This window comes from Saccostrea cucullata, unplaced genomic scaffold (assembly GCF_032062105.1).
Source record: "Saccostrea cucullata isolate Sc308-1 unplaced genomic scaffold, CSIRO_AGI_Scuc_v1 ctg586, whole genome shotgun sequence".
Taxonomy (NCBI): Eukaryota; Metazoa; Mollusca; class Bivalvia; order Ostreida; family Ostreidae; genus Saccostrea; species Saccostrea cuccullata.
In genome coordinates, this window is record NW_026931374.1 from 2492 (window position 1) to 74580 (window position 72089).

Sequence of the window (72089 nt, forward strand, 5' to 3'; positions counted from 1 at the left end):
GTTTGGTATTATTTTGCTTGCAATATCATGTGCTTTTTAAATATAAAATGATAAATTGAAAGAGTACGAAATTTTCATAGGGAGAATCCATCATCATGTTATACTCTCAATCGGACTGGTGTGTTCTCTTGAATGAGCATAACTTTTTTTATTTCTCAATGAAATTTTGCCAGTTTGGTATTATTTTGCTTGCAATAGCATGTACTTTCTAACTGTAAAATGATAAATTGTATGAGGACTGAAATTTTCATAGGGAGAATCCATCATCATGTCATATTACTCCAATAATCATACATAAGTCTGGTGTGTTCTCTTGAATGAGCATATATTTTTTATTTCTCAATGAAATTTTGCCAATTTGGTATTATTTTCCTTGCAATATCATGTACTTTCTAAATGTAAAATGATAAATTGAAAGAGGACTGAAATTTTAATAGGGAGAATCCATCATCATGTTATACTCTGTCAATCGGACTGGTGTGTTCTCTTGAATGAGCATAACTTTTTTTTCCTCATTCAAATTTTGCCAGTTTGGTATTATTTTGCTCGCAATGGCATGTACTTTTTAAATGTAAAATGATAAATTGTAAAGGACTGAAATTTTCATAGGGAGAATCCATCATCATGACATATTACTACAATAATTGTACTTAAGTCTGGTGTGTTCTCTTTAATGAGCATAACTTTTTTATTTCTCAATGAAATTTCGCCGGTTTGGTATTATTTTGCTTGCAATGGAATGTACTTTTTAAATGAAAATTGATGAATTGTAAGAGGACTGAAATTTTCATAGGGAGAATCCATCATCATGTTAAACTCTGTCAGTCGGAGTGGTGTGTTCTCTTGAATGAGCATAACTTTTTTTATTTCTCTATGAAATTTTGCCAGTTTGGTATTATTTTGCTTGCAATAGCATGTACTTTCTAAATGTAAAATGATAAATTGTAAGAGGACTGAAATTTTGATAAGGAGAATCCATCATCATGTTAAACTCTGTCAGTCGGAGTGGTGTGTTCTCTTGAATGAGCATAACTTTTTTTATTTCTCAATGAAATTTTGCCATTTGGTATTTTTTTGCTTGCAATAGCATGTACTTTCTAAATGTAAAATGATAAATTGTAAGAGGACTGAAATTTTCATAGGGAGAATCCATCATCATGCCAAATTTCTCTGTTAATCGTACTGCTGTGTTCTCTTGAATGGTCATAACTTTTTTATTTCTCAATGAAATTTTGCCAATTTGGTATTATTTTGCTTGCAATAGCATGTACTTTCTAAATGTAAAATGATAAATGGAAAGAGTTAGGACTGAAATTTTCAAAGGGAAAGAATTAAAGAGATAAAAACAATTTCCATTCTCCTGTAGGATAATATATTCTATAAAACATTATGATAGAGAACTTTTAATCCTATTTGTGACAATTATGGAACTTCTTGTCCCATTTCACAACTTATGGGATAAAAAATCCCATGTAAGGTTAAAAATGGGAATTTTGATTCTATAGGAGAAAAAATCCCACAGAACTCATTTTTCTCCCACAGAATAATGGTGGGATATTGGTTAGGAGAGAAAATCCCACCATAATCCCATGGGATTTCTTGATTTCAGGTGTAATATCTTTTAAACTGGAAGATATTCAGGTGTAAAGGTTAGCCCATGTTGTGCGATTAAAAAAATCCCACCGGATGACATAAATTTTTTCTATGTATCTTTGGAAAAGTGGTTGGCGAAAGTCCGGACAAATGTCGTGTCCGGAGTTAAATGTCGCACTGTTAAAGGTAATACTAGTGGAAAGATTCTCCCCAAAAGTAATCTAAAAAATCTTGCACCGTCAAAGATAAGAAAATATTTATTTAAAGCCGGGGTACATTAACAAAGAACATTAGCTCTGAGGAGCTATTTTCCGACTACTGAAATGCATCTTTTTGCGTTACGTGGTCTGTAGCGTTAAGGATTCACTTTCTAGTTTTGAGAGTATGCCAGGGCATCAACAATAGTGGGAAACATGGGATAATTTGCACAACGTGCCCGTTATGCTTAAATTATCCCTTGTTTCCCACTATTGTTGATGTCCCTGGCATACTCTCAGAACTAGACAGTGATTCCTTATATTTCCATTTCATTGTGAAATTAAATTCTAGACTTAGACATTAAAAATGTAGACTAATCGATTTAAATTACACGAGGACTTTCATGCCAAATTCAATAGTCTTCGCACTCTGACGTCAAACACAAAGGCAGCCGCAAAAGATTTGCATGCATATTAGGCCTCCTTAGCTGCTGACCTACAGACCTTCCAAATTTACATGTCGGCAGAATTATCAAGAATATACTCCCAAAACCTTCAAAGGGTTATTATAGAGAAAAAGATAAGAAATGGAAATATAAAACCATAACGTTACTGTTCTTTATCTTCGCTAGCCAAGGCGATGAGGGAAAGGAATCGGACACTTGGCTAGCGAAGATGCAGTTCTGCAGCTAGCTCCCAAACAAAAGAACACTGTACATACAGATGTTTAATACATATTATAACTGATAAGAATATAAATGTTCATGAAAACATATAATGTTTACATGATATAATTGTGCGTCCTTTTTGTGCACATATATATAACATTTAAGGAATGAATTTAATAGCTACCCATTTTATTCGGTATAAACTGGGTTGGTGCAGTTTATGCTTTTTTATAAACCGCGAAGGCAGTTTATGCTTTTTCATTCATAAACCGCGAAGCGGTTTATAAAAAAGCATAAACTGTTCCAACCCAGTTCATACCGTATAAAATGGGTGGCTATTAAATTCATTCCTTATAATTTAATTTTCATTCATTTAATGTAAGAAAAAACGATTATTGTACAAACAAAATGACTTCAATTTTTACAAAATTTGAATGTAACGTCAGGCGGATTAATACGTTTCTGACGCAAGTCATTGTGACGTAGGCAATCTATTTTATGCAGTAAAAATAATTTTTTATCCAATCAAATAAAGCGTTACAACTAGAATTAAATTATTACGGGATTAATAAATGTATATACTGTAGATCACTAAATTTTCGCTACAGTTTATTTTCGCGAAATAGTGAATGAATCTTTATTAATATTAGCGAGACATAATTTTTACAAATTGTTGTTTTTCCTCTATGTAATCGTAAGGAATACTTTTAAACGCGAATAAAACATTATTTACAGTATTGCTGTGTTTTATTATACTTGTAGAAAGAATATTGTGAGATATACATGTATACACCTTACCTTTTTATGAGTCGTTAAAAGCTATGCAGAAGCTTTGAAAATACTCGGCTGCCTAAGCTACCTAACTTTTAATTCCAGGTATTTACCATAATATGCACCCAAACAAAAGAACAGTGCACATACGAATGTTTGTTTATACGTAATAACTGATAAGTATATTAATGTTCATGAAAAAATATAATGTTTACATTATATAATTGAGGGTCATTTCTGTGCACATATATAATATCGTGGGATCATTGTGATATATATACATAGTTGTGGGTCATTATATATATGTAGAAAGACCATTGTGGGATATCTTTTTAAAGCTTAATTTTGACTGACACAGTGACAAGTGTATACATGTATAGATATGCTGAATAAATGCAATACCTACGTTGCGAATTACTTCCTGCGACCTCATTCTAACTTATAATTTACTAGGACTTAATTTTCATATCAGAATAATGTTGATTTTTTTTTTAGACATTCTGCTATATAATTATGGACTCTTATATATACTGGTGGATATTCACCACCGAAAGAATCCATAAATGTTTTTTCATAAAGTCAAGATTTAATTGGCTCAGCAGGCTTGGGGCGAATTACATTGAAAGAAATGAATTACCATTACAATTACTTCAACAATTTGGGCATTAAATTACCATTACCATAATTACACTATTTTCTTAAAGTAATGCATTACATTACCATTACTTAAGTAAAATAATGCATTACAATTACCATTACTTTTGGGGGATATTAAAAATAGAATTTTTTACAATACACGTACTTTGCAATATTTTTTTGTCATAAGTATGTATCACTCCCTTCAAAACTAAACATGATAAATGAGTTTTTGTATATAATTACAATGTCACTAACTTACAATCAACGAAAGTTCAAAGTTCTGAATTGTCAGTTTTATAACACATGTACAAAATCCATTTTTTGTGTAACTATTAAAGTCATGAAGTACATGTAATATAACTTTTTGGGCACTTTAACCACTGTTGACCCCTGCCTTAAATATCTAATTTATAGTAAAACATACAGGCTATTTTGATAAGTACCTTATGAAAAAAAATGCATTGACAAACTTTTTGAAAAAGTAGACAGGGTGTACATTTTAATCTGTGAATCACAGTGAAGCAGCTAGTGAATACCTGCATGGCTTCTATTTTCTTTGGTACATTGAAGTTTTCATGGTCAGTACAAGGTAAATCGATCAGCACAATTAATGTTTTTATAAACACAGTCAGGAGAAAAGGACTGGTAATTCGGAGCACTTCTCCAAACAATGCATTGTTTTAATTGTTACATAAACCAGAATCCTAGTGTATTTTGATGACACTCTAGCTATTCAAAAGGAACCAGTCATCTTTTTTTAAGTAGTATCTTTATTAGCTTATATATTTCATATTTTGCCACTGTCAGTTTACAGTGTACATTAATTAGTGTATCTCATATGTGATCTTGTTAAAAAAAATAATTTAAAACTATCTAATATAATTCTTATCTGAAATAAATTTGAAAACTTAATTGTAAGGAAGGTGTACTTTCAACAGAATAAAAGATGTATTTAAATAGATATAAAAATGTTATCTAAATAGGTAACTTAACATTTTTATTCAATAGCATCATTTGCCAAAAAAAAGAATAAAAAAATAATAAATAAATAACCTAAACAATAATTTCCATCATCCAAGTCCATTTCAATTTCTTAAAATAGGTACTTATCTTAATAATTAACTTATCTTAATCTCAAAATAATGCTGTGCAATGCTATGTAATGCCAGCATTACACTGGATTTTATGAAGTAATGCAATGCATTTATTTACCATTACAATTAGCATTACCTCAAGCCAATTTGGCTGTATATATAAGACTTTGAAGGAATATGTATTACAATTCCATTTTCATTAACGAACTTCTGTCGTATCAAATTGACTATATATTGAGGATCCAGAAAACTGACTTATCGACTATATAATCAATATTAATTGAGGATCCGGCAAACTGACTTTATTTATATACATAAAAGAAATGTATGGTATAATAATGTGTCATCTTTGCATGTTGAAATTTATACATGTATTATGAGATCAATGCAGTATATATGGGATCAATATGATATGTATATATACCTTGGTGGGTTATTATATATAAGTAGAAAAAATATTTTGGGATATATACACCTTACCTTTTTATGCGTCGTTAAAAGATGCGAAGAAATTTTAAAAATACTCGGCTGATAAGCTACCTAACTATCAATGAACCAGGTACTTACCATAATATGCTCCCGAACAAAAGAACAGTGTACATACATGTATATTTTACAAATGTTTGTTTATACATAATAACTGATAAGTATATAAATGTTCATGAAAACACATGTTTACATGATATAATTGAGGGTCTTTTTGTGCACATATATAATACTGTGGGATCATTGTGATATATATACATAGTTGTGGGTCATTATATATATTTGTAGAAAGGGTGTGTTCCCGTTTTGCACACATTTGACAATTAGGTAAGAACAATAGATGTGAAGTGTGTTTTGATAGCAATTATAGTCTGATTTCTGGTTTGGATTTACCTGTGAATACCTGATTTAGCTTTTATGTATGCTTAAGAGGTTTTGTACAATTCTATTTTTTATTTACGGGAAAAAATTTGATTTATTGAATAAAATATTAATATTTATTTAATATCATTTATTAATTAAGCCCAATTTCTTAAAAATAGTACTTTTCAATCTTGATAAAAATTCTAATTGAATTAAATATATATCAAATAATAAAGAAAATAGAGAATAAAAATTAATGTAAAAATATTGCTCAAGCCAAGAAGATACATAAACTTTGTATTTACTCTCTTATTTGTTCACTATATAGGTTCACCTTTACATACTAAGTATGGTATAGACTATAGCAATTTAGTAATTATCTCACCTGGTCAAATTCTCGTTTTTCACACATTTTTTAATTACCTGTAATTCAAATGTGTGCAAAACGGGAACAAACGTAGAAAGAATATTGTGGGATATAATTAGTAAACGCGTCTATCTTTTATGCATCGTTAAAAGCTGCATAGAAGCTTTAAAAATACTTGGCTGATAAGCTTCCTAACTATTTATTCAAGGTATTTACCATAATACGCTCCCGAACAAAAAAACAATGTACATACAAATGTTTGTTTATACATAATAACTGATAAGTATATAAATGTTCATGAAAAAATATAATGTTTACATGATATTATTGAGGGTCATTTTTGTGCACATATATATAATATTGTGGGATCATTGTGATATATATACATAGTTGTGGGTCATTATATATATGTAGAAAGAACATTGTGGGATATTCACGCGTCTATCTTTTATGCATCGTTAAAAGCTGCGTAGAGGATTGAAAAATACTCGGCTGATAAGCTACATAACTATTAATTCCCGATATTTTCCATTATACGCCCCGAACAAAAGAACAGTGAGTAGTAATATCTTTTATGCATCGTTAAAAGCTGCATAGAAGCTTTAAAAATACTCGGCTGATAAGCTTCCTAACTATTTATTCAAGGTATTTACCATAATACGCTCCCGAACAAAAAAACAATGTACATACAAATGTTTGTTTATACATAATAACTGATAAGTATATAAATGTTCATGAAAAAATATAATGTTTACATGATATAATTGAGGGTCATTTTGTGCACATATATATAATATTGTGGGATCATTGTGATATATACATAGTTGTGGGTCATTATATATATGTAGAAAGAACATTGTGGGATATACACGCGTCTATCTTTTATGCATCGTTAAAAGCTGCGTAGAGGATTGAAAAATACTCGGCTGATAAGCTACATAACTATTAATTCCCGATATTTTCCATTATACGCCCCGAACAAAAGAACAGTGAATAGTGGGAAAGTATATAGAATATTGTGGGTCACACACAAAATTCATCCAATCCACTGAGTGGTAAGAATTGATGTATATAAAATTGGATTGTGGGTCATTTTTGATTAATGTAATTATGGGTCAAAATATTTTTTTTTTTGTAAAATATGAAAATATGGTTTATATTATAGCAATACACAAGTTTTTGAGGCGGTGGTTTGTGGGTCAATATATAATGACCCACAAACCATCCATGATACCCACAACGTGAGTGTAAAAGACGCTAAATAACCCACAATCCGCCTGTCACAAAACTATATATATATATATATATATATATATATATATATATATATATATATATATATATATATATATATATATATATATATATATATATATATGGCATTAAACATTATAATTAATATAAAATATCGGAATCAATAATTTTTGAAAGACATGAATTAATTTGTATGATTCACATAAGATTATATTTGAATACCAAGGATAACCCACAAAAGTCAATGGCTTATTTCCAATGTGGTCCATATACTCAAACATGTATATTTATTGGATGTTAAATAATATAAGCAGATAAATATATAATATTAAAATACTATAGCTAAGATATGGGATCAAGTTGACAACACAGAGATCCTTAAAAATGAAGTGTATTATGAATGTATACCAAATAAATATTCACATGATTGAAATTGGAACACTAATATTATACTAATATATTATACTAATATTAAAAACTAATAAAACATAACTTGACTTTTACACTGGGCAATTCTCCTTTCTAATAAAAATTTCTTGACTATTACACTGGGCAATTCCCCTTTCAAATAAAAATTTCTTGACATTTCTTTTAAAAGCAAAATTATTTCCAGTATTTTAAACATGTTTAATTTCTGCTGGTAACACGTTCCAGTCTTTGATTTTATTAAAATAAAATGATTCAGATTGTTTTTGCTTAGTTATTGGAACGACAAAATCTGCATTTGAGACTGATCTAGTATGATAGCTTCTAACATTTGACCGAATTATAAAATGTTCATTAAGATAAGAAGGGGCTTTTCCTTGAAAAATATTAAAAACATTTAAGTTCATCTTTTAAAAAGATAAGTGAGCTAGCGCCGTAGCATTTTTTAAACACAGAAAGAAAGATCAGTGCCCAAGTGTTTTATTTTGCTGAATTCTTTAATTTTTATCAAGGCTGGAGAGTGATAAAGTTATTATTGTTCTGTGAGGCGTATTTTGTAGACACAAAGGTTAAGAAATAAGGGGGGTATGACCTATTGGCCCAACGGAACATATATGACCTTTAATGGAGAAGGGGGCTCTATATGATATAAAGAAGATGCCGATTGAGACATTGCATGTATGAGCTAATTTAATGAAAGAATTTCTTGGCAATGTAGCAAAGAAAAAACATGGGTGCTGAAAGGGATATAGAAAATAACTCAAAGTTTATGTCGTGTAAAGAGGCCAGAGAGTTTTGAACGCATGTGAAGTAGCTTAATTGATCCTTTGGGTCATCTTTGTCGAGATATATTAGGTTAAAAGCCATACATTTCAGAATTTTTTAAACACAAAAAGTGGATTTATTCGTTATTTTTAGTGTAAATTCTTGCCTCTGTTTCTGGAATTTGTAAGATTGGCTGAATTGGCCAATCAGAAATTAGAATCTTTCTTTGATTGTGTTTGGATTTAAAAAAACCAACCTCCCTTGTCATTGATTAGAGCAATCAGATAATGATTCAGGCTTTTCCGTCAGCAAAAAAAAAAAAAAAAAAAAAAAAAAAAAAAAACAGAATTTGATATATTTTTAATATGAAGTTATCTTTAAAATGTAAGTTACACTAAAAAAACAATTATTTCATGCTACAACATGATACAACGAAATTGTTATCGTACGGTCTATCTGTAGTAGTCTTTCACAGTTTTCCAAGAATGCACAATCGGCAATCCTCGGCTGACTCCGCTCCGCTCCATTCAAACCTCGGATGTGATTGGTGGAGGAATACGCAACACTTATTTTGTATATTTGCTTAATGGACGTTGAGATTGAATACTATTCGTTATTTCCATACCCTTACATTTCTCCGCCGAAAACTGCCTCATCACTCATTTCATATTTCGCTCTGCATAACGTTCTTCGAAAATGTTTCTTAATTTATGCAATTCTTTATCGTAAACAGGTTTTGAATACATCCTAGGCCTTTCAACTGCCGCTAGGGGTGGGTGTTATGAACGATAACTCACTGCTGAAACTTGTTTAGAGCAGGCTCGGGGTATCTAACTGTTTATACCCAAGGCAGTTTTTAGCATTTCTCAGGTGTTTCTTTGCTTTCAGTAGAATCTAGTGGTTTTAAAATTTAGCACCAATGTTAAACTTATTTACTGCATAGTTTCGGACACCGGTTTACTGCAAATAATTAAAACTTTTGATTAAAATAAAAAGTGAAATCTACCCTCCTTCTTAGTTCTAACCTATTTAAATTTCTATACTCGGTCGTTCCCCTTCGTGCTTAGTAATACAAATAAGATGATCAATTGTTGCATTTACTTGTAAAAATTTATATATCTACATAGGAAGCGAAAAAGCGCGAACACAAAAAACACGACATTAAATTTTTTCTTCTTCATAATAATCGTCAAAGAGAGTTAAACTATTGAATATAGTCTGTTCCCCATTCATTTGATCCTGTTATTTCAGGTAGAGAGAAGGCATTCTCTTTCTCTTGGTCAAAACTTTTTTTGTGAACAAAACAATGTAAGGAACCCTTTTGTGTATGTAACAATACCAATGCTGAAGCAGCCTTTATGTCATTCTTATAAACGATAACTCATAAATCGGGACTAAGTTGGTCATTTTTCACACCTGAGTTACCTGTCCTTACACACAACATCGGAAAAGTCAAGTATAAATGATTAAACTTTTTAATGAGGTAATTAAAAGTATGCACAAGTTATTATCTTTTTTGATAATTTTATGTACCTATAAATTTATCTATACAATGTTTTTTACCATATGTGCAACTTGAAAAATTAGTTGAAAGGCATATACATCCTAATGTTAACAGGCTTTGAAACCAAGAAAAAACTGTTGACTGAGCCACAAAATAACTCCAATTTTAAATGTATGATATTTGAAAGAAATTCAAATAAGATCACATGACTGAATCAGCAAGATGGTAGATCACGGTTGACATCCGAGGTTATGTGCGAGGTACGAGTCATCCGAGGAAATCCGAGTGAAGAATGCACGACCATGGCAGCCGAGCATGCGTATTCAAGGAATTTGGACTAACGTAGTTGCTAGCGCTCGAGAGCGCTAGCAATAAGGAATTTCGGCGAGTGCTCGCGAACGTTCGCTGTGCTGAACAGGCCTCAGATGCCGATAGGTAGCGTCTTATGGAAATTTCCGGTTTTGGTTTCGTGCCATAAGAGAAACACGGACATTTAACGCACGAACGCAACTCTCTCTAACATCCCGTTTTTCGATAGTTTTCTCGGGACCAGTGATTGTTTCCATATAAAGTTTAAAATGGGAAGAAATAAGTATATGTGTAAAATAGAACGGATGGTGTTTTAACCACTTTCTATTAGGAAGTTGCTCATGTCAGATTTTTTGTAATCACTTGCAATGTTTTAAAAAAGCGAACAAATAAAACACTGTAAAACGGATTTGGAAACACGTTTGTCATGCGTCAGTGATGAAGCGTATACAAACTACTCGTAGTGAGCGCCTTGTTCATATGGGGAAAGGCTACTTTTTACAGCTTGAAAAAAAAATAAATCGGATTCCGTGCAATCAAGTAAATAGGTAGTGCGCTTTATAAAGTGTCTTGTATTGAGAGAGAGAGAGGGAGGGAGAGAGAGATTCTTTTTAAATTTATTTAAATACCACTTCAAAGAAATAAACTAGCATTCATGATTAATAATATCTTCTAAGATGATGTATTAAATGGCGATCTTAACTAAAATAGCTTGGGCTGCTTTTATTTTATATATATGAAACAGGCTTGAAGCAAGCAATTTCAGTTGGGAGGGGGGGGGCACAACCAAAGGTTTAGAGTCACTACCAAACAATTCGTTGGGAAACCAAAATAAAAGATTTTTTTAGGGGCCACAAGTATACAGTGCCTAAGTTTTGTAAAATACCGATATAACGTTGTTTTTTTTATCGACTTCATTATGAGGGGGGGTTTATCCCCAACCCCTCAACCTCGTTCCTATATACAACAGTGTGTACATGTATATCTGTTTATATGTGGGGATTATAAAAAAGGCTTAAAACATGCATTTATGTAGGGTGGTGCATTTTTCATAGTAAAGTTCTTTTCTTTGTCTTAAAGTTATGCTTCAAACGTCATTGTTTTGTAACCATGCATAATTCGTCAAAATATAAAATTAGAAGATATGCTTTATACTTTTGACGACACACAGAGTTATTTTGACAGAAGATCCAATATACATATAAAAACTATAACCGAAATTATAACTTGCTTTATTTGTAAGGAAAAAAAATCACCATCCTGTTGTAAAACCAGAGAAAAAGATTGATTCCAGAATACAGACAATAATATATACGGACTTTCAAAAGTTGGAATAATAGTTGTCATGGCATCCTTCAAAAGTATGTGCACACAATATGCTTATCACAAGTGCTTGTAGACCAGACTATATCCCCATACCCACCTCCAATATGCATATATATACTGGGTCCCAAGATATGCATATTTGTCTACTTTTAAAAATTAACCGTCTAGTACATATTTACAATGTATTTCATATGAAAAATCAGAAAAAAAATTTAAGATACATGTTTGTAAAAAGAAGCTTAATCAACCGACAAATTACGAACGGGCATCCCCCTGGATTTATGATATGGCTATAATACATGTGTATTAAAGCCGTATTGATTTTATTTTCCGCAGCATATAGTATTTTGAACAAGAATTTCTTTAAAGTTTAGGCAATTTAATTTTAGACCATAACTCCTAACTCTCCCGACCACCCTTCGTAAAGTACGCCCCCCGCTCTTTCGACCCCTACTAGATCAGCACATACTATTTTTTTTTAATTTCATGCCACAGAATGACATTTTTAAAATTTTTCTTTCATTTCCCTTCTCGAACCCCTTTAGTCGTTTAAATGTCGGTAGCGACCACGACAAAACGTACATTTGAGGTATCTGGTGGGGATTTTATCTATCGAAATCCCAATAAAACTAAAGAATTGAACAATCCAACCGTGAATACCATAGACTTTTTTTGGTTTTGTTTGTTTGTTAGATCTCGGTGTTTCTCTATAAAGCGATTAGAAAATACGTTATAGCTAACCGCTTAAAATGTAGTTGTGTCTATGTGTGTGTTTGTCAATAGAAAAATAGATTATGCAGTAAAAATGATAAAACATTGACACCTAAAATTAATCTATTAGAGTACTTTAATTTTTGGCACCATACAATAAAGTAAAAAAGAATTATCTCAATGAGTAAATATTACGACATACTTGTGTTGTGTGAAGTGTATAGAGAGGATTATTTTGAGAAAATCTAGACGGTAGGTGTTTAATGATACAATATGTTGATTTAAAAACTCATTAACAAAATTTCCTTTAAATAAAATAGAATAAAACCTTACATATTCACAAAATGAATTTTGTACATGGGATATTATCCTTACTTAAATTTCATTAAAACAATATAAATAAGATTTATTTGTGCTGCGAATCTTTCGATCATCCCCATATATATACCTTTCTCAAGTATAAATATCTTCACAAAAACATATTTTGTCTTCTAGTCATAATCCGTACTCAACTGCAAACTGCAACATTAAAATTCAAAACTAATATTTTTTTAGGTGAACATTTATTTTAAAATCAATAGCTGACGCAGAGTGGATTCTTAGTCAAAAATAACGCAACGAGTATATTAATTTGGCATATTTTTTTTTTCTTTTTTTCTTACATTTAGATATGTCTATAAAGTCGTGTCCATCAAATTGGATATCATTTGGATCTTCGTGTTACAATATCAGTGCACATGCGCATTCGTGGGACAAAGCAGCTGTAAGCATCTTCTCGTAATAACTTAAAATTATTGCTAGCTAAATAAATGTCAAAATATTTGAAAACTGTTTTCAGTATTTCCCTAATTTTATAATCTTTATGGCTTCTCTGTAAGAGATACATTCAATTTTATCGTCCTATTTTAATAGTTTTACTTAATTAAAATTATATAATGTTAACATGGTTAATGCTAACTTTTCCATGGAATAAATCGCAAATCTTATCAAAATACAGGGTTCACGATGGGTGTTACCGGTCAGTTGATTGGTTGATAGATTGTATATTGTTTAACGTCCCTCTCGAGATTTTTTCACTCATATGGAGACGTCACCGTGTGCCGGTGAAGGGCTTAAAATTTTAACCTTTACTTGGCAGTCAGGGCCATTGAGCAGTGAAGGATCTTTATTGTGCCAACGGCTGCTGCTGACACGGGGCCTCGGTTATTAAGGTCTCATCCGAAGAACCCTTTACCGCTCGTCAAAGAAGGCTTACCTCTTATGCAAACCTGAAACCATCATGAAAGAGGTGCGGGGGTCCGGGTTTCATATCCTCATCATAGATTTTAATTGCTTGTGGATTTAAAATCAAACTTTTGTCATTTTTTTTGTCATTCTTACACGAAAATTGTAGATGGAGTGTCTACGGTGTGGTGCAAAACTAGTCGAGATAGAGACAAAGGAAGAAAACGATTTTCTGAAACAAAGAATCAGCAGATATAGTGACTATGGTATGAACATGTATTTAAAAGTAAGATCTTATTTCATTTTATCTTATCTTATTTTTGAAATATTTAATGTAGCATTCTACTTCATTTACCTTAAAGACAGTTTTTGGATCGGTGGAACAGATAAAATAATAGAGGGAACATTTGTCTGGGCCTCCACTGGAAGTTCTTTGATGTTCACGGACTGGAACAGTGAGGAACAAAATGACATAAGAGGCAATGAAGACTGCGTTGAAATCTCCAAGACACAAGGGGAAATCTATGGGGAGCCGTTTTGGTATTTACTGTCAAAAAGTGATATCACCTATTCGAATAGGTGATATCACCTATTCAATTGGTGATATCACCTATTCGAATAGGTGATATCACCTATTCAGATTTTGAATAGGTGATATCACCTATTCGAATAAGTTATATCATTTATTCGAATAGGTGATATCACCTATTTGATTTGAATAGGTGATATCACTTATTTGAATAGGTGATATCACCTATTCGAATGAGTGATATCACCTATTCAAATTGAATAGGTGATATCACCTATTCGAATGAGTGATATCACCTATTCAAATTGAATAGGTGATATCACCTATTCGAATAGGTGATATCACCTATTCAGCACGAATAGGTGATATCACCTATTCAAATTATTTATGAAATAACAACAGCTCCCTAAGTGCCTAAATCTTATTTACTTTCACTTTCGTTTTATAACTCATCATTCTAAGAGACTTTGCATATAATTTTTATCAACCCTTATAGAAATTGTGGTTTGTTTTGCTTACAAATTTATTTATTACACTTATCTATCAAGTAAACTTTAGAAAAAAATGGAAAAACTCGGAAAAAAGCATAAAAACTGGGAAGTCCGAATTTTCTTGATTCCAGTGGTAATCTACATATTATAGGGAACATTCATTATTTAATGTTGTAAGAAATTCAAATAGGTGATATCACCTACTTGAATTGGTGATGTCACCAATTCAAATTAGGTGATATCACCTATTCGAAAAGGTGATATCACTTATTCGAATAGGTGATATCACTTATGCGAATAGGTGATATCACCTATTCAGCACGAATAGGTGATATCACCTATTCGAATAGGTGATATCACCTATTCATTTCCAATAGGTGATATCACCTATTCGAATAGGTGATATCACCTATACGAATAAGTGATATTACCTTTTCGAATATGTGATATCACCTATTGAAAATGAATAGGTGATATCACCTATTTGAATAGGTGATATCACCTATTCGAATAAGTGATATCACCTATTCGAATAGGTGATATCACTTTTTGGCAGTAAATACCAAAACGGCGCCCCATAGAAATCGGAATGTGGAATGACATTAACTGCGTCTATACTTTCTATTTCATACGTGAAAAATCTTTTGAATAAAACGTAAAGTGTCATTCTTATTACATGTAAATCGTAACTCGTAAAAAAAATACATAATATGGCAAGACGGTTTTGTTTAAGTAAAACTAGAATTCAATTGCAATGTTTGGCTTGTTTACATTTTTGTGCACATTAGATATGACGTTTTGTATGTAGTTCACCTAATTATACGGTCTGTATATTAGCCTATATGTTCTTTCACTTTCATGACTAATGTACACCTTGCCTGGCCTTTTTAAATGAAATTTTACGTGTTTAAAATGCATTTGTAATAGAATTTTTAATGCATGCTTTATTCTCATTGTCTCTATTTATTTGTTTATATCATGAGGAAAATTAAATGTCATTACTTTTGCACCAAAAATAGAGCATTATCAAATATTCATAAGTTATAAAAGGAAATTGAGGTCTATCAGATTTGATTTCTTTGTTTAACGTTTTCACTCATATTGAAACGACACTAGTTGTTGAAGGCGGGTTGTAAAATTAGCCTTACACCTAGCCTTTCTGTAGGAGGATTCAAACCTGCAAATTACGAATCAACTCCATACTCCAAGACTCTAAATTAAACAGTCTTACCACATGCTACGTGGATGACGATCAGCGTTGACGTTGTTGAAAACAATAACGTAAAAATGTGAATTTTTAAAATTTTACTCAATTATTCTGAAGTATTCCCAATGAATATTCTTCCTTGATAAATAATGCATTTTCTTTTACTTGTGTATGATGATTGACAATTTAATTAATTTAATTTAATTAAATTTACTCTATTGTCGCGCTGCTTTGTGCGCGAGGATTTTTATAAATTGCATCATACATGATATCTATCATATATTAATAATGTAAAGTCACTTGATCTGGTTAAACTCTACAACAGTCCTATATTAAGATGATTGCACATCTCTTTCAGTAATTGTTGCTAATATCCTTGAAGAAAAAGTATGCTATAGGAGGGATAATCAAAAAGTTCGCAAACTAATTGAATAACTTTCAAAAAAAGAAATGGTAAAAGTTTTCAGGGCTGAAAATGTTTCAACGCAGTCCTCTTCCATTTTAATGCGCAACTGCAATCATTCTGCCCATATGCCTATCACGTGATATTGGCGGTCACGTGACATGTTCTGTCAGAGAAGCTTTAAATTTTTTCAGACTCTTATATTTCTTACCATGCAGGATATTTTTTCCAACAAAAACAGTCCATTTGTCAGAAACTGCCTTAATCTCAACGATAGTATGCATGGATAATGATATCTTTTTGCAGAATGAGCATGGGAACCATCAAAAACCAAGTCTTCTGTCTTTTGGGCGTTGTTTCTTTCATGTGGATAAAGTATGGGTGCCTTCACTTTATAATATCTGATATGTATGAAGTCTAAAGTAACATCAACAATCTTGTTTATTATATTCTTCAAATGCTGCAGTATAACTTCATCTCCTGCATACGGAGTTTATGTATCTCAATTGATTCGATACGGGAGAGCATGCTCTTAAGAGGCAGTCCACCGGAAAACCAGGCAGTATTGTATTGATAGGCGGCACATCGAATGTGAGGAATATTTGATATTTTATTTAAAACAATATCAATGTAGTCCAAATGGAATAATGTAATCGAAGATTTGTTTGAAAATTACTTATTTAGTAAAATATCCGTTTCTTTCGTGTTACTGAGTTCTCCTATATAAACCATTGAATTTAGGTCAGAAACAAAGAACTGTAACTTCCAATGCATTTTTAACAGGACTAAAATTCACGCTGAACTAAATATAGAAATATTTCATCTTTCTGTTTCAAAAATAAAATCGGTGGGAAAAACACTTTTGAATTAGTTTTTTGGCAAAATATATTCCCCATTTTCAAAAGGTGAGTTATTTCCCCTGAAGGAAACTCTTTTACTGTGTTTAATACGCATGCGCTAAAAATAAAGTCACTTCCGCGGACGTTCTTGATGTAAACATGTTCATGGTGTAATGCCTCTGTCATATGTAAAAATGTTATTGTGTTTGTGAATAAAAAGAAATCTTAACTGATTCGTATTTCTTTTTAATTGCCCACTCATAGTCTCTTTCTGGATTTGTATTAATCTGTGTAGTACTATAATAAGGTGCTGTGTGATCCCCCCCCCCCTTACAAAAAAAAAAAAAAGAAACAAATTACTGATAAAATGCTGATATATATTCGAATAGGCCTATTTAAGGTAGCTAAGGACAACTGACCCCAAAAAAACCTGTCAATAGATTTTGTTGAAATTTTCACAAGATGTAAAGGGATGTGTAATGAACATTTAGTCGAAATATGAACGTGGCATTGTGGGTTAATTACGGAACCAGGGGGTAATGAGTTACCTCCCCTTTCCAGTCACTCCAAAAATCATAATACAAGATAATATTACCCATAAAAAATTTATTAGGCAATATGCATTCAATATTAAAAATTCTTTTTAAACAATATTGATACTATTAACTTATTTAAACAATGGATTGTCTGAACATATATAAATTAAGAGAATAATCCATGTAGAACATTTGAAATTCGAACAATTTGGCCATTTTCATGCACACAAATTTGACACTTTTTAAATTCTAAAAAAAATCTGTCCAATAGAATTTTTATTTTTTATCATTATATGAAAGATCTGTATAATGCTATTCTTCACTCAAAAAATCTTGGTCACATTGAGGGCTAATAAAGGTACCAGATGGTCCACAACTCCCCCTCCCCCTTTCTTGGGTTCCCATCCTAAAGGTAAGAATAACGATTAAAGTGGCTATTCAAAAAAATGCATAGCAAATTAGGAAAAAACAACTGAAGAAATAAATTAGAAGTAAAAATCAATTGCTAATAAATGACTAAAGAAAATATTTTTATGAAATAACAGTACATATAGAGTAGTAACTTGGAAGAGTTACCCCCCCCCCTCCTCTCGCAATAAAACATGTAATTAAACCAATATTGAAATTATCCATAGAAAGTTCCTTATCAAAATTAAAATATGAATTTATATTTCAACAATAGATACATGAACAAAAATGTAATTAAAAAAAACACATTTAAATATTCTGCAACATGATCCCTTTTGATTACTTTCATGCAAACAAATTCTATGTTTTCTTATAGATTTCTAAAAAATATATTGTATGACAAAAATGTCCAATACTATTTCTCACTCAGAAATCTCGACTGCATTAAGAGGCATTTTACTACATGTATTAAGTTACAGAATGGTCTAATACACCCCCTCCTTTTATGCATCTGATATTTTTTCATTGCAATGTCAATAATCCCCCTAATTATTAACATATCAAATGTATTCTACTTAATTTGTCGAAAAATACATTTTGGTCATACAGAATAAAGTATCCATCTGACATAGCACTGCAAAATTCACAAATTTCTATTCCATAGAATAATAAGAATATCATTGAAAAAATATGATCAGTACTCTTTCAAATTGATCAAAAGTCATTTTATTCCATGAGCAGGTAGGATAATAACATTTAATAGGCTATTCTAAGTCTTTTTTTCTGTTTGGCATCCAATCACACCTTGGTTTTTGACACCTACATGTATCAGACAATCAAACAAAATCAGAACCCCTACACTTGATTATTTTTGTTGATATCTTTGAGTTCTGCTAATTTCTCAAAAAATTACAATAAATATGTCATAGGTAGTGTACTTCAGGCATTTATATTTATTATTTTGATTTTGCTGAAGAATAGATATTTCTGCCAAAAAAGATTGATGAAAAAAATCCTCAGATTTACCTATTATTATAACTATAGACATGATACACGTACAGTCTGTGTTTTATTTTTTATGCTATATTTTTATTTACAAATAGGTACATGTAGGTAGGTTTTTGATTGAAGGTTGGACGCTAAATAGAGAAAAAAGAACATGAAATGGGCTTAGTCTAAAACCGTCATTGACCTGAGACATAAAATTACATAAACTATACCTAAAAATTAAAATCAAATTACAATGCTGCACTGGGACAAAACACTTGATGTAGGACATTTTATATAAAAAGTTAGAAAAAAAAAGATTCTACATGAATATTTGGAGTAGCTTATTAAAAAGCCTGAAAAACACTCACAGTGTAGATTATGCATAATAAGGAATATCTGTTGATTGGCCTATTACTGAACCCGACATCTCAAGTTTACATTAAATTATGCATACATTTTTTTTTAAAAAAGAATAATTTACACTCTACAGCAGTGTAATACTGCAACTGACATATACAAAACATAAAATAGTACATTTAACATGAAAGGCTGCATGTGGAGTGATCTATTACCACACCAGACATAAAACAGGGTAGATTAAATATGAAAAATGGAAAAAAAATCTATATGTGGAGTGATTAGTTTCCACTTTAAATGTAATACTCAATCAAGAGATACATGTACCCGGTAATATAAAGCTGACAAAGTAAAGTATTTTATTGACTATGTTAGTTTATTTTCAACAAGCGATTCTTGTCCAGCTCTTTGTTGGAAGGGGTGGAAAATCATTCTTCCGTCGAGCTGCAGTAGTTGAATCATCATCAGCATGAATGGTCTAAACTTCATATTCATATACCTTGTACTCTGTACTGATGAATCTATCTGTAATTTATAAAATTTAACAAATACAATATTATCTGCAGTCAATATCAAAATATATTTCTCACAATGTCTATATCTTATATAAAAAATTTCGGTGAAAAAACATGTATATGTAACAGGAAAAGAGAAAATGAATGGATGGACCGGGAATCAAACCTGAGACCCCTGCATCTCTAGTCATGAGCTATACAGACTGAGCTACCCTGGACAATATATATCCATGGCCCAAACCATTACATATTACATACATGTATATATAACTTGCAAAAATTTACACCTCATACATGCAAATTCCCAATTTTCTACACTTATTAAATTTGGAATAGCAAAATTTAAGTGACTTAACCATAATCACTATTATGCTGACATCAAGATCCCCTGGTCTGTTATGGGTTGGTGGTCCTATACCATAAAGTACCATCTTGATGGCTGAAAAAAATAGATCAAATAAATATACATGTATACCAGCAAAACCAAAATTTAATTATATTAGTTGATTGGCAAATCACTTTTTAACCAGTAAATCTAACATTGATTTTACCCTTTGAGCGCCTCACTGGCTGCCAGCACTGTTTTTCCACTCCTGTTTATTTGTGCTTTTGGGGATTTAAATTGCTTATTTTTGGATTTATTGTGCCGGAATTTGATGTGGAGAACCTATCCAAACACTAGTGGATGTGATTTTTTGTGTGTTGTGCATATTTTTTAGGATAATGTCATTTTATTTTTGACAATAGGACTAAATACCTGTGCTATTTTTAGTATCGTGGCCAATGTGTGTTCAGTCAGGTAGAAAGAATAAGACAGTGTACTCCAGGAGTGAACTTTTCAACATGTGTCACAAAGGTAGGGTATCTCTGGACACAAAGTGTACACTACAAGATCTGGGCCTCTATTTGGGTACCACGAGAGGTAAACGCAGTGGAGCCAGAAAACAGAGACAAATTGTAAGACGTGTTACTGTGCATGGAAATTCTGATAGTATTTCTGGGAGACAATATATACCAGCCAACCTTATCAAAATAACATCAAAAAGTCAAAGACCTATTGCCCCCTGTGCAAAACCTGTGGTTCTTTATACTCTAAACTGTAGATCAGTGAGAAATAAGACCGATTCCATCTGTGATCTTATAATATCAAATGATATTGACCTACTTGCATTAACAGAAACCTGGCTCGGGGACTCTGATCAGTGCGTCATATCAGAACTCTTGCCGGATGGGTACAAATTTATTCACAAAGCGAGGAATAATGGTCGAGGTGGCGGAGTAGCCCTCGTTTACAAGAGCACCATGGATGTTAAAGCTGTGAGTAGAGAAGATACATTCACACACTTTGAATACCTGGAATGCGTCATTAACTTCACTCGCCTATGTATCATATACCGACCTCCTCCATCTAAGAAGAACCAGCTTAGAAATTCAGTCTTTTTCGATGAATGGTCCCACTTTCTGGACAGTGTGGTGGTTGATCACAGGGAATTAATTATTACTGGTGACCTCAATTTCCATTTGGATAATTTGCAGGATCCTGAGGGTGTCAAATTTCTAAGGATCTTAGATGATCATGGATTGGTTCAGCACGTGAAGGAATCGACACATTCTGGAGGCCATATTCTGGATGTAGTGATATTGAGGGATAGCAGCTCTGTCCTATATGGTGAACCGTGTGTAACAGACCCAGGGCTATACGACAAGAATGGTCACCCTGCTGGTGACCATCTAGCCATCTGCTCAAAACTCACACTATCCAAGCCGGCAAGGGAGCGTAAGTCTATTCAATTTAGAAAATTCAGGGATATTGTAATCAGTGACCTAAGCGATTCAATCCGCTCTTCTTTCGAATTACAGAAAGGCGAAAATTCGGTGGAAAAGTCTGTGAATCTATATAATACAACACTTCAAAACATTCTAGATTCTCTTGCACCTGTACAATCAAAAGTGATTACCATTCGTCCTGACTGTCCATGGTACACCAGTGAGCTAAGAGCTGCTAAGAGGGAGAGGAGAAAGGCAGAGAGACAAATGCGTAGAACTGATTTGACTGTCCACAGGGAAATCTACCGCAGTCATTGTACCCAGGTATCTAAACTGGCTATTCACTGTAAGAGGAGTTACTATTCAAGCAAAATTGTGGAGATGGGCAAGGATCAGAAACAACTGTATCGCCTTACAAACAGACTTATGGGAGCCAAGTCCGATGTTGTATTACCGGCACATCAATGTGAAGAAATGCTGGCCAACTCCTTCGGAGAATTCTTCCAGGCTAAGATTGAGAAAATAAGAAATGAACTGTGTAATGGTAGTAAGATGGGCATTGATCCACTACAGGATGATAATGAGTTTACTGGTGTTCACCTGCATACCTTTGAACCTGCATCTCAAGACGAGATCCGTGCCATAATCTTGTCAGCATCTCCTAAGTCCTGTGAACTTGATCCCATGCCATCATTCTTGCTGAAATCTTGCCTTGATAGTTGCCTTGCTATGGTAACGGACATTATAAATCATTCCCTAAATCAGACTGTTGTTCCATCATCCTTTAAGCAGGCTGTTGTTCGTCCTCTCATCAAGAAAACCGGCTTAGATCCAGAGGAGTACCGCAACTACAGACCTGTCTCAAACCTTTCCTTCCTCTCCAAAATTCTCGAAAAAGTTGTTGCTAAACGTCTTGATCATCACCTAGAGGCAAATTACCTTCATGACAATGTACAATCAGCATATCGCCCATGTCACTCTACTGAAACAGCTTTACTTAGAGTCCATCACGATATTGTTGCAGCTCTAGATTCTGGTTCATGTGTGGCATTAATTATGTTAGATCTATCCGCAGCTTTTGATGTCATCGACCACTCCATTCTGATAAATCGACTAGAAATTGGTTTTGGCATATCTGGCTCTGCCCTCGCATGGATCAAGTCGTACCTATCAGGAAGGACACATAAAATTGCTATTGGATCTTCGTTTTCCAGGGACTACCATCTTAGATGTGGTGTACCACAAGGATCTGTGTTGGGTCCAAGGTTATATTCCATTTTTTCCAGACCTATTGGTAATATATGTTCCAAAAACAACATACACCATCATTGTTATGCTGATGATACCCAAGCTTATCTAATCTTTAAACCCAGGAACAACTGGAATAATACCGCTTTGAGACTCGAAACATGCCTGGAAGAAATCAAGCAGTGGATGTGTTCCAACATGCTAAAACTAAACCAGGACAAAACAGAATTTATAGTTTTTACTCCGAAACAACAACTCAAGGAGTCTCCATCCTACCATCTGAACTTTAGCAACACCATCGTGAGAGAGGCGACCAGTGTAAAGAACCTCGGGGTGTGGTTTGATAAGTCTCTTAGCATGCAAATGCAAATTTCCTCAGTGTCTCGTGCATGCTATTACCAGCTTAGGAACATTGGGAGAATACGTCCATTGATTACAGAGGATGCCTGCAAGACCCTGGTCTGTTCTCTTGTGACATCTAGGCTCGACTATGCCAACGCTCTCCTCTATGGCATAAATACAACCGAAATAACCAAATTACAAAGAATACAGAACACAGCAGCACGCATTATTACTCGGTCCAGGAAGAGGGAGCACATTACTCCGATCCTTGTTTCCCTTCATTGGCTTCCAATTGATAAACGCATCCAGTACAAAATTCTTATTTATACTTACAAAGCAATCAACAACATAGCACCAAAATACATTGCAGAGCTTATCAACGTATATCAACCTGGTCGTTCCCTTAGATCGGCAAACAAGCTGTCACTGCAAAGACCACACTGTCGAACATCAACCTATGGGAATAGACGTTTTGACGTGGCCGCTGCATCCCTCTGGAACTCTTTACCTCCACATCTGGTTTTATGCCCAACTTTGAACAGTTTTAAAAAACATCTGAAAACTCATCTTTTTAGGGAAGCATACGATTAAATTTTTATTTCTAAGTGTCAAATATAGACTGTTTTTTATTTATTTATTTATTTATGTTTAAAGATTTCTGACTTTAAATTTTTGGTTATTTTTAATCTTCTGAAATTTCTTATGCTCTATTGTATGCAGTTTTATCTTTTCGTGTTTTGATATCGTTTAATCATCATTTTGAAAAAATATTTTTAATTTTTAAAATGGTTATCAATACTGAATTTTATTTTCTTATGCTATTCAACAAATTTTTTATTCCTGATGTTGTTTTTATGAATGTATTTTTACTATGTTGTACAGCGCTTTAGAGTAATTGTGTTTATTATATAAGGCGCTCTATAAATTTTGTATAATAATAATAATAATAATAATAATAATTAAATTAAAATGCCCCACTGCCTGGCCAATATTCTAACTATACAGCAGCTGTAATATTTATAAAGATTTGTCAATTTCATCAGACCAGCAAACAAAATGTAAACAGTTTCAATGTTTACCACGCTGACACAGTTTTTACCAGTGAAGAAAAACAAAAATAATCTGTCCAGGGTTCGACACTAAGGGTAGTCCGCTGGCCCGCGACAACTGAATATTGAGTTTGGACTACTTAACATGCGTTTAAACTTGCCCTGCAGGGCTACTGTAAATTTTACCAAACTGAAACACTCACTCAGAGCAACAAAAATAATTATAATATACACAAAATTTACCTGATTATTGATAAATTAATTTACTTTTCAAACATGTTTTATCCCAAAATTATTTTTGTAAGTCAAAATGTAATTTATGTAAATACTGTAAAGGTGAATCGAAATACCCTAAATGATTATAAAATGTAGAATTTTTTGAATAGAAATATATCGTAGGTACAATCCGACAAAAATTAGGCCCCCAGTGATCTTGGAAATAAAAATAAATTATCTGTCCTTCACTGTTAATACATAATCTGACACCCATAAAAATTTCCCCTCCCTCCCACCCCCATCAAATGAATGACAGTCCCTTTATTACATTCTCTGAAATTTACTAATACTCATAAGGGTGAAGTTTAATGCTGAATTAAAATAGGCCTATTATTATGAAAGTATGTCATGTAAATATCTATAGATATGACTTACCAAGAGCTACTTTTGAGTTGATATCAACAGTGATCATAAGCCTCTCCATCGTATTACTTTCGGGGGCCGGGATTTCCCGTGGAAAGTGTCGATATATCCATAAATAATACAGTACTATCAGACCCATTTACATGTAGGCCTAATGTATTGATACAATAAAGTACTCTACCTGGTCACCATCGCTTTCAAAGTTTTTTGGAAAAGATACAAACGATATCACTGTGACTGAGAGCATACAAACTGATTTGTCAAGTTCCTCATCTCATCAAATCTTCGTCCCTCATTCGATTTCATTCATGTCATATCATGATTGAGATTCGAACCAGCAGCGTCGTCTGCTTTCGAATAGGGGGTGCTAGTTGGTCGTTTGCGATACACAGACATTTTAGTTCATAAAAAGGTTTTATAGTTTTCTGTTTCTTAAGATGTGTATTCTCTTATTCGCTCTAATTTACTTGATCTACCTTTACAGCTGAGCGTTCCTAAAACGTTTCTCTTGTACTTAGTCTTTTCTCGGAACACGTTGTTTACAACTTGCAGTCCGCCATATTGAACTATGCGCATTTCCGGAATAAGCCAACCGAAAAAATCTTAATTTAGAATTCGCATGCAATGTCACGTGATCGCTATCCGTAGCTACGTTAAAAAATAAAAAAACTAATAAGCTAATTTTCGGTAGTGGATGTTCTGCAGGCGGATCATCATTATTTACAAAATGTGCGGAACAAAAATTTTAGTTATAAAGTTTTTACGAATTAATCTAGCCTGCTGCAGCCATATTTTCTTTGTATCTCTAAGAATTTTTTGGAGACTGATGACATGTTCATCTACAGTTTTACCTCTGAAATTGCTGCATATACAGCAGTAGTTCGTCTTCCGCGCCCGATACCAAGAAACTGCGTTAAATTGCTCGATTGTATGTCATAATTCAATTCAATTTTCAATTCTTTATTTGCAAAAGACATACGTCTTATAGCATTTATACAATATAAACAAAAGAAGTAAAGGAAATAATGGCTGGTCAGTTTTGTAAACCCTTATAATACATGTACATATATACATATAAACTCATTTTAACAGTCTTTAGAGTTCATGTGGAGAATGACATGTAATAAAGCAGATATAATCATATCAATCATATAATAATATATAGTAGTAACAAATCAGCAAATGACACACCATTACATTATTAAATCATTTCTAAGCGCGAGGGCTTTATAGATAAACTTCCCTAAACTACAGAGTTCTTTTACATTATTCACACTTAGCAACTGTATTAATTTTTACATAGATGGCCTATACCAATAATATTTTTTCAAAAACTTTGTCCGCAATGTTGAGTAAATTGGGCAAACAAGTAAAAAATGGTATTCGTCTTCAATTTCTGTAGTACATATTTTACAGAATCTTTTGTCTCTTGTTTTTTTTATGCCTACCAGTTTCAATAAACAGATTATGCGAAGACAACCTCATTTTAGAAATACATTTTTTGTACACCTTTGGTATTGATTTTTCAAAATAATATTGCAAGCAAAAATTGTCAATTAAATGTTTATAAATATAACATTTTGATTCTATTTGCATTTTGCTATATAGGGTCTGCATAAAGTGATCATTAAGTCTTTGACGAATGATTGGCAGACAGATCCGACTATTCAGATTCCTTTGGTCGTTCCACATATACCCAAGGCCCAAACAATGTAATTGCTCCTTGATAAATTTTGCCCAACTTTGATAATTTTGCTTATCATTTTCACAACTACAATAAGACCAATCATAAGCAGCTCTTAATATACAATTTTCAGACTGTAATAATTTAAACCAGAATTTAAACATTCGATAAATACGAATAAGGTACATGGGTAGACGGCCTGTCTCAAAGTACAACATGGACGTGTTTGTAGTTTTACGAACACCAAGTACATATCGTATAAACTCAAGATGAACCTTTTAAATGTCTTGGCCTTTGTGGGATCCCCAAACTTCACATCCATAGTTTAAGATACTACACACATAGGTATCAAAGATAGAAAACAAAGTACAATGATTTAAGTAAAGCTGCTTCATTGTTGATTTAAGAGCGAACATAGCCTTGCGACCTTGTGCCGCTAATTGTTTTTGGGCATTATGGAATTTACAGTTATAATTAAACACAATGCCTAAATAGACAAACTGGTCCACTATTTCTATATTTTCACCATTATAAGTCCATTTTTCATTTGCGCGGACTTTCCCACCATTTCTAAAAACAACAACTTTAGTTTTTGATACATTTACATCTAGACCCCACTCGTGCGTATATATTTCTAGTGTATTTAACATGCTCTGTAATTCATCAATTGATTCTGAAAACAATACCATATCATCTGCATACATTAAAAGATAAAGGCTTAATAGCTGCAAATCAGTAGGCGTGTTACCCTGCTTTATGAACTCATTCTCAAGATCATTAACATATAATACAAACAGCATGGGCGATAAAACTTCCCCTTGTAAAAGACCAACATGACTTTCAAAAAAATTAGATATACGATCAGAGGATTTTACACAGCTTCTAATTCTAGAATACATGGAACGAATAATTGTAAGAAGTTTCCCTTGTATACCATAATACTTCAGTTTTCTATATAATTTTTCCCTAATGATGGAGTCAAAAGCCTTCTTATAATCAACAAAACAACAATAAAACCGTTTTTTAGTTTGGATTGCTTTTGATACAAGACATTGTAGAGCAAATATTGCTTCTGTAGTACCTAACATAGGTTGAAAACCAAACTGTGCATCTGTAATAACACTATTAGATGATGCCCATAATATAAGCCTTCTATTCAGTATTGAGGTGAACAATTTACAAAAGCAACTAATAAGACTTATACCTCGATAATTATTGGGATCGTCTGGATTACCCTTCTTAAAAACTGGCACTGGCACAATAATTGCATCAGACCATTGTGTTGGAAAATAACCAGATATTAATATACGATTAAAAATAATATGCAAACATGGTAAAAAAATATCCTTGAATTCTATAAAGTATTCATTCAAAATATAATCAAGGCCATGAGATTTTTCTCGTTTAAGACAATCTATAGCATCCGATATTTCTTTTTCAGTGATCTCAGTATCTAATTCTTCAAAAACGGTATTTCCTGTGTCCACGGGGGATTCGTTATCCATATTGGTAGAAGATGTTGATAAATCTTTGAAATGCCTTTGGAATATTTCCAAATCAATTGATGTATGGATTTGTTTTCTTTTTCGAAAATGCTTATAAAATATTTTTGGGTTATCTTTCCGGAGATGATCCAATAAATCGCCTTCTTTCCGTAAGTACTGGCGTCTAAGTTTTGCTTCAGAATGCTTGTAATTTCTTTTTGCCTCGGTTAAATTCAAATGGTTTTCTCTGTTTTTCTTATTATTAAAACGGGTGAGTGCTGAGCGATATATCCTATACTTTTCTTTTAATTCTACATTGAACCAAGGTTTGTCTGGTAATTTCACACATGAATGAGAGCTTGTTCCACCTGGATTTTGAACCGGTTTTGTAGGCCTTTTGTTAACTTCAAAATAAGGTCGCATAAGGTCAGTCAAACGTGTTGTAAACAAATCGATCGATACATCTATACTAGACTGGGACTCCGACGGGGTATTTTGTAAACATGACACAAGATCTTCATAGTTCTCAATTAAATCTGACCTGGCTTGGGAAATCAAATTCTGATTCCAGACGAATTGAGTAGAAACTTGATGTTCACTTTCACTATGCACAATTGAGTTACATATAATATTTTTTGATTTCAATCTAAGATGAAGAGGCGCATGATCTGAATACATGTTAAAATTTGCAACAATAAACTGATCAATTTGCGGAAATACATCAGGGGTAGTTATAACATAATCTACAACACTCATGCCCCTTGGGCCAACAAATGTATAATCTTTGTCCATACCCAACTTATGACGCCCATTCAAAATTCTCAGCCCACTACTTTTACAAAGTGATAATAATTTGTTACCCAGATCATTAACAACCATATCAGGATTTGTTCTACTTTGTATATGTGTATCCACGCCATAAAATAAAACTTCACTCAATTCTCTCAAAACATCATCATGTAATATATCATGCATTATGAAATCATTTGCGCTTGCTGTTCTTGCATTAGTGTCACCAATCAACATAACTTTCCCAAAATTCATATATTCAACAATTTGGTTTTCGAGATCACTGAATATATCGCAATCATACGTTTGGTAGAAATTAGAACTGCTTGGTGGTATATACACACAGGCCATATACAGATCTACAGGGCTTTGTAATATACATTTATCAAGCTTAAGCCATATAACAGTGTCATACATATTTTCAAGAACAGATACATATTGCTTAATATTTTTACGAATAAAAATAATACAACCTCCACCTTGCTTAGATTTTGAAAATTTTCTAGGAAAAACAAAACTATAAAACCCTTCCACCTCAACAGAGTACTCCTTTTCAATCCAACATTCTGTTAGGAGGATAATGTCATACGAAAGGATAAAACAACGGAAATTTTTGTCGTTGAATTTAGACGAAAACCCTCCGTTTATGTTCCAACTTATTATTTTTACACTAACTCAATCATTCTCCACTATCCCCTAGGTATCCTGTGTTTGGCACTCCACGGGCTCGTCTTCATCGTGTTCATCTCTGTCACCCTCAGTTTCCCCTATGGTCCCTCCCTTGTACATTTTACCGCTGATGTAGAGTTTATCTTACTTCAACTCTGCTTTTTTATTTTGTCCCAACGCTGCATGCAAAATGGGCATCAAGGCTTTCCGTTTCTCTACAATTTCCCTTGGGAATTGTTCACGCACACTGTAGTCGGTATTTTTAAGCTTGTATGCAGATGCCCTGACATTTTCCCTGATCCTGAAGTTGGAGAACTTTACAACAATAGGTCTTGTTTTGTTGTGGAGATATCTTCCGATCCTATGGGCACGCTCGATGTTGGCCTTAATTCCATAAAGGTGTAATTCTGCTTCACAAAATTGGTCAATGAGACTCGCGCAGTTCTCTCCGTTGTTTCCACGGTACTCGGCCAGACCGAAAAAAAGCAAATTGTCTCTCATACTCCTTGCCTGCAAATCTGTAATTTTACTTTGTAATTGTTCATTCACTGACTTCAGTTCCCTAATTTCCTTCACCGTTTCCTCAACATCACCTTTAAGACCCATCTGAGTTTTCTTGATTTCCCCTATCGAGTTCCCCAAATTTCCGGTAAATTTTTCCAGATGACCGACTTTAGACTGAATGTTTTCTATACGGTTACATAACAAGGACAAATTTTCACTTACTTTGTCTATTTTCGAGATTTTGGTGTCAAGGTCGTTGATTCGCATCATAAGTTGATCCACCCATGCAGGCTGCATAGTACTCGTGTTCGAATGTGCAGGCGGTGGAGTGTTTACGAATGTGCCTCGATCAATCATGCTATCTTGGTCGGCCATTTTGGTATTCTTCGACAACGGCTTGGGCGTTTGACCATCCGAAGACAGTCTGCGTTTATTTTCACCATTCATATTCACTCATTGTCTTTAATTGTTCACAAATACAGACAATTACCCGCTGATTAGACTTCAGAAATTAATAAAATATTCACAAATATTCACAAATATTCACATTTTCACATCACTGAGAAAATACCAACCATTATTCCTCACGCATGCGCAAGTAATTAACAAAGAACTTTTACTTACAAGAACACACTTTGTGACAATTAAAGACCTACTTCATTTGAATTAACAGTGTTTCTAGAATTTTTTATTTGTAAAATAATTGATTCACTATATAGTATTAAAACTTTGAATGGAATTCTAAATGAATAATTTAATCTCATGTCTTCATGTAACGAAGAAAGACTAATTAAAATGGCATTGACCTGAATTCGTGTTACATATATCGTATAAAGTCTGAACTGCATTTAATCAAAGTTTTAGTGTAGGATCTAAGCATATGTACATGTATATTCCCGAGTAAAATACACATTTTGTTTCAGATCAGAGAATTGAGAGCAGAAACACGAAATTGATACAATAATTTCCTAGCGTATTTCTCGTTAATTAACGGAAAACATTCTTTTCTCAAGTGTTACCTTGGTATTTATTTTTTTAAAATCATTTCAGTGTAAGTACATGCATTTATTTTTATAAGTTATTCTTTTTTGCAAAGTGTGTAAAAAAACAATATCAGAGAGAGAGAGAGAGAGAGAGAGAGAGAGAGAGAGAGAGAGAGAGAGAGAGAGAGAGAGAGAGAGAGAGAGAGAGAGAGAGAGAGAGACTCGTGTAGCCCCGTGTAACTGACATACATGTACATCTGTGAAAAAATATATGTACCGTATTTTTATTGAATTCACAATTAATAATTCTAATAATTTTTAATTTTCACAACTATGGTTCATATTCATTTACATATTCGTTCTCTGTACCTGTAAGCACGGGGGGGGGGGGGGGTGTCAAGGGGCTTAGCCCCACCCCCACTTTTTTCCCAAATGAATATTACTTTTTCTATTGAAAATGTTCATTGATGGACAGGTTGACAACACCCCCCCCCCCACACACACAGTTAATACTAAGGTAAAGTTACATAAAGGAAATGTAGTATTGTATGCCAAGGAACTGGTACTGAAATAAGTACTAGCTTTTTCAACTTTGGGCAAGGTATTTCTTTGCTTGTCAACTTTTCCAGGTAAGAAAAAATATTTCTTTGGCTAACCCCCCCCCCCCCCCCCATTTTTAAAGACGATGCTACGTGCCTGGCTAATTCGTATAGCTGTCTAGAAAGGGGGGCTAACAGACCCTTTATAAAATAATTTATTATCTTAAAAAATGCAAACCGTTTCCTTCTTTTAAAAAAATTTAAATACAGCGTGTAAGTTGATCACTATTTTGTTGGATTATCGTATTGCGTAGTCCGCGGAAGTTAGACGAGTGTAGAAGAGTTCCGATTTTAAGGGGAGATAACTCACTTTTGAAAATGGGGAATAGACGATTTTATGAAATTTTGCAGTGCAAGAGTTATCTCCCGTGGAATCGGTAAATCTGAAACACACCTTACTATCGGAATCCTAGAGAAATATTTAGAATCGACACACTAAAGAAAATTATTTTAAAAAAAAAATAACTACTTTATTTTCAAAATAGAACTCATTTACGCCTTCAAACATAATATTTGGATAAAAATGGGCTGTATTATTCAGGTTAAATCCACGTTTCCATTTATGTATCAGTGACGTCATATACCTGACTAATACTGCGTCACAATCAAATAGTTACAAGACTTCCAGAAAAGTTTGTAAATTCTTTGCGTAAAAGTGCAAAGAAAAAATAATTTCAAAAAAGTAATTTCTCCTTTCTGTTCAATTACTCTACACAGTGCATTATACAACATGTTAAATAATGTTTTTATATCTTCTTATACATGTTTTAATTCTAGGATTTGCGCAAAACTGGTTAATTTTTATAGTGTTTATACCGAATATTTCTTATGTTATTGGGATGTGAATTTTTTTTCCTGATTATTAAGCACTCGTGAATATTTTAGATTTACGCAAAATTAATTTAACGAAGTTGAGATGTTTACTTCAAGATACATGTTTTTGTAAAATCTCTAATATATTTATCTTTGCAGTCCAAAAAAAAAAAGAAACAAGCAGCGGTACGAAAAATATGAAAAAAAAACCCTGATAAATAATTTAAGCTACAATAATATTTATTACGGAAGATCACTGCTGAACTCCCCACTTCAATTTGACACTAAAACGGAAGATGGTTCAGTGAAACGTAACTGTTTTTTTTTTTTTTTTTTTTTTATTTTTAATTATTTTTATCTTAATTAGGGGATCGAAATAATTACATACTCACGTTTAATATGGAGTTAAAATATGTGGCTATGTTGGCCAATCCTAAAATGTTTTTATATTCATGGAAGCAGTTTTTGAAAAAATGATGCCATGATGCCCCCCCCCCCCCCCCGTGCTTTTTGCTTGTGATTTGTGGCCTCTTAAACAATGATGTGCATGAAAGAACTTTTTTTTTTTTATTCGCATACAATAAAATTTTGTGAAAGAGGAATATATATGGGAAAAGGATTAACAGAGGACGGGTTGAAAAAACTTGGTTAAACCCGAGACTATGCACATAAAAATATTTTCTGTATTTACACTGTAGGTACGTGCGACACTAATAGAATTTAAGAGCCATTTTCTGTAATGACTTGAACTTTTATATAGGAGCTGTGGCATGCATAGTCTCAGAATTTCTCCAAACTCTCTATGATAAAAGTCTTTGATACCCTAAACTGAAATCAAGCAAAAATTGGTTGCTATGTTTTATAGTTACCATGGCAACATGTCTTAAAGTTCGAAAAATGGCATTTTTTAACATGTTTAGAGCCCCATAGATAACATTTGCGGCAAAGCAAACAATCGGCAATGACTGTTTCCAAAAGTTGAAGGTCAGATGTCTCAAATGCATGATAAACATGTTTGGTAAATTAACTATTACATACGTTACTATGGTAACAAACTATTCAAAAGTAAAAAAAAATATTCATTGAATTTTATAAAGTCATACACGTAAAAATAAAAAGCAATTATAGGATGAAATGTGACCAAATAATAGAAAAAAGAGCCTTGAAACATATACCAAGAACAAATTATGATATTTCATTTTGGTTGGCAATGGTTGCCAAGGTTTTTATACCACAGAGAGCCTTCAAAGTAACACTCTGTATGTTTCAATCTGATCCTTTCTTTTAAAAAAGCACATTTCCTCATAACTGATGATCAATTTTTGAAGATGTTGGTGTGCTCCTAGTTTTCCCATTTGAAAAAATTCAGTTTAGATTCTTTAAATAGAGCGTTGCTATGGAAATAAGCAGAAAATATATGCTTAAAAACCTGAAAAATATTTTCTGTCCTTGGACACGTACCCTTAAATGTAGATTCCCAAAACTTTTATGATTGATATTTATTAACAGCTTACCTGACTTTTAATTTTGACTATCATCCAATCTCTAAGTGGATGCAAGAAGTTGGCACACAGGGTTTAATATTGATATAAAGTTCACAAAATCGAACATTTTACCTTCTTGGTAACCATAGCAACAGTGTTGTTTTCTTCATCAAATTTTATCAATATATGATATTCAACTTCAGTTCTAACAGATAAGTATGTTTCAAGCTGAGTCATTTAATTTGTTTCTTGGTTATATGGCAATTTAATTCTTAATGCAGTGAAAAATAATTCACTTTTAAGCACTGATACTTTGTTTCCATGGTAACACTGCAAAGTAGCAATTATACCCAATTTTTCTTATGGTTTTGGTGTTGTAAGGTCCTAAGGATGCATATTAGCCAGTCTTGAGTTTTCATGTTTTTCCTCAAGACAGTAGCATTAACCCAAACTTAGTTACTGGTTTTACATGGTAACACTGTGTTACCATGGCAACCATAAAAGTTATTTATAGAATAATATAGCTTATACTTATATACTTATGGTCAAACATTTTCATTGTTTTTCTTAAGTCGTTGATTGAGTTTGAGCATGTAACACCTACCATTAGTGAATACAGGGTGTTTTTCAGCATATTTCAGCATTTTAAATGTATTCCAAATGTATCCTTAGTTACCACTTACTTAGAGATATATTCTAAACATTTTCTTTACAGTATAAGTGACATCAAGGTGTCATGTTTTTGTGAGAATGACTTGTTTGCTTTTTCTAGTTTTTATTAAGCCACAGTCAAGATTTAAAGTGGCTGAAAATCTCGATTTTTTAAACTTTTCCGGCTGTTGCCATAGCAACCGAGACACATAGCAACGAAATTTTGTTTGATATTTGTTTCTGGTGTCAAGTACTAAGCATGGGTGAAGTTTCATCAAAATCGGTGACCATGCGTGGCAACGAAGTTTAAGTGGTTACAGAGAATGGCTATTAACTCCTTATTAATTCCTGAGAAAACATTAATGAAAAAAAAAAATACTTCGAAATAAGATATTTAATGAAGCTAAGCTTTTCTCTTTCAGCTGCTGCATAATGCATACGTACAAACACTAATGGCTTTCTTAAATACCGATCCGCGCGAGTATCAAGAAATCAAAGATGTTTTACCATCTAAAAACCACACCCGATTAAAATAAAACCGATCCCGATCGAAAATAATTCAAAATTTGTAAAGTTATCAAATTAAAGGCAATTGTACCTATAAAACATGTATAAAATTAGATTTAATAAATTTTTAAGTTTATAACAACAAAAAAGCCAAATATAACAATACAATTACAGTATTTTCTTCTTTATATAATTCCGATCGGGATCGGTTTAATTTGGGAAAAATCGTAGATAATAGGTGAATTTGACTCCTTTTATTTCCTTCAATATACCTGTTCCCACCAATTTTATTAAAAGACTCAAAAGTTTGTACTTTGTATTCATAATAACATGAGGAAAAAATTCTGTCATGATAATGTATTGGATTTCATAACGTATCAAAATCGGATACTGAATTCAAAAAGTTACTTGCTAAACTCAATTTTGGACCACATTATTTTTTTCTAAAGAAATAAAATTTGGAATCTTATTCATTATAAAATAAAAGATAAGAGTCTTTTCTATAAATAATACTGATTTACACATCTAGCTCTTGGAGTATCTGTTACATATAAAACAAAATAAAAACGTAGTATTTTTTATACCTTAATGTTGACCTTTTTGCACTTAAAATTATACATTTACCAAAACTAGGACTAGAAGATCACTAAATTTTTTTTTTGATGTTGTCATGTGTGAATACTTGCTTAAAGAAGTCTACATGCAAAAAATAAATAAAATCCATGACATGCCATGTGCCACCTATTGCCTGGTTTTTCGGTGGACAGCCTCTTAATACCAATTATTTCTAAAATGAGGTAAATAATTGACAAACACGTTGATGAAACAAGAATATCTGCAGTCTCGTTCAAAGCCATCATTTCCTAGGTTCTGTGGCCGATAAATTGACCTTTTCAGCACATACACTTTATTATTGAGTCAAATGTCGACTGACGTTTTTCATACTAATTGTTTTCAATTATTTAAACACTGTATTGACGACGGATTTTTTCCGTTACTACTCCATACTGACATGGATAACAAGGCGGGTGTGACAGGTAAGCAGGGAGTGCTGTTGTGTCGGAGGTCCCTGTTTGCTCTGCTCCTAATTGATATCATTTTATGGAGTTTGATCTGTAATAATGTTTGTTATCTCAATAACCTTCATATAAAGATATAGGGTTGATCCAAAAGTAATATCACAGTGTCCAAATCTTTTATATTTAGCATCATATTATCAAATACAATATACCAAAAGATACATAATTATAAATCTAATAATGAACATTGAAAATTAAATTAAATAATGCTTAATTGAATTTATTTAAAAGATAACTAAAACATAGAGCACAGGGGGTGTCGCCGAGTCACAACGGAACGTCACGTTTAAAGTATATTTTTTTCTTTGAATGAAAAAAAAAAAACAAACCAATTAAAAAGATTCTAAAAAAGCACCTAATCTTCTTATTTTTAATAGAAACAATTCTCGTCATTTTTTGTTTTTAATTGAAAATCAAAAGACGGCATGCGTACCTTAGATCATAAACATCGTTGTTTTACTCTGTTGTATCAAACAAAGTGATTTTTGAAATGGGGAAAACGAATCGACAAGTTGTACTGCAGTTTTGCTTCTAAATATAGAAATCACAAGCGATAGTTACGTTAATTAGTCAGACTTACAGAATAAAGAATGTAAATAAAACATCTTAATAAATGGTTTCAGCAATTTTGGGCGGGTGAATGTTCACTAAATGATCAGCAGAGGACAAGAAAATCGAAAGATGGAAGATCAGACGGTTTAAACGTTCAGTGATGCCTGACGTTGTCAACAAAGACGTATAGAGTGAAATGTGAAGTTTTAAGTTTGTCTTATGCTACTGTTCATGACGAAATTGACAGAGGGCTTAACTATGAAGAATGTGAGTGTATCATGGTACTGAGAATTCTTTAAGAAAGTTGAATTGGTGAAAGTGTTTGCGAATCAAGAATATTTTTTGATGAAACGAAGAGGAAACGCTTAAAAGTATGACGGTACATATCCGTCATATGACGTTATATTTGATGACCGTCAAGCGAAAACCACCCTTATGTGCATTATGACGTTATCGAGAAAACGAGCGCTAAAGTTGACGTCATAAATGTTCGCCGCATTTTGCAAATAAATGCAGTGTGAAGACGCATCATTAATTATAATATTTCTTCATACAGTAAATGCTTATACATGTACTAAACAACTGTGACATAATGAGTAGTCGTAAGTATAATTACTAAAGGCCACTGTTTAGTATGAAAAAAAAAATAATGATTTACAGCAAACTGAAGGTGAAAATCCTTTGAAGTAGCGAATACCACGATCTTCGCCTTTATTTTCATTTTCGGGGAACATTTTCTTTTTACTTCTAAAACATAAATATGGGGGAGAAATCGCATATTATCTTTAGACTAGGGCAGCAACAAAATGGACATAGATCTACTCTTATTCAACATTATTTTTGTCACTATTTATTGATATTTTTCTATATTTATGATAAAAAGCAGAGAAAACCTAATCAAAGTGTGAAGCCAAGGCGTTGGATTTCATACAAAGGTGTGTAAGTTTATTACAATCTAAACAGCGTTATGTACCAAAAATCAAAAAATAGCTTGAAGAAATGGGGAGGCGGGTCACAGAAATTTTATCAGTATATAATTGAAGTTGGAAAACAAAGCCCTCAGTACAATTTGGCCGGACAAATATACATGTACTATAACAAATGAAAAAGTTCGTTTTGTTTTAGTTTCCTATTGCTTGTCAAGAATCCCCCCCCCCCCAAAAAAAAAGACATAAAAAATGAATCGCTTCCTATGTGTGTGAAATAATCTACATATGTTAAAAACGAAGGGATTAAGTAACCTGCATTATAATTATTTATTGTTACCTGGCAACAGGAAGCGTTCAGTATTTACCACTTCCTCCAAAGATTTTGCGGTAGATCTGTGTATATCTTATTTGCATGTTTTGCTATTTAGAGGGGAAAGTAGGAACTGTTACTTATTCATTCTATAAAATATTTGTTAAAATGAGTTAAAAAACCTTCTTTTTTTTTAATTTTTTAATCTGTTGGAAAAATAAGGCAACATTATGAATCCGATCAGTTAATCAAAGACGAATGCAGCCTACATGTTTTAGGAAAAGATATGAAATTATCATGAAAATGAAATCATTTAATCTCTTAATTGTGTTGTATCCGAGTACTACATGGTTTGGGGTGGATATAAGCAACTTATATTTTGATTAGGTTATAGAAATTAAATTGAGTAAATTCAGTGATTCAAATAAAACTTGAAACTGATGAAATATTTAGCATTTGGCTAATAACTCTATAATTAAGCTATTAATTTTAATGTTCATTTAATCAACCAATCAAACCACAATTACAATACTGTACCGTGAAACTAGCATCGTTTTTGAAAGGGGGGCAGCCAGAGAAAAAAATTAACTTACCTGAAAAAAAGTTGACAAGAAAAAAATGTCCAAACTCGAAAATCCTATTTCGTGTGTGTGTGTGGGAGGGGGGGGGGGGGAGGGGGATAAACCAGCAGGAAGTAGACATGCAATGGGATTAACACCATATTCAAGGCTGTTTGTACAACCCGCTGCACCCCTCTCAACAGAATTACGACAGGTGCATTATGCACTGGACTATTCTTATGAGCTTTCAATTCCGCTCCACGTGGCGTGCATGTACATGTATGTTATACTTAGTGCATGAACATACTATTACCGGTAGTATAATTCTCTCTCTCCTTCTTTCTTCTCTCTCTCTCTCAAAAGGAGCAAACTGCTCCAAAAAAGAATAAATTCATTTGGAGAAAAACCCACAAGGACAGAAAGTATTTATTTAATTTATGAGTGAAATAATATACTTTCTCTCTCGTTGCGGGTTCGAATCCCACGGCGGGACGTGGAGACCGGTCCTTCTGATGAGACCGTATAAACTGAGTTCCCGTGTCGCAGTAGGCACAGAATGCCCCTTATTAACAGACATAATTTCCGTATTCCAAATTTATTCAAATTCGTATACATGAGACACGGGAAAGATTCTCTGTGGCCTTATAAATTTAGATATCCTCAACGTTCATGTATCATCAATTCGCAACAGTTACTTTCATTCATCTGTTGACTCGACATACCATGATCATGAAATTGTTCAAATGTTTGTTCAATCACAAAATGACGAGAAAAAAAATTCTGAAACAAAAGAGCATTCAAACTATCAACCTGATCTGAACTGTGTATTCCTTTCTTTTTTTTTGGGGGGGGGGGGGGGTAAAAGTGTCTAGTATTAGTTGAATTTGAGTTTTCCGTCGAGATTTTACGATTTTAAGAACAAAGACCATATAAACCTCCACCCCTAAAAAAAGATAAACTGACAAAAATGATTGTAAAAAAAGAAACAAAACATATCGTGTCTCTTTTTAAGGGGGGGGGACCTGATATTTCTTCTAAAATGCTAAAATTATCGATCATAAAAAGTGACAATAACAATGTAATAAACAAAAATCACTTATGTAATGTCATTTGTTGTCCGAGGTGATTTATCTTGTGCAGTTTTTACAATAAAACATGGAAATGTGGGAACAAAAAAATTGACGTTTTCCGATAAAACACGGAGTCATGACGAAGAATTTGTATTTTTTATTTGAAAAAAATTCACTAATTTTTAGTCATTAAACAACTAGATATTATATATCATTTGAAAGAGGACAAAATTTTCTATCATAATCACTAAACAACTCAAAATGTCAAAATTTTCACTTAAGGGTGGTTTTTGCTTGACGGTCATCATTTATATGCGGCGACTAACATAAACGCACATTGTTTAAAATGCGATATTTTGGACAGTATACAACATATTCTTTTGAAAATTACAGGTCTGATTTTAAATAAATAAAATTTCCATCACATAAAATTTTGTTGCTTTACTTCGATTTATAGCAATTTTATCAAGTTGTGACATTACTTTTGGATTAACCCTCGTATATACACATGTATATGCTGTGACTTGAAAATAATGATATCACTAAGTCCAACACGTTTGTTTCATATTAACATAGAAAAGGGGACTATTGGAAACATAACAAAACGACTTTGTGATAAATTTACTACCTTTATCTGTTTCATCGTTAACTTCCCTTTTATATTCAGAATTATACAATTATCACAGCTAGCAGAAAAAATTCGATACCGTAAGCAGGAGCAAGCTCTACCTATAAACAATTTCTAAAACGAGGCAAGTTACTAACAATTAAGTTAATGAAACATGGATATCAACAGTCCCGCTTGTATTCAACATTTCATAAATTTCATTATGGACACAATGACAATTACAGCTTCTGATTTAGTTGAATGTTATCTGACTTTTCGTATTATATATTAGACCTTCTTTTTTTCCTGGGCATGACCATGGACACAGACAACATGGGATCAGGCCCCAAGACCATAAACTGAGAACAGACTTAAGTCAAAATTTCAATCCAGTATAACTTTTGACATAATTTGGATAATGGAACATAATTTTCAAAATATGTTGGAATTTAAATGTTATTCAAAATTGCAAAATTTTAAGCAAAATTAATAAGTGAAACTCAAGATATTAAAAATAAGAATTTTGACTTAAGTCTATTCTCAGTTAATGGTCTCAGGGCCTGATCTCACCATCATTCAGAGCTTTGCGCTGCTCCCTCTTTTTATTGTTTGATTTTACTTTACTCTATTATACAAAGCTTCATTTATAACCACCAGGAGACGACTTAAGATACGAACTACAAATTAATTTTTTCCTGCAGTTAAGAAAGATTTATTTGAAACAAATAGTAAACTATATTACACTTACTTCATAATATACATGCTGACGATAACATTCCTTCTCTCTCTCTCTCTCTCTCTCTCTCTCTCTCTCTCTCTCTCTCTCTCTCTCTCTCTCTCTCTCTCTCTCTCTCTCTTACATTTATCTGTTCAATAAAATCTATGACAGCACAATACTAATTTTGATGCATCTTTCCATCTTCTTGTCTAAGTATAATCACGGCCGGGAAATGTCTACAGACACATATAAAAATTAAAATAATCATAATAAAAATTACACATTAATATTGAATATTATCTGTCTCTCTCTGTCTCAATGTTGCATAATTTTGTCAAAGCGAAAATTGTATAAGATAGATAAAGCAACTATAATTATATGAATTGATATTTCACTTCTCAAACGAGTTAAAATTGATGTATATTCACAAAGATGTCTTGTTCTTGCAAATTTTTTTTGGATGTGTCTGCCAAGATTCGTCATGTGGATAAACAATTTTAGTATTTTCTTCATCATTATTTTTTGTTTCGCAATCCTTTATCTTGAAGGTAATATCAAAACAAAGTCGGACTTCCCATATCCATGGTTTTTCAGTTTTCTAGAAAGAAATATTATTTTTCTGAATGTTTCGAGACAAAAAACTATAAATCTAAGATGCATATTATCAGCCTTTTTCGTATTAAAATATTAGATAAGAGAATACATGTGAATTCTTACTTATACCCATATATGCGAAATTCAGTTATAACGAAGTTAGAGGGACCCTTGAAATTACTTTGCTATATCCGTATTTCCTTATGCCCGTAAAAGAAAGTCTTAAAATTTATATATCTGGGGGATCAAAGATGACTTTGCTATACCCGTAAATTCGCAATATCCGTGTTCGTAATTAACAAGTTTTCTTGTATTTATATATGGGGGAAATTATAATAATATATGCATGAACTTTTAACCTTGACTCACTCTGTACATGTTTTAGACGCCAAATCTGACAGTCACTTTCAGTTTACATCTATATATTTGCAAAGATATTCTCACCTTCAATCGGACTATTTTAATCTGACAATATATGATAAACTCTGATATATCAATATTTTTATGTTTATGGATACCTTGTTTGTAGTTTTTACAGTTATTATAGGATTTGTTCCAGTTTCCTTCCTGATTCGTTCTGTGATTTTTTAAATCTGTAATGAAAATATTTCACTGCACGAAATGAATGAAAAACAAAGATATAATTTACTTCTATTTTTGAAACGTGCTAACCTTGTACTTTGTGTTTCTGTTTGGTATTATCTTTCCTTTTTTTAAGAATTCTGAAAGAAAAGGGAAACATATATAATTGCAAAGTAGATTTTTGTTGATTTTGAGTAGTTGTGTGCTTATTATATATATTGAGTTCGAAATTGTCGTCAGCATCATCAAACAAACAAATCGGAAGAATTAGGCTTTTAGCGACACAAATCCAGTTTATCAAATTCTCCATATATAGTAAGGAGTCGACAAGGTATGTTATTGAAAGTAATGTCTAGTAAATAAATTTATGGAACTTTTTCATTTTCATCAAAGAAGGGGTTAATAAGTGGTTGGAAAAGAAGATTACGAGAACGGCTTTTGACTTAGAAGCTAAAAAATCAATTTCCAAAGTTTTCACAATAGTAAATCTAAGTTCCATAGTTTTTACTACAGTAAATCAAACTTCCCAAGTTTTCACTATAGTAAATCAAAGTTCGAAAGTATTTACTATAGTACATCAAAGTTCCAAGGATTTCACTATAGTAAATGAAAATGTTTCGTTTTCACAATAGTAAATCAAAGTTCCAAAGCCTTTACTAGAGTAAAGTTTCAAGTTCTCACTATTGCAAATCAAAGCCCGAAAGCTTTTACTTTGTTACTATTGTAAACTATAGATAATTGTAATCTACTATTTTAGTACTTTTATTAGGGGAAGTCTAATATTTATGACCCAATATTTCAATTTTTTGTTAACCATAGTACGTTTTATTGCTTTTTAAGAGTTATCGAGAAAGCACTTATTTATTCGCCTTTTTTTAATCGGCATAAAATCTAGTGAGTCAGTTCTAATGCATAACTATATGTTGTCATGAGATAGTAATACCCGAACTAAGGTGTTTGCCTCTAAATACACACTACTTTATATTGCGCTTTCCATGGAAAACGTCAAAATATAATTCTGTAATTATCACACATGCGCAGATCTAGAGGGGGAGGTCAGGGCCCTACCCTGGAATTTGCAAGGTTATTAAATTTGTATATTAAAGGAAGAAAACAGTTACCTTGGACCCCCCCTCGGAAAACGCAACCCCCCTTGGAAACACAAATATGTAATTGGTATGAAAAGTTCCCCCCCCCCCCAAAAAAAAGAAATAGCTTTTTGAAGATATAGCGAGATACTTGTTTTTGCTTAGTTGTACTTTTTATTAAGACTGGGGTGCCCCCCTACTCATGGAAAAAAATCTGGATCCGCTCCTGTCAAAATACATGTATTCGTCCAAGTGACCATGTGATCTATGAGCCTCTTATATATATTTCGTATACTCAAATCATAACCAGTCTGATATAAGAATTTAATGAATGATGTAAATTAGATTCTGATAAATATATTTGCACATGATTTGACTTTTTCAAATTTATTTTCTCAACAACATAAAATATTATAATAGTACTAAGGGTTTTTGATGAATTTATCAAAATTTGCAAACTGCTTTTTTTAGTAATTAGTCAAGCAAACCAAAAAAAACCATTGAAAATACAACCCAATGAACTTGTCAATGGCCAATTGGCCATCCCTACTCCCCACAAACACCACAAAATTCCCTCCCCCGGCAAGTGCTGGTGTCTCCATATGAGTGAAAAATTCTCGAGAGGGACGTTAAACAACATACAATGAATCAATCAATATCATATTTTTAGATATCACTATTCGGCACACGTCGGCCGATTCGCATTTCATCTAATACACATGTATGAAGGCGACGGAATTAGCTAAAGTTTGCCGAATGAGATAGAACATGCTGATGCATGGTGTAACAGTTAAAATCAGTTTGTGTTTAAATTGGATTATATGGATTATATTTCATGAAGTTGACATGACCTATGACAGTCGGTTAGTACATGTTTTAATATAGATTGCGTTATAATAAATTGAAATGCAAATGGTCAGGTTTAGGCTAAAAAATTATTGCATGCCAAAGTAGACGAATTTCAAATTGTGAAGTTACATCCCGTTCTCAACGTGACATTCCGTATACAGGCGCAGATCCAGAATTTTGTTTACTAGAAGGGGGAGCATATCTTAGTAAAACAATTCCAGTCCAGAATTTCCTGAGAATGAAATAAAAAAAAACAAGTAAACAAAACAAAAACAATGATAGAGGGGGTCCAATGTATTTGGGGGGATATCCAAAGTCATTTTTTTTTATTATTTGCTTCAGTATACAGTCTGCTTCAGTATGAAGTTCTATTTAAATAACTTTGCAAATTCCAGTAGGGAGGTGGGGGTTCTGATCTCCCTAGTCACTCCCTGTATCTGGAATAATAAACGATCATGTGATTCCAAAGTAGTAGAAATAGTTTCCATTTGACTCTAATATTGTATCTTGTGTTTTTATTAAGTCTGCTTCTTATAAGTTGGGCTAAGTTGACACAATCAACCATCTCCCAAAGAGTAATTATGGTAATGTGTAAAATGTAGCAGCAATTCAGGGATGACAGGGCTTTTTGCATAAAAACGTCAATTTTCTACCCCCATTGACCCCCCCCCCCCCCCGGCAAAATCAACATTCTGCAATCTTATTGCACATCTACATAACACCACCATCCATCTCCCAAAAGGTGATTAGGCTAATGTGTAAAATGTAGGAGCAAATCAGGGAAGACGGGGCTTTTTTGGACCCCCATTTGACCCCGTGGGGCAATATCAAAATTGCAAAACCTTAATGCACATCCACATGACACCACCAACCATCTCTTAAAGGATGATTAGGCTGCTGTGTAAAATGTAGCAGAAGTTCAGGGAATACGGGGATTTTTGCATAAACAACACGTCATTTTACGACCCCCATTTCACCCAATGGGGCGAAATCAAAATTCCGAAACCTTACAGCCCGTGTCACACTGTCACGATTTAGAGCTACCATGAATACGAATTCAAAATTCGCAGCAAATCGGGATTTATCGCAGAATTACTCGCAGGATATCTTCCTTGATCGTGTTGGATCGCGGCAAATCGCCATACTTGGCGATTGTTTTGAGCATGTTCAAAACAATCGCTGACACAGCACGAATCTTAATTATTCGTAAACAATCGCACAGCATCCGCATTACACTCGTACTCATAATCGAAGTAAATCTTCGAAGTTCGTGTGACATTCGCGGAACTTCGTTGTACTCGCGAAACTACAAGAGTCCTACGAGTTATTTCGAGTGTCCTTCGAGTTTGTGCGACTGTCTCTCGAGTTAATGCGAGTGTCCTACGAGATACTGAGAGTGTTCTTCGAATTGATAAGAACATAGTACGAATTTCCCAAGAATATGATAAGAAAATAGACGATTGATGGCAAGTGCTGTACGAAAACTGTGCGATTGAACTACAAATTGATACGATTTAGGCAGACGGTGTCTGATGTTAACACTGTCGAAATCAAAATACTGCCTAAAATAAAAGGAAAGAAGCTTAGAAAAGTGAAAGAAACTGAAAAAAACAAGTGTAACAGAAACTATAAACAGCATGTACAATAAACACATGAAGAGATTGAACATAATCAAAAGTTCCACACTGTAGTTTTTACCATGATCAAATAACATAACTATGATGTTTAATGATTTCAGACAAATCTCCCTTTACTCTATACATGTATATGCATTCCATTACATGTATAATCGTAAAAATTAGTCGTGGGAATATCGTGTATGTAACGTGGCATATCGTAGTCCTTCGTACGAGTATCGTATGTATGCGCGTTTAATCCTTCATAATCGTAGAAATATCTTAACCAGTTCGTAACGCTGTCGCCTTAGTTCTTACTTAAATTGTACAAACCTCGTACTTTGTCGCACAGACATCGCAGACACACCATTCTAGCAGCAACATATTCTACACACTGTAGAATACTGTAAACCAATTATTATACGCGTCATTTTTTATTCGCGACTGACCGCTAGAGAACTAAACCGCGCCGAGTGGTCCCATTTTTTTTTATTTCCACTGGTATTTTTTAATCTAATTAAAATTTTGTATCCGCCCATTAACTAGGTAAAATGGTAGCGTGAGGTCTGCTTTTGCATTTTTCAAGACAATCTGTGCATTGCGTCAATTGAAAATCTTATATCCGCCCCTAAAGTGGGTAAAATGTTTACCATGAGTATACTCCATATACACATTTTCACAACGCTCAGGCGAAAATCGGGAAAAAATTTAGGAGATTAAAATTGATTTAAAACTCTTACATTGTTAAAGTGCCTCATACTAATTGTGTAATCGACGCTTTCCAATACCTACATAGCCAAGGGTCAATTATTATAAATGGTTGGGACAGAGCAGGACTGGGCCATATTTAGCCGTAATTAACCAGGCTACCTCGGATCTCGACTCGTCTGTAACAATAAATGAACAATAATAACACAAGTTAAAATGATTATTGACATTTTAAACATTTTTAGATTTGCCATTCGTTTTTATTTTTTCTGAATGTTTGAAATTAAATTTCAACTGCTTCTTCTACAATAACAGTAGAATTCTTCCGTGATTAATTATTGAACCGTCGGGATCGGAATTGAAAAAAAGGCAAATAACTCTAAATAAATCATAATATAGGAATATAATGAACAACTGGTTCGCGACGATAAATCTCCGCGAGCAGAGGATACTCGTGGAACTCGCGGATATTTATCGCACGCGTATAATACTTGGTTTACAGTAATCGCAAGACAAACCTGGCAATGAACAGCGATTTTCAACTTAACTTCGGACATAAGTAACAAAAATAAAACCGAACTTACTTCAGAAAGTGCGAGTATAATTGAGATTATTCTGAGATAAAGATCTTATCTAGGTTTATGTCAATGTAACCAGTTTATTTATTTGACTGCGCGTAAACTGAAACCCTTTGTAAATGTACTTTTTGGTGCCCTAAGATTCGAATTTTAAAAGTATTTCCTATCGTTTTGCAATTATTCCAGAAAAGGGAACTCTGTGACCTTTTACATTTTCATACATTTATTGCGTTTTATCAGTTTACAACGCTCATTCCCTATGATTTTTTTTTTGGTTTGCAATTATTCTAGAAAAAAGGAAACTGTGACCTTCAACATTTTCATACATTTATGGCGTTAAATCAGTTTACAACGTTCATTCCCTTTGATTATTCGATAAAAAAGACTTGAAATACTTAGCACATCAGTTTCATAACTGAATAATTCACTTGAAACAGACGTTAATCGCAACCTAGGCTAATAAAAATTGTTTTGCTATAGACGTGATGATTTTAAATTTTTTTATAGTCAATTTCTTTTCAATCACCTACCAGTAAACCATAATCATGTGCAAACAAAGTTTTCGTCTCTCAGTTGAAGCAATACATAAAAGTGTACTTTAGGATTGAACAATTTTAAGGCAAACATGTGACAAATAAGTTGTTGATTCAAGAATATCAACACTATTTTTTAAATTGTAACAAACACTTTTTATGCAAATGGGATACTTCCATCTCTATGGTCCCTGTTTTCGTCATAGATGTTTCTGCTTTGCTTTTAATTTATACTGTTTCAATTGATTTTAAAGCGTGTTTAATAAAAGGGGATACTTATTAGAAGGACAATTAATCAGTATTCGGAATTAAATTCCAAAAAGCAAGGAATGTTTTGACTATTTTGACAGCCTTTAATTATGAAACAAATATACATATTTACGAGCATCACTAAATTCTATTTCTTTCACCTGTTTACCTCACCTTTGTTGAACCTCAGGTGAGCTTTTCCTGATCACCAGTTTTGCAGTATCTGTCTGTATGTTAGTTTGTCCGCCTGTTTATAAATTCTCCATATGTATACAATTTCTTGAGAGCCAATGAGCAAATTCTTACCAAATGTGGTTTTAAGCTTTCTTGAGTCAAAGGGGATTTATTATTTAATTTTAGATCAATTTTCCTTCCAAGGAAATAAAAAAACACAATAGTTTGCTTAACTCATTAAAATGTCAACACAAGAATCACTAGACAAGAAATGTTAGAGCTCTCAGATAAAATGTAAATTATATGTATCTCAAATCAAATCTCAGGGGCTATTGCTAAACCATTATAGTGAATCAAGGTGTCCATTGGAGTATAAAGATATGCAAAGTATTTCAAATAAATAGTACTTTCTAAATGTTTTATCTCTGCCCATCTGCCTTATGGTGGCCATAATAATGTATCAAATCGCAATAGAAATAACATACCGGTAAAAGGTGTTTGAGGAATTAAACATATGTTTTAATCATGATCCCTGTGATATGGTGAGTTACAATAATATAACAACGTTGTACATTGGAATATATTGGGGAAATTGTATCAATCAACATTAGAACTTTAACATTCAAACAAATAATTTTCTATGAATCAATGGTCTTAACATATCAAACTTAACTGAAGAACAGTATGTAATGTAGATTAAGAGAAAGGTGAGAAGGTTTAGAAGATTTTTTTTTCAAAACAATCCTAACAATACGCAATGAAACCATTAATTTTCAAACATTTTCATTTAAGTTAAGCTTATTTCTTTTGTTTCAAGTTTTAGTTTTAGTTGTAAGAAACATTCTATCTATGTTTTCTTTTTGATTTTTGTAGTATTTTGTCTTAATTTAGGCCAATAAAGAGAATAATTTATCATATGGACTACAAAGATAATCTGGACAGAATGACGAATGATACCAATAAAAGTTTTCCCTAAAGCTTTCTGTGGTTGTATCATTAAAAATCAAACACCTTTCTTTTCAACACATCAGAACAAAAATTAAAAATTATTGTAAATCACTAAATTTTCGCGACACCTTATTTTCGCGAGATAGTCATTAACTCGTGATTAGCGAGACTAAAATTTCACGAATTGTGGTTATTGCTCTATATCATCTTAAGGTAATTCAATTATACGCGAGGTTTAAATTTTTGCGAGCACACCGTCTCGCGTTATTACGCGAAAATAAAGTTCTCGACTTAAAAGTAATTAACGAACATTACCGCAAACTTTGTCTACCAACTTACATACCTATAGATATCATACTTCGGCGCCAACTCAGCAGCCTTAGAAAAGTAATCATTTACAGTCCTTGTTCCATTTACCCATTTAGCACATGTCCCATGTTTTCTCCACTGGTAAGACCTATAGGTTTAAAAAAAAATTTCCTTCATCAATTCACGCAATTAATAATTTGAATTATTAAAATGTTAATGACTTTCAGGATACAGAGAGAGAGAAAGAGAGAGATTAAATCAAATTCCTTCATGAAAACGTATTCATTTTTATTTGAAACCCTTCACGAAAAATTTGAAATATCTATTCCCTCATCATGAATCTCCTTACAGTAATTGATTATTTACGATTACTAATAAGCAGTACTCTTTAGGCTTATCGGAACTTGAAATGCATCTTAAACGTAACACTGCATTGCAGAGTTGATTTTGAGGATTATTTTTACGTTATGTACTTATTAATAAGTACGCCAAATTTATATAGAGATTTCTCAAGACAATATATAAATATATATTTGTTAAAATCATATCACGATATCACATGACCTTGTTGATCACGTGACGGTCATTTCTTCTTTTTGGGAATGTTTCACATAAATCGCTTTGGCGCAGGTTATTAATACAATTATTATTAACTTTTTGTCACATAAATAAACTCGTTGCATCCTTGTGCACCCGTAATGTGTTTGGGAAAATTTTGCTATTTCTTTGGTACAATTTATTTCACATTAACTCTGTGCCAGGCTCTTTTATACACATCATGATTTCTGCCTGTGTCTATGGGTATAAAAAAGGTGAATGTCAAAAAATATCGAAGTCCATAAAATGAAACAAAATAGGAGCAGAACAAGCATGGGCCTATGAAACATCAGAGGTGGGATAGGGTATCAAGGAGGAGTAAGTATCCCCTTCCGAACCGTCAGACCTGCCGTGTGCTCCCTGTAATGAGCGGGAAATAAAGGAAAAATCGGTCGCATAATGGACTAACAATTACTTTGAAAAACGTCAGTTAGCATTTGTTTCAATGATAAATTGTATTTACTGACAAGGTCATTGTATCGACAATAGAACTTACAAAATGATGACTTTAAACGAGACTGCTGACATTTTTGTTTCATTTTTGTTTCATCAACTTGCTTGTTAATAGTTAACCTTGTTTTAGAAATTTTTCATACGTAGAGCATGCTTAAGCGTATCGAATCAACTGAGCTACATACACTCTGTTAGCAGGTGATGGAGGTATATTTCTGTGTAAGTAAGGGCTGTTGACAATAAAAAAGTTAAAGTCATCACGTTAATCATATAGCTCGGTTGTTAGATTTCCATTAACGTCTTTTTCAAGTAAATTATCATAGTATTAAGCAGATGTGTAAGACTCTGTTGTATCTTTTATCTCAAGCTCTCCAGATTATATCGTATCGACGTATGAATGGACATGACCATTGTTAATTGACTATGCGTCGACGATATACCAAAACGTCGAGTCGAATGCTACAGCAAGTGTTTACTTCTTTTCATGCATTTGATTTTGCACAAATTCTGCTTCATATGAATATAAAAACGGTCTGCTAACAACGGATCACAGTTGGTACTAATGGGAATTCCAATAGATTGTTGAAATATCTGGTCTCCAAAAACCACATTGATATTGTCAATCAGAAACTCAAACATTTCTTTGATGTCAATTCAGAGTACTTGTGTGCGCAATCAGAATGTATTTTAACAAAATAATTTTGCTAATGACCAATGATCAGGTAAGTAAATTTACGAGTTCCATTTTGATTGAAAAAGTTGCTGTCAATGATATCAAAAAAACCTGGACTTTGATTTAACGTGGGAAATGGCTGAGTAAAAGTTTAAAAGTCTAAAGTTTTTAAACTGTTGATTTTGGTAAATTCTTGTTGTCCAAAAATCACTTTTTCCAAAATTTTAACGCTTTTCAACACAACAAACTACGATAAAATTTTGTTTCACATACAACAGGATGCGAGACAGCCGGTGTAAAGACAAACAATGAACCCCATCGAATAATGACCGGGGATCATTTTTCGACAGCGAAAAATGACCCCCGGTCAATATTCGACGTCGATAAATGACCCCCAGTCTTATTCTACGTCGAAAAATGACCTCCGGTCAAGTTTAAAAGCCAGTTTAAAAGTAATGGCAAAAGTAAAAATCAAAGTACTGAAAGTACTGGGAAGCGCTAAGCATATCGATTTGAAATTCGTCAGAATTATTTTAATTTAAAATGTCCTGTTGTATTGAATTTTAAGCGATATTTTGACAGTGCGATAGCACTAGGTCAAGCACAGTTGTCAAAAAGTATGTGAGTCCTAAATATGCAAACCTCGTTGGGATATGAAATTCAAGATTGTCTCATGCCTTTTTTTCAAGCATTATACATTATCTTCGTATGTCAAAAGATCAATCTATATATTCTTACAGTACTGTACACGAAATTGCAAGAAAATATTCTTGCATGTAAAATTATTTTCTTTTCACATCGCCTCGTAGGAATCTATAAGAGGTCGTATTTGCGTATAAATTGCAATTAATTGGAAGGGAGGCGGTAATCGAGTTTTCCGATGAAATTTAAACTCTCAATGTACATGTAGCTATACTTTTGCTGGAAACTGTATACATTGTAATTTGAAAAAAATGTGAACACTTGAAATGTCGCTAAAATTCCTCTCATTAACGCGCAACACTGAAAGATAAAATCTTCTCGTGATCATATTTAATAATAAATTCATTCTGCGTTTACAAGTTTTTTCAAATTGAAGATTGGCATCATCGTCATATGACAAAACAACTCTATGTGAATGAAATAAACATCCGTAGAATTAACGTCCTTTATGTCAGAGGTAATATGTAAATATACATTTTAGTATAAAGATATTGTATTTATCTTTTGATGCTATCCTGTAATCTCTGATTTTCAGAATATATGATTTATAGCGTACATGTATTTGCAGTAACATTAGTGTTGATATACAATATGTGTCACTCAAAAGTAAATAACACGTTTTTACGTAATATGAATTTGTGCTAGTTAAAAAGGAATACTGAAAATAATTGTTCATAATATTCCTGCTTTATCAATGATTAATAATTCAAGAGTCCAAGAAAGAAAATGCCGTATTAATCTCAAGTATAAATAAATTTTCATGAAGGTACTAGTATACAATATTATTTTATTCTGTTTTTATTTAGTCTTCATTAAGAATTGGCAACACATCTGAGACACATCTTTACATAAACTATTAATTCCTAGTTCCCTACTTCAAGTATTACACCGTTTACTAAACATTTCATCAGCATTATTTCTGTCCATTGTTAAGAACGTTAATTAAGGTTTTAGGATTTTTCGCCATATTCTGCACACTACACGCACAATTTTAGAGCTCAATACATGTATTCCGATAAATAAGTTTTACTATTTGAGTGGATTTGTTGAAAACACATCCACCACATGCTCTAATGTCCGTAGAGCCACAAACTGTCCTTCCTTTCGAATTATGTACAACACAAGTATAGAGATTAAAAAAAGACCGTCCTTGAATGCATTCCTGTCTGTTACTAATTGATACTTAGATGCGAAAATCAACTTCACTGATAAATCTCAGCATGGTGCAGTATGTTAATAGAAAGGCTTGTTTTAGTTACATTGCCTGAAATAATTGTAAAGAAGAAAAAAATAATTATAGTTTATATGGATATATAGAACGTACCATATTATGTAAGTAGTACATTGTAAATCAATTTTATGTGATTTCTTCTTCTGAATAACTCACTCCCAGTTTGAGATTTAATAACTTATCAAAATCCCATCTGAGTTTTAAACCATGTACTGGTTACGTATTGAATATTCAATCACTTTATTGCATGTACATGATAAATAATAAAACTGTTTTTAATTCAGTATTTGCGCCATAGAGGCAGCAGTTGTAAGCTACATGGTACCAAATTAATGTGTACCGACATGATTTAAATGAACTACATATATAGAGAAGAGCATGATAAGAACTGCTCTCCTTACCAATTGCCTTCTATTATTAGAAATGCACGTAAAGCAGCATTACACTAAAATAGCCGAAAGAGAGTCCGGGATTTCGAGTTGCGTATTTTTAGAATAACAAGTAGAGTTATCTATCTTGGTTATATAGTGGCGCTGGAACCAGAACGGAAATAAATTTACGCTGACAGAAAAGCGCTTTGCGCTGCGCTTAGCGCTTTAAAAAATGGCATTTATGTGTAAAATGGGACAAACTCAAAGGTAAAGGTCTAAAGATCAAATTTGGTGGTACTAAAGTAAGGTATTGTCACAAGGAATACACATATTAAATATGAAAGTCATAGCTCCGATAAATGAAAAGTTATGGTGAAGGTTAAAGTTTTTGCGGTCAGACATACAGACGGACAAGATAAAACTATTTATTTCCTATCTAGCTTGTAACACGAGCTTTGATTGGTTACAAAGTCGGGTGTAAATATCCGTGCACCCGACTTGAGCCGGGTGTAAATAAAACGTGACGTCACAATGCATACATTCTCTATGATAAAAGCTAAAAATCATGTTTACAAAGCATTTTTATGGGTACAAAGGAAATAAATTCGTTATCCAGGTCCAATCAAGGGTGTACGGTTATTTACCCCGGGTTGTATTCCATACACCCTTCGGCCTTCGGCCTCAGGGTGTATGGAATACAACCCGGGGTAAATCCCCGTACACCCTTGATTGAACCTGGATAACTAATAATACCCCCTAATCTTCGATTACGGTGACATAAAAAGAAATGGTCTTCGTTTAACTTTTCATATTATGATACAGTATAAAGAAGACGTTACGTTACAAAAATGAAAATGTTTATTCTGATTTTCCCGTTAAATTATCTGAAAAATACACTCAGAACTGTGTAAAAGGTGGAGTAAAACAAAAATTAAGAAATGTAATGAATAACGTGTGCTAAATCAAATGTGTCTACATGTATAGGGTGTCTACAGGTTATGTCTACATGTATAGGGATCCGGGTTAGAATAGGTCCTCAGTACCCCCTTGCTTGTCGTAAAAGGCGACTAAATGTGGAGTCCTTCGGATGAGACCGTATAAACTGAGGCCCCGTGTCACAGCAGGTGTGGCACGATAAAGATCCCTCGATCCCTGCTCAAAGGCCGTTAGTGCCGAGCATAGGCCTCAATTTTGCAGCCCTTCACCGGCAATGGTGACGTCTCTATATCAGTGAAATATTCTGCAGAGGATCGTCAAACAGTATACAATCAATCAATCTACATGTATAGTTTTTGCATTAGAATGTGTAGTCAACTAGCCCATAGCTCTACAGAGCATGTTTTTAGGTGATATACCCACCCCACCCCCTTACTTATTTAGGAGGAAGTCGATTATCAACAAAAGCAACAAAGAAAACTACCCTACCTCTTTTCCTATAAGGAGGGACTAAAAATAAGCTTAAAATGATCTAATATTCTACCAATTTTCAACTGTTACTTTGCCACAATACTTTCAAGTATACCCCCACCAAAATTTAAAATATGCTTTAATCATGGCGAAGTAAATTATAATATGACAGTACCTGTGTGAAGGCGAAGCTTCTTATCAATTTTTTATCTAGAGCCTCTTTCAGTAATATTGAAAAGAAAAGCGTTTTATTCATATTTTTGCTTGCATTTATTTTTTATTTTGTTTTGATTTAACGTTATGTTCTTTTTTGGGAGGGGGAAGATAAAAAGAATATGTATTTGCGAATATTTTAAATATCTTTAATCAGATAGAGATAGTCTGCATGTAAAGGATGGAACATTTAAAAAATATACAACATCGAGGCGTCTTGTCATCCATTTCTATTTTTACTCACTCGTTCGAATGAAACCTAATTAATTCGAACAAATTAGTTTTTTGTACGCACCTATATTAATTCGTCTGTTACAAATTCTAATTTTTTCAACAAATATTTTTTTCTGAAACAACGTATCAATTGAGTCAGTAAAGAAAAAAAATTATATTCATAAATTTTATTTTTATGTGCCATCTTTGATTTTCTAGGTTTGCTCCTTTATCAGAGAAATGAAGATTAATTGATTGATTGCTAATTGCTGAAAACAGATTTGTCAATATTTCGGCAAAGAGATTCGAGGAACTTTATTACCCCTACGTGCTAAGAAGAACAAAGATCAAATCTATTCGAACAAATGCATGAATTACTCGAAGGAAGAACAATTATATCATACAGCATATTTTTCCCTCTCACCTGTTATAAATTTCGTATCACTTTAAAGGGAGTCATTTCTCAAAAGAAAAAATGATTTTTTTTTTACGGGTTAGGGGTCATTTTTATTGTTGAAAAATGACCCCAAGGTCATTTTTATTCGATGGGGGGTCATTATTCGTCTTTAGACCGGAAATTACTTTAAATCTTAACTGAGTCTTAATAAAAATAAGGAGAATCCATCAATTATTTTCACAAAAACATGACATCTTGTTGCCACTTATACTGTAAACTGTTGAGAATATATATTTAAGTACGTGGTAACGAAGGGTACAGTTGGAATACATTATAAAAAGCTAAATTATACTGAAAACACCGAGTATTCACTTATGGACATGCTTTAAGCTCTAACTCAATCAACAACTTAATTAGGAAAAACAATGACAATTTTACACTGCAATGATTCCTTTTCTTTCTAAAAGAAACAAACTGTCAAAAGAAACAAAAGGAAGATTTTTTTATTACCTAAAAAAGTTTTTTTAAAAGAGTTCACAGGAACTGTAAATGTTTTTCTAAATTGTTGAAAATGTGACACATAAACCCCCCTATTATCACGACTTCAACACCAAAAACTAAAACTTTTCTCTCACAAAACACAGGTCGACAGATGTTCGGGATACTTCTATTTCTTTAAAAGGAAATACAAGGGGTAGTTGCAGGATAAAAGGAGATATTCACTTATTTGCGAAACACTGATGCCCCAGTTTGGCAGCTTCTCAAAATTAGGGTTAAGGTTAAAAAAATGAAAATCTGTTACCAAAAACAGGACTTGTTCTTATCAGTGGTGCACCAGTTAATTATGATACCACAAGCACTAACCATTGAAAAGTTATGGCAAAGGTTGAACCTTTTCCAATGTCTGAGGTATACTTCAAGGTCAAGCGCAAAGGGTTTAAATTAAAGGTAGCTAAAGGAAGGCCTTGACAAAGGAAATACAACTGGCAAATATTAAAACACTAGCTCCAACTGTTAAAAATTCATGGTCACAGTTATTTTTTTTCAAATGTCGGTACATGTAAAACTTAAAGACCAAGATCAAAAAGTCAATATTTTTGGTAAAGGAAGGCTTTGTTGCAAGAAAAAAAAATCTGTGAAGGCCGGAATACTTACCTTTCAATATTTATATACATTGTTAATTTAAAAAAAAAAAATGAGGCACAGTCTGTGGTCAGGGTCAAATAGTCAAAAATGTTTACATCCGTGTAACTATTAAAGCTGAACACGATTCGTAAAAGGAATCTGTCCGCCATTTTGGTTCCCCAGTCTCGCTACTGCATACCCCTATAAAAAGGGCAGAACTTAGTCACTGTTCTGTGTAATCAATCGACACCGGTGAAGACGGACGTATGCTATACAGAACTCGGTAGCGAGAATAATAACGTAATACTTCGTTTAATGCAGGGAAATAAGATACCAAATAAGTTTATGATTATAGTTGCATAAGTCAGTCCAGTAGACAAACAATACAGATATACGTAACTGCAATAAAATATGAATAAAGGTAATGCAAGATAACCAGTACGAAGACGGGTCGCCATTCCACGCAGATACCCGTCATAATAAAGCTGTCAGGTGTAACAAATGCGACGAGTATACGCTAGTATTGATGTATCGTAGATAATGCTATCGAAAATGACGTATGCCTATTTACGAGTTGTATTCAGCTTTAAGATAAATAAACACGTATGAAAGCCCTAGCACCAAGTTAAAATGTTATGGCCAATGTACTTTTAGCCAAAGTGTATAAAAATCCAAGGCCAAGAGGTCATTTTTGTTACTGTAAGAAAGGTCTCATCACGAAAATATACATTTGGAACATGATAGCCATGGCTCTATCCAAATAAAAGTAATGGACATGGCTGAGGTTTTTTAGGTTTATAGATAAACGAAAACTGTACCAACTCAGGTAACACATGCACCAGTATAGCTAAAGAAATTCATTACTTTTCATCTAATCTTTCAGCGCAAACGATTATTATCAAAGTAAAACAATTTGTCATTCAAAAATGTCAATAAAAATCTGCATATTTCAATTGTAACATCGTATGGATTTTTACGTTTTTATGTACATGTAAGTTAATATACAAATATAACTAGTCAAAATAAGATCTAAAGCTAAATGGATTGAGAAAGGAGAAAAAAAAACACTGCATATTTTTTAAATTTAGAAAAACAACATCAATCCTCGAATGTTATACCAGAACTTCTGACCCCTAACGATGAAACAATTAATAATACTAATGAAATATTAGGAGAAATGTTTAACTTTTATCAAAACTTATATACAAGTAAAGGCATAGATAATGAAATTATTGAGGACTATCTGTCAGAGATTGAAGTACCATTATTAAGTAACGAAAATAAAAATAACCTAGAAAAATTCCCTACTTTAGAGGAATGTACTGAAGCTGTTAATGATATGAAACACGATAAATCACCAGGTCTTGATGGATTACCTAATGAATTCTATAAATGCTTCTGGGCGCAAATCGGCCCCTTTTTCTATGACGCTCTAAAAGAAATATATGATCGGGAGATAATGTCATACACACAACGACAATCAATAATATCATTAGTTTTTAAAAAGGGAGATAAAAAACTTTTAAAAAATTACCGTCCAATAAGTTTGACAAACACTGATTATAAAATCGTAGCGTTTGTATTTGCAAGACGATTACAAAAAGTTTTATTTGAATTAATAAATAAAAACCAAACTGCATATATAAAAGGACGATACATTGGTGAAAACGCTAGACTGATTTTAGACATTTTTGAATATTGTGAATCTAAGAACCAAGGAGGAATTTTATTATTTTTAGATTTCGAAAAAGCTTTCGATTCTGTTGAATGGAACTTTCTTTTTAAAGTATTAAAGAAATTCAATATGGGTAATAACTTTATTAAATGGACAACCATTCTCTATACAAACCCGGTTTTTAAAATGAAAAACAATGGATGGATTTCAAAGACGTGTTCAATGACAAGAGGAATTAGGCAAGGATGTCCCCTATCTGCCCTTCTTTTCCTCTTTGTTGCCGAAATATTAGCAATTAAAATACAAAATAACCATAACATTAAAGGTATCTCAATAAATGATAGAGAGGTTAAAAATATACAGCATGCAGATGACTTAACAGTAGCATTAAATGACGAATTATCCATGAAGAATACATTAGATGTTGTGAACGCATTTTGCAAATGCGCTGGATCTAAAATTAATATAACTAAAACATAATGCATTTTGCTTGGGAATATGAAAAATGCGTTTGATATGCATTGTGGAATCAAAGTTACAAACAAAGCAGTTAAATGTCTAGGTATCTACTTAGGTCATGATAAAGAGGAATGTTACAATAAAAACTGGATGAGAATATATCATGATATGGAAAAACTCTTTGAATCCTGGAAACGTAGAAAATTAACTCTTTTTGGCAAAGCTTGTATTATTCGGACACTGGCTATTTCAAAATTGATATATGCATCGTCAATTTTATGTCTTCCCGATGAGAACTATATTAAGAAAATTCAAAGATTAATTTTTAATTTCATTTGGGAAAAAACGGAGAGAATTAAACGGAACACACTGATTGGTGACATATCACGAGGCGGACTTTCTATTGTCGATGTTGACTAAAATCATTGAAAGCAGCGTGGATTCCACGATTACTAAATTCAAAAGGTTTACTGTTCGATATTTTAAATGATTTCTGTAAAAAACTTAATGTTGATATCTATTATCTTTTAAAGCTTTCATCAATAGGCGTAGATAGCTTAAAAAATATACATGTTCCTCTATTTTACAAAGAAGTTCTAAGTTGTTTTAATGAATGTAAAACTGAATTGAACTTTGATAAAAGATCTTCTGATGATATTTTGCAACAGCCAATCTGGAATAATCGTAATTTGGTCTATAAAGGAAAAGCTATTTTCTTTGACAATTGGATTAAATCTGGAATTTTATATATATATGAATTGTTTGATGACAAGGGTTGCATCAGACCACTTGAACATTTTTCCAATATAATTGACAAATCTAATTGGCTATGTGAGTACAAAATTCTTCTGTCAGCTACTAAGAATATTCGAAGAACACACAATTTTTCAAATGCAAGCAACATAAATAAACAAAATGTAATTAACTTCAACTTCCCTTTAGGGAACTTCAACATATCAGGAAAATCAAGTAATTTTTTTCTACAAAAATCTTATTGAAAAAAAGTTTTGTAAACCCAGTTTCCAAGCTATATTATCTAAAGATTTTGGAATATTTGAGGAGTCAAGTTGGAAAAATATTTATGAATGTAAGATTTTAGATATAAGAGATAAACACATAGCAGAATTTAGCTACAAACTATTGAATAATATATTATGTAACAATGCTTATGTGAGTAAGTGGAAAAAAGATATATCTCCTATGTGTATACATTGTAACAAAATAGAGAATGCAAAACATCTGATTTTTGAATGTGATAATGTGTCTAATATATGGAATACTATAAGCAGTTTTTTATCATTTAAAATTCAGTGGAAACATATTGTTGTTGGGTTTTTCCATGAAAAAAAATGATAAAACTAGATCTCTTAATTTACTTATTACGTATGTGGCATATAGAATTTATAAACATAAAATGTTATGTAGATTAGAGTCTTTAAGTGAAACTGAATTTAATTTATACAATCATGTAAAAAAATCAATTTGTTTCTACACTTCTGTATTACGCTTTCTATTTGTTAACACTGAGCTAAGGATTTTTGAAAATCTTTCAAAACTAATGTGAAAATTATATATTCTTGTATAAACACTACTGGGAAGGGACCCGTCTTCCCGTAGTGCTGTCAAAAAGGGGGGAGTAAATGGACTGTGCAACGTATTTGTGGCTCCCTCGATCGACAGCTACACTGAAATTATATCTATCTTATTTCATAATGTATACTGTATAAATATATTTTTTTGAAAATAATTGTACTTTAATTTTTTTCTATATAATTTATAACATCCTGCGTGATGTCATAGGGACAAAAATATCATTGTTTAGAAGGAGCTTAGTCAGGGCCCCATCCCTGGCAGTTGCCTTATTTTTTTTTCTAGTAATGTTAGTTTATATGTTGTTATAGATTAGGTCTGGGAAAATAAAATTGATTAAAAAAAAAAAAAAAAAAAAAAAAAAAAAAACAACTAGTCAAAATAGGTTATACAATATTTTTATCCAATCAAATGGCGCGTTAAAAACAAATTAGTTTATATCATGTTTATTGAGTCGCCAGGATCACGATGATTGGCTTCAAAAACGTACCGAACCGCCTGACATTACATTTAAATTTGGGAAAATCTGTTACGGTGTAGGTATAAACTGGGTCGACACAGTCTATGCTTTTTGAGATTATTATATATGTTTAGTTGTACAACATACGGATAACAAAAAGCGGTTCCATTTTTCAATTTGTATGTTTTTATGTTATAAAAGGGCCAAAAGAGACCTGTAAACGAATTAGTCTGCATGGCAACTGGATGCACGTTATAAAACTTCAACGTAAATGTATTTGTTAGTATCGTACTTTGCAGAGGTATGATATTACCTAGTTCCTTTTTACGTGCTTAATAATGATGGAAGTGAATACTGCAAAAGAGACTTCTGTTTAAAAATTGAAAACAATTCATACTTTCCAGATTGTAATGTTATTTTTTGTATATAAAGGGGTAAGATTAATTATGTATTCATTTTACATGTTTTAGAAAAAGACTAAGACTTTATGCTAAATAAATATGAGAAAATCACCAGAACTCTTCGTTTTTTCCCACTTGTTTCAGGTTTGGCCATATCTCGTCAAATGTGTTTAAGGTTGCCTGAAAAAAGGAAATAAATTGTGTTTGTTTATTTTGTTTTGATTTTATATGTTTTTTTACTTTATTTCATGTTTTGTTTTTTTTACCTAGACTGCTCTTGATTTCAATATTTACATTTGACTAATGATGTACCTCTGAAATCTTTGTTTTCATAAATTGTTCTTCATGTTGACAAAATTCAATTCTGTCGCCATTGTTGTTAGAAGGCCTTGAATTAAACATTTGCATTAATATTTCAATAGCATTCTATGAGACAAGACAATTCATATTCTTATACTTTAGCCTCTACTTATATATATCTCTGTTAAAAACTTACTTTTTATATTTGCCTTTCTATTCTTTATTATAACTTAAGAGTTAATATTAAATGTTTTTTTTTAAAAAGGGTTATAGACTAGTTTGTATATAAATGACCGTACACGAAAGCTTCGTTGGCAGAGCAATCACTTTACGAACAGGAGGCTGTGAGTTCGAATTTCGCAGCGACTGACCTAAATGCATAAACAAATGGGTAGCAACTGTTCCTGCGCCATGCATGCGGCACTTGAAGTGAAAGTTGCAGGTCCTTCTGATAAGACCTAAAAAACCAATGTCCTGTGACACAGTTGGTACTGGCACGATAAAGAACCCTCACTGTTTAATGGCCTTGAATACTTAGTAAAGGTCAAAATTTGATGCCCTTCAACGGTATCTTGGTGACGTATCTACATGAGTGAGACACTTAAACAACATAAAATCAGTCATATAAATGCAAAATGTTATATGGCTTTAGAGTTCATACTGAAGAAAGAAGCATAAAATTTCAAGAAAAGGTACGCTTTCCGATCTCATAATTTTAGAAAGTGTAACTATGAAGGATATGGAGATAACGAACAGTATTCAATCTCAAAGTCCATAAAAGAATACAAAATAAGAGCAGAGCAAACACGGACCCCCGAAACATCAGAGGTGGGATCAGGTGCTACAACATAGATATTGAATGCTTATTCGTGAATAAGTGTCGTTTTAATGATTTTGTCCATAGCATACCATAATCCATGCACGGTCCATCTTTTTTGCAGCTTATCTCCGCATATCAGCTGTACAAAATATAATACACATCTAAAGATATCAATTGTGTCTTGTATCGTATTAAACAGATAAAGCGCAGTCAATTTAATTCTATGTATGTAACTTACCTTTCCTTTTTTACAATATGTCACTAGCCATTGAAACGCCAAAATAAATAAATCAAATTTCTGTTCTTTTGCATGATAGTTCTGACTGTAATAAAAATACAACCAGGGTTAAAAATGACAAAGCGCGGATAGTATACACTACTCCACTGGTTGTGAGTGGGATAGCTCTTTTATCAGACCCACGACAGGGAACTATTCCCCGAGGGCTTGCCTGTCAAGGGTTTGATAAAAGAGCTATCCCACTCACAACCAGTGGAGTAGCGTTTTATTATACTGAAGTATATTATAATTTCTTTTTTGCACTTTTTTTGAGTAAGATAATAATTCAAGAATAATCATAAATCCTGATGACGTCACAATGCTACTGAAGTCATTATGACATCACCAGCCAATAGAATTATCGCTGGAAATCAAAATTGGAGGCAAAAATTGCATGAAAATTTTCCGAGGGTGGATAGCAAAAACTATACCCCGGGGTATAGTTTTGCTATACATGAACTATAAAAAATAGATATTTTACCTTCTGAACTTTATACAGGAAACATTTTAACAGAAGTATAATAATTTACATTGTCTTACTTTTATTGTCCTATCAAAAAACAATCTGTTATGATGAGTACTTCATATTTTTATTCATAAGGTGTATTGTATTAGGATATTTTCCTTTATCCAGCCTCTAATAAAAATTTTGAAATTTCACTATTGGTTGAGAGCAATACTTCATTAAACGGTGTTATGCTGTCTTAACATATAACATTGCTAACATGAAACAACCAACCATACATCAGCAATATGTTTTTTTCACGTTAACCCGCGCATGGAGCTTCATAACTGGCTTCACAGTGCGTCAGATGACATCAACTAAAATCATGTTTCCTTTCAGTAAAAGCGATATATCGGGATCATGAATATTTAATCTTTCAGAGAACCATCGACAGGATTTACGCCTGACCCTATGCGCATTTTTCAAGGACCCTACATATTTCTTTATTATATGTACCACTCAAAGTGTCTACATAACTAATAATATTCAGAAGCATCTATTCTGATTTATGGATTTTATTGCTAAAAGCTATACTTACATCGACTTAAAAATATCGATATTATAAATATTGAGTTCATCATGAGGATTTAAGATATAGATTTTAGTTAGCTCGACAAATACAATAAAAACATGCATAGAAGTTATACACACTTTAACTTGTGTCAGTTTAAATACGGTTGGAAATTTATATATCATGTGAAGGTATACATTTACTCAAATTACTAAAAACGTCACCGATAAGAACGAAAAAACCAGCTATTGGGCATTGTACATCTATGATTCTTGTGTTAAATTTCAATTTCAAATAACTTGGTCAATGACCTACTTTTCATGATAGTGGCCCCTCAGTATTTCTCGGAAAATAACTAAATTTTTCACACTTAGACTTTTTATACTTACAGAATATTATTAGCAACACAACTCTTTAAATAATGAAATATTACAGGGTTTGAGCAGCTTTGCTACATATAAAGGAATCATTTGAGTTTGAGCGATAGTAATTATTACAGTCCGAATTTACTCTGTCATACTTATATTATTTCCCCATTTTGAATGAAATGTTTTTAAAATCTGAATAATAAGAACTCTAAATTATTTACAGCCTTAAGTTATTTTTGTACAGTGTATTTTATTATCATGGTATTAATATTATAAAGGGTCAATTATCAAATTTTTGGGATATGTTGTCTAGAATGGTTTGTGTTCATATTCTTTTTTATCTAATTATTTTAAAGCATTCAATTATTTGAAAAAAAAATTATTAGCTTTAACATATGAATATTTGCAAAATAATGTTTAAAATACGTGTTACCTTAACATTGTAATTATTATTGCAATCAAAAAAATAAAAAACTTAAATTTAGTTCGAATTTCCTTTACCTTACCATATATTGATTTTTGTTCCTGTTTATTTTCTTCGAATAATGAAATATCAAATTTTCAAATTGATATTGAGTTAAAACTGGGTTACTTTATCAATATAGATTTTTTTTATTTATTTAACGTACTACACTTTATCAAAAATCTTTTCTTTTTCCTGAAACCTCATCAGTCAACGTCATTCTTAATTTAAAAAATTAAGATTGAACGCCTTATAAAGATGTCAAAATTATAATTATTCATTATATTGCGACAAAAGTAATGCTTAAGCATTGTTGTTTGGAATACAACTAACTTTTGACATGTGTAGTTTTTCCTTTCATCTCCACGTAGATATGAACCTGTACAGTCTCACCCCTCCCCTCCCCCTGAAGTCGGTTGACAATGGTTTTCATATATATTTTTTTTTCAACTACATGCAATTTTTATGTAACATCGACACCATGATTCTATGATTAAATATCTTGTTTTGATCTTTTAAGTCGATAAATGAATAGCAATTATAATATGATGAAAAAGCGATAAAATATAAGACCACATACAAAGTTATAACATACCAAGAGTGTAGAGACCTTTACAATTCCATGTTTTTAAGGTAACAGTAATAGATTATAGAATATATGTATATTTTCATCTCTTTGTAATAATCCTAACCTCTATTATAGCTCTTATAATATACACTAAATTTATCGCTACACATATTGTAGTAAAATTGATGACATTGCTTTCAGTACGCACCTGTTCAATATAAGTATTCCACTAACCAACAATGACTGGTGGAAAGGACCCATAATCAAATCTCAGGATTTCTAAACTGTTCAAAGTTGGAGACAAATTTAAATGTAGCCGATCGAGTCAACACTTGTATTGCGTTAGAAGTATATTGAAAATTTAAGCAAGTGCACAAGAGATGACGCATTTTTTTTCTTACATCTCTTTTGATTATTACGATTAAACTTTGAATAAATAAAAAAAAATGCATTTCTTATTGAATTAGAAAAAGTCAAACGAACTTACTGTAGGGACGCTTCAGGACTGCAACAATTTGTATTTAAAACAAAAAAACTTCCTTTATCTTGTGCTTTTGTATACTGCATAAAACTAACGGATATTGACACTTGGTAGGATTGAATTTTTTATTTCAGTTTTCTGTGGAAGTAAAAAAAACACTTGTTAAAGAAAAGAGTAACAATATTTGAAGAGAAGCAAGAATATCTATTTATGTTAGAGTAGGGAAAAGGACATCAAACTTTAATTACTAGAAGTTGTAGTAGTACATGTATATTGCTCCAGAAGTAATCGTACGTGGCAAAATTGTTTCAAAATGCAGTGAATAAAAATTTTATATCAAGCCAAATGCTATCTTTTTTTTTTCTTTGAGTTATGGAACTTTTTCTTTTACTAGAACCCTTGCATGGAATATGTTAGTACAATAAGAGTTTAACAATGGAACAAGTAAACATGTGAACAACATAATACTGTAAACGTATTACATTTAGCGGTGTATTCTTTTTAGCGATTTTGGCGGAAAGCAGAGTCCGCTAATTCAAGTACATCGCTAAATGTCTTGTACATAAACTTTTATAAGTAGCAACTTCAGACAGCGCTAAATTAAATCTAAGCTAACTTGTTCAGAAATTGATTTTCCGCCTAATACCGTACAAGCCAAATGTAATACATTTACAGTAAACAAGAAAAGAACTATCATAGTAATGTGTTTTACCCATAATAATTCTTCAAACGTCATCTTTCAAGTTAATCAGATTATATGGAGAAAATTAATTAATCTCAAATAAATTTAATGAATTGCGAATAAAAACACCTGCGATGCCTTTTCCAATTAAAATTTGATAAATTAACACATTTAAAAAATAAAAATCATAGCTATCAAGGCTTTTAAAAAAATTCCACAATTTTTATATACATAATACATGTACACCGTTAAAAATATCGATATGGGAATATAAGATATCGATGTAGTTAGCTCGACACACACAATAAAAATATATGCATAATTATAGTGAAATTGCTATAAATGTGCTAGTATTTTAAACGGGAAAGTTAGCAAAATTATGTTTTGTCGCTAATTTGCTGACAAATAATGTAGTTGTTGAATGGTTATAATAACAAAGAAGATGGGAGTTGGACATAGCTCGAAGCTATCAGTTTTTTTAGATTGTTTTCATTGCAGCAAATATTAATGTACTGAAATCATTCTAATTTTAAAATTAATAAATAATCTTCTTAAATATGCAAGTCTGGTAAAAATTCAATATTCATTTTATTGACAAAATACGCTCTTTGAATAAAAATTATGTGCTAACACCTTCCCCCTCTTTCCTATTGTTTCAATTTTTTTCTTCATACTAAGTACATTTAGTACTACTACAGTCTTACTTTAAGTTGAAAGTTACAACATTATGCAAGTGGCGTTGGCTATTTACTCTGTAAATATTTCGTGTTTTAAGGTTTTTTTTCGTTATATACATAGAATCTGCCACGCAGCTAGGCAAGAACATTCACAGTCTTGACACCCCCACCCCACCCCAAACTGAACTCAAGAAAATATTAGCAGTAAATCGTGGTTGAATATTTATATAGTGTCTGCTGGTGGCTTCATAGTTCAAATTTATCTTCAAACAGGATATGGTACCATATACCAGTATGCCCTGCGTCGGATCTGTACTTAACTTAATTGACTCAGACCTCGGAAATAAACTTTAAATATAGGTCCCAATAAGTGGAGACGTCACAAACAAGCTTGTTTGTACATGTATATAAACTGATTCAATTTCCTACCACGAAAATCTACTTTACACATAATAGATTAATTGCTACTTCACTGAAGAGGTATCACTTTTTAAATCACTGGATTAAAAATTTCCTTTTATACTGTGAACTACTTTCACTGTTCATCTTGATGGATTGCGTTGGAATAATGATATAAATATCATCTTGTTCCCCATTTTATCTGCGGACAATTCAATTTGTCTATTGAATAGTCTACGCAGCAGTTAAGGTTACAGTAAGGAGGCGGGGCCTAATTTGTACGGGAAATGTTTACTATGACGTCACGCATAATATAAGTTCTCCAGAATACCACAAAATGAAATCATTTGCTATTTCAAACAGCTGGGTAGCTGTATACTACATACAAACTTACTATTACATGCAGTTTTGTCGTTTGTTAAATCCCACACAACAGTATACAAACGATGCATCGATAGCAATGCACTTGTCAATGTGACGTCATCTCACAAAAAATGACGCAGTTTTTACACAGTGAGAGGCTGATCAAGTCACATTTTGTACAATGAAAAATGTCTTTTGTTCTTAAATCAAATATTATTTGCAGTAAAATAAAAAGCCATTAACTTGGATGCAATGTCTATTTTAGTATTTTATTTATAAACTGTACGTGCATTCTCCAGACAAGCGATACTGTCGTGTGTTTGTATGCAGATTTATTGAAAAAGTAATGGAAGGGCCCTAATAAATCGATTTTTTGCAAGGGCATACCCTCAATGTATCTTGTCAAAATTTTACACATAAACTCAAGAAGCATTAAGATATTTGAAAAGTGCTGCGAACCTCTTGAAATCTTGCAAATAAATTAATTTATAGCTATATTTAATGTAGTTGACCAGCAAAATATTTAACCTGCCGTCCAACAAATTAAATTTTACCAATCAAAAAGGGGAATCTATATAGGTTCGCAGCACTTTTCACAAACTACATATAGTATTGAAAAGGATTATAAAATAAACTAAGATTTTTAACTTGATTATGCCCTTGCAATATTGAAAGAACAAGGTTCACTTTCGCCTTATTTGGCCCTGTGAATTTCTGAAAAACTGAAACTGCATAGTTTTAATTAACAATGCATTATAATATAACTTAGTTCTTTGGTGACTGCGATCCTATATAAAATGACGTCATTTTCTGGCTAGTCAATGCATTATGACGTCACGAAATGCGTCAATTTCCTCATATTCCGAAAAAGTCTACAAAAATGGCTAATTTTTAATTTTTTTGATATTTGATATAGAGCGCAACCTCTGATCTAAAATATGCAACTAGTAAATGATAGAACTGTTTCTGAGGATTCATGGACATGTTTTTTTTTTTTAGATCAGAGGGTGCGCTCATATTATTTTTCTTCACTGAAAGCACTCAATTATACCTGTTTACCTAAAAATTCAAGAACATTGCAATTTCATAAAGCCAGTTCTCGAAGACCTGGACTTTGAGGAGAATTTTTTGAATAGGATATGAAAGCACCAAGTCTCTATTTTATTCTAATGCTTCAAATAGAAAATCAAGTGTTGATCAATTAATTGGTATATCTACAGGGCCATTTTATGCATAAAGTTAACCGACTTCTTTATAGATGACCTCTAAACTGCAAGTATAATTGCCAAAGTCATGTGACGTCGACATCATGTGACAAGTCTAAATAAAAATTCTAGATGTCACCAACATGTAGATTTAAACCACATTACATTTTTTTATATCAGTGAATTCCTAAAAAGATTCGCCCATCCTAATAAAGTATGTATTTTTTATCTTAAAAAATCGCCGATATTTCCATTTGTAACCTTAACTGTGCTGCGTACCCTTTTATAAGTATGATGGACCAAAGAACTACAAACTCTAAATCTTGATTCCTGCCTACATTTTGCACCAATTAAATTCAATATAAATGGCAAATTGGCCATTAAATTTTTGTTTAATACAAAGAACAGTTCTATGGTAATCGATTAATCATTTGAATTCCAAGGCTAGATAGTACGTTGGATAGTACGTTGGATACGCAAGAGCATGCTCTACGTATGAACAATTTCTTAAACGAGGTAAATTATTGACAAGCAAGTTGATGAAACAAGAATATCAACAGTCTCGTTTAAAGTCATCATTTCGTAAATTCTATGGTCGGTACAATGACCTTGTCAGCAAATACAATTTATCATTGAATGAAATGCTGACTGACGTTTTTCATACCTATTGTTAGTCCATTATTTATACACTGAATTGACCACGGATTTTTTCCGTTATTTCCTGATTATGACAACGAGCACATGGGGGGTGTGACCGGTCGGCAGGGGATGCTCACTCCTCCATGGCACCTGATCCCACCTCTGATGTTTCGGAGGTCCGTGTTTGCTCTGTTCTTATTTTGTATATTTGTTTAATGGACGTTGAGATTGAATACTGTTCGTTATTTCCATAACTTCTTTTATTGTAAATTATCAATAATTCCAGCTCTTGAAAAAAAGGGGGGTAGACGATATTTTCTAGTGAAATTGAACTTTCAAGAATCACCATATTTTGAAATACTCTTAAATATGATAAAATGTATTTCATATCTTTTTTTATGTTTTACGCAAATAAATAAAGAATATATAAATTAATGAATACAATTATTTAGTTGTAAATAGCTTTAAAATTGGTGAAAAATCAGCATTTTTTTCAATTTTTTTTGTTGTCTATAAACATATGTTTCCTCCGTGAACACAAAAAATTTTGCATAAATTTGTAAAATGACAGACCATATTACCTGTAAAAAGGAATTTTTGTTTCACGGGGGGGGGGGGAGATGTTTGAATAATATTTTCCGTTTTCCGGTGAATTCTATAGTAAAAAACACCAGTTTTACCAAAATTTTAGGGTTATCTCTCTTTGGTATCCCAAATAAGTAACCTTTCATGAAAATTCATATAAATATCTATAAAAAGTTTGAAAATCAATCGAATATGTTAACTTTTGAGAATTGACTTAGAGGTAACGTAGGCGGGAGAACAATACTATTGTTCGTAGTTCTTATGCAAGCTTCCAATGGGAGATATCAAGAAAAAATAAGAACTGCAGGTGTAGTGTCATTAAAGGTGCATATACAGAGATTTGAAGTTTATATTTTCTATATAATGTAACAATGAGTATATTGCAATAGTATTTCACACAAAAATATAAATCTTGAAATCTTATTTTATCTCGAAGTTATTGAAATTTAAAATTTCTGCATGTACGGATTTGATTGACACATCCTTGTACTTTCACAAAGAACAACGTTCACTTTTGCTTGATTTCGTCCTGTGAAAGGACATGTTTTGTTATTTAGATGATAGAGTGCGCTCATATATTATCTTTCTTCACTGAAAGTACTTAATTATACCTGTTAACTATAAATTCAAGAACATTGCAATTTCATAAAGCAAGTTCTCCAATATCTGGAGTTGTAGAAGAATTTTTTAATAAGATATGAATGCACCAAGTCTATATCTTGTTTTAATTTTTCAAATAGAAAATCAAATATTGATCGATTTATTGGTATATCTACAGTGTAGTTTTATGCATAAAGTGAACCGACTTCTTTTAATTCTAATCTTAGAAAATGTTGCAATCTTGTTTTGTAAAACAAATCAAGTTCTGTAAAACTTATATTCCTAATTGTGGATCAGCCCTTCTCTTAGGGTCGTGGTTTTAACAATTTAGAATGTACTTACCCCAGGATGCTTCCATATAAGTTTCAAGTTTCTGACCCAGTGGTCCTTAAATAGAGGGTTGTTGAAAGATTTTCCCTATATATTTCAATTTTAAAATTAGATTCCCTATTGCGCCCTACATCCTGCAGGGTCATGATGTTTATAATTTAGAATCTACCCTATCCCATGATACTTCCACATACTAGTAAGTGTCATTTTTTCAGCCAAGTGGTTCTTGGGAAGATTTTCAATTTCGCTGAAGACCTCAAAAATCTGTCTAACCTACTGCATATAAATACACAGTGTATTCCTCAAAAATCTAGAGTACAAATTAAAGGAGCACTACATGAGTTGACCAAATGATCTCGAATCTTAAAAAATAAAACTTTAAAAAATACCCTTGCTTATAACCTTGTTTGCTCCGGGATAGGGTGCTTGGAGCAGAGAATATTTATCAAAGAATTAATAAATAATCAATTTTCACTAGAGATGCAACATATTCAATCCTAACACTACAGCCAAAATTTTGATAAAATACTTTTTCCCATCATAATAATTATACACTTGTGTGAAGAATGTTAAGAATTAATAAATTTTCACTACGTCATTAAAAACGTGTCTCTAACCCTTACACTAAAACCTCACCCTGCTGCTATTTTAAAATTTTAGAAGAGCATATTATTTGCCCTGTGGCCATTTCAAAATTTTGAAAGAGTATACACATGTAAATTCTTAAGGATGACGTTACTCAGGTTTCAGATGTCACATATGAAATTTTATAAAACTATTATATGTTAAATCAATTTTTTTTTTTAAATGGATGAAATGGCCAAGATTTAACTTAAAATCATTTACACAGTCTTTTTTTTTTTAAAGAAAATATACAGGATTTAAAGGCAACGTATGGTGATGCAGAGTAAATTCGTACTTATTTTTTAATGTTTATTTTTTCCATTTTTGTCAAAATAAATCATTTCTTGTAATATCAATAACAATTAATGTAGAAATTATTTTTTTTAAACAGTTTGCAAATATTGTGCATACAGTGTATATGAATTGTTAAAAATGAATTTTGAATTATTTCAAGTAATTGGATGCCACAAAATAATTCAATTAAAAAA

General features: G+C 32.4%; 3 long non-coding RNA genes across 3 annotated transcripts; 1 reads left to right on the forward strand and 2 right to left on the reverse strand.

Moving 5' to 3' along the window:
- The first annotated feature begins 13145 nt into the window (after positions 1 to 13145).
- On the forward strand, positions 13146 to 14212 carry LOC134232396 (uncharacterized). The gene is made up of 3 exons (XR_009984763.1): positions 13146 to 13236; positions 13867 to 13963; positions 14060 to 14212. It is a non-coding gene; the product is annotated as an uncharacterized LOC134232396 (long non-coding RNA).
- A 26763-nt stretch (positions 14213 to 40975) lies between these two features.
- LOC134232397 (uncharacterized) lies at positions 40976 to 42316 on the reverse strand. The gene is made up of 3 exons (XR_009984764.1): positions 42276 to 42316; positions 42122 to 42196; positions 40976 to 41607 (listed from the first exon to the last, which is right to left on the reverse strand). It is a non-coding gene; the product is annotated as an uncharacterized LOC134232397 (long non-coding RNA).
- Positions 42317 to 62412: 20096 nt separating this feature from the next.
- On the reverse strand, positions 62413 to 65547 carry LOC134232398 (uncharacterized). The gene is made up of 4 exons (XR_009984765.1): positions 65504 to 65547; positions 65225 to 65300; positions 62563 to 62647; positions 62413 to 62463 (listed from the first exon to the last, which is right to left on the reverse strand). It is a non-coding gene; the product is annotated as an uncharacterized LOC134232398 (long non-coding RNA).
- Between the last annotated feature and the right edge of the window lie 6542 nt (positions 65548 to 72089).